Source organism: Rattus norvegicus, chromosome 19 (genome assembly GCF_021556685.1).
Source record: "Rattus norvegicus strain SHRSP/BbbUtx chromosome 19, alternate assembly SHRSP_T2T, whole genome shotgun sequence".
In the NCBI taxonomy this organism is placed as follows: domain Eukaryota; kingdom Metazoa; phylum Chordata; class Mammalia; order Rodentia; family Muridae; genus Rattus; species Rattus norvegicus.
Window position 1 is genome coordinate 24581608 of NC_141552.1, and position 72089 is coordinate 24653696.

At 44.6% G+C, this 72089-nt stretch overlaps 2 protein-coding genes across 2 annotated transcripts; one reads left to right on the forward strand and one right to left on the reverse strand.

Moving 5' to 3' along the window:
* Positions 1 to 10415: 10415 nt before the first annotated feature.
* LOC147999211 (disks large homolog 5-like) lies at positions 10416 to 30485 on the reverse strand. The gene is made up of 8 exons (XM_087596462.1): positions 30396 to 30485; positions 29824 to 29891; positions 29101 to 29167; positions 13746 to 13905; positions 12424 to 12567; positions 11629 to 11791; positions 10792 to 10914; positions 10416 to 10685 (listed from the first exon to the last, which is right to left on the reverse strand). The coding sequence occupies exons 3-7, from the start codon at positions 29165 to 29167 to the stop codon at positions 10885 to 10887; spliced, it is 564 nt and encodes a 187-aa protein (XP_087452588.1). The 5' UTR covers positions 29824 to 29891; positions 30396 to 30485; the 3' UTR covers positions 10416 to 10685; positions 10792 to 10884.
* Positions 30486 to 38176: 7691 nt separating this feature from the next.
* Positions 38177 to 42162, forward strand: LOC147999212 (disks large homolog 5-like). Its single transcript, XM_087596338.1, has 6 exons — positions 38177 to 38343; positions 39376 to 39535; positions 40004 to 40147; positions 40780 to 40946; positions 41668 to 41773; positions 41892 to 42162. Exons 1-5 carry the CDS (start codon positions 38217 to 38219, stop codon positions 41730 to 41732), a joined length of 663 nt encoding a protein of 220 aa, XP_087452464.1. The 5' UTR covers positions 38177 to 38216; the 3' UTR covers positions 41733 to 41773; positions 41892 to 42162.
* Positions 42163 to 72089: the final 29927 nt, after the last annotated feature.

Sequence of the window (72089 nt, forward strand, 5' to 3'; positions counted from 1 at the left end):
TGGGCTCTGACAACTCCCCCTTGGGCTGACTCATCTCTACAGGCACAGCCTGCTGCTCCCCTGCCCCTGCAACCCACTTCCTAGCTCTGCTTCACACAAACACTCTGAGATCTCTACACTGGCTTCCCATTCTATTTTGCTCCCTCTCTGTCCTCCAGAAGTTCTGCTGCTCTCTCTCACCACAGCAGGACCCACCAAGACACTGCTCCTGACCCCAGCAGCCACCAGCAGCCCAGGTCATGGGGCTACTAACAGCTTTGGCCCAGGACTCAGGGCTCTTTCCTTCTTCAGTATCCAGTCCAGGCTGAGACCATCTGGCCTGCTGCTGGGTCCTTGAAACCCTCAGTCTCACAGCCTCTGGGCACTCTGAGCCCTAGTCCTTATGGCTAACAAGTAGCTGCCCAGTCAAGCAACATGGGCCTCACTGGCTTCCTGGTGTGCCATGATGCTTTCCATGCATGGCTGGGGATGACTGCATGCTAGGATTATGTCTGGAACTAGACCTGCAGGTAACACCTGATGGGTTGGCCAGGCTGTCCTCCTACTCCTGTTCTCAGGAGATTCTCCTGACTAAGCCTCCCAAGTGCTGGGATGACAAGTATGTGCCACCATGCCAGCTAGGGGTCTTCAGGTGTGATGAAAGACTGGGATCTGTGGTCCTGGTTACTTCCAACAGTGGGGACGCCAGTGTTCTGAGCATTCTGTCATCTAGGACTTATATTCCATAACACTGTGAGACTTCTGCACTGGTTACCTGTTCTCTTTGAAACCTGTCTTCAGGTATCTGACAGTGGGAGTCTCCATGAAGTTTTTGTCACCCTGAGGATGTGGCTATATTAATAAGCTCAGGCAGCATGCAAACACAGCAGAGGTTACAAACAAGACTACCAGGCTGGGGTCACTAAGTGATAGAGTGCTCCTTTGGCATGGTGAGGGCCCAAGTTCTCTTGCAACCAACATCTGCTGGGGATGTAGCACAGTGATTAGGCACTTGCCTAGCGTATGTGATGTCCTGGGCTCCATCCCTAGGACTAAACCCTCATCCCCACCCTGAACTCACCAGGTCCAGGCATCACTGTCATTCCTGAGGGCTTGAGTTTGATCCTCAGGCCCTCTCTGATACAAAAAGAGAAAAAGCTCCCTTGATTTGTGTTTGACCCCCACATGTGTCATGCCCGCCCCACTTTGAGTGTACAATTAAGGAAAGCATGAGGAAGTGGTTGAGAGGCACTCACTGCCCTTGCAGGAGACCCCAGTTTGCTTCTCAGCACAAACTGCATGTGACTCAGCAGGTCTCAGGGTGGAACTGGATATGTGACCCTGTGCTATAGCACTGTCCAGAGTGGGGACTGCAGCTTCTGAAGAGGAATGCAGGCCTGGCCTCCAGACCTCCACCTTCAAGTCCTGTCTTGAGAGCCTGATGCCCTGGCCAAAGAAACTCCATCTCTCCAGAGGAGCACTGCACTCAAATGACACCTCAGTGATGAAAACTATCTGTCCCCAAAGGCATGCCACTGAGCAGAGATAGCCTCAGTCATGCACCTCTGCCCATCCCCAGTTCCTCATGTCAATAACTCAACCTTTCATGAAGTAGATGGCAATGCTTGAGGTAGGATGATCAGTAGTTTACTGGCCAGTCTGGGCTCTATGAGATGCTCTCCCTGAAATCAGAGCCAGCAAGAAATTCAGCATGAAAGCTCTTTGTAAAGAAGCTCAATGACCCAGTTCAGAGCCTGGGACCCCGCACGGTAGGATAAAGTGACTCCCATGGCTTTTCCTCCACCTTCAACACTCATGCTTTGGAATGCACACCCCTACAATGAGATCAATACACATGGAATAAAAAATTAAACAGAAAAATTAATGAAGACAATGCATACAATGTTTTAAAGGATCCCGGGAACCCTCACTTAGCACTTTCCTTTCCTTTGTCTTGGGAACAGCACCTGCATCAGAGACTGGAGACTTCCTGCAAGAGAGAGAGGAGAGATGCACTGTTCATTCAGCTGGAGAGCTGTGCAAAGACCAGAGCCACCTGCCTTTTTCTGACAGTGGGAGCTGGGCCCAAGTGTGGGCTGTTCCTACTAGAGGAACCACAGGAAGAGGACCACCTTCCTCAAACCTTCCTGGAAGTCAGAGAACTGGCTATGGACGTCCCTCAATCCTCAGAGGACTCTCTTTCAGCGATGGCTCAGAGCCTGTTAGGACAAAGAGGGACCAGAGCTTCCCCCCAAAGCAAGATCCCTGTCTTATCTGACAGGTATGAGGGCTTAGGGATGGGACAGAGGATGTGACAAGGTTACATGTAGCACAGGACTAGGTTAGTAAGGCAATCAAAGAGTAAAGAATCCTGGAACATTCCTCATCTGTTCTTTTTGCTCTGTTCGTAGGGATGAGGGGCAGTGTGGGGTAGAGGACTAGGACACAGCACAGCCTTCTCTGCACATGGTGAGCTTTCTAGGCTGCCTGGTCACTGTGACCAGCAACTTTTCAACTGTGCCATTCTACTACCATGGCTGACACAACTGGTGGACCATGTAGCAATAGGACTTTACTGACTTAGCGACATTTGGAATCACACAATGATCATGTGTCACAGAAGAGTTTTTTTTTTTAAGAAAAGGATTTTAAAAAACTATTTATTTTGTCCATCTGAGTACGGTGTCCCTGTTTTCAGACACAACAGTAGAGGGTAGTATATGAGAGTAGAAATGGTTAAGAGACACAATGCGTGGTTGCTGGGGATTGAACTCAGATCCTCTGGAAGAGCAGTCAGTGGTATTAACCACTGAGCCATCCCTCCAGCCCCAGTATATTGTATTTTCAATGTTGTTTGTTTTTATTTCCTTTTTCATGTATGTCTGTATGGCGTTTCTGTGAGTACAGGTGTGTGTGTGTGTGCCTGTGTAAAGGTCAGGGACAACCTGAGCAAAGGTCCTCACCTACCTCTCATCCATGGCTGTGATTGCTAGGCTAGCCCTTCCCCCTAATCCTAGAGACTGTCCACTTTAGGCTCCTATTTCCCAGTAGGAAGGGCGGGATGACAGACACTACTGCATCCAGGTTTATGTGTCTTCTAGGGACCTAAACTGTTGCTGGGCTTGTTCAGCATGAAAATAAATCCCATTTCACAGCCCTAGCTGGGCCAGGCAGCGCACAGGTCTTTGCTGCTCTTGCAGAAGACTTGGGTTCAGTCTCCAGCACCAGGGTCAGGTGGCTCACAACCACCTGAGACTCCAGGTCCAGGGACTTCCAACCTCTTTCTGGATAAAGCTACATGGCAAAAGCAGGGTTGGGAGCTGGAGGCTTCTGGTGTTGGCTTCTCCCTGCAGCAGGGGGCAAATCATGGGCATGTGAAACATTGAACCCTGTAATTCTACAAAATGCAGAAGCTCCTGATGTCCCTCATGGTGCCCTAGAGCCTGTCCACCACTCACGGAGGCTTCATGAACATGGCCTTTTCCTGACATGTGTGCACTGTGCATCCTCACTCTCTACCCCCTGCTTTATGGGGTTGGAAGTCTCAGGTGTAGGAGGCGCCTACCATAGGCCTCTTCTCAGCATTTCAGCATTTTACCCACTTGACTATCACCAAGCATCCTCTGCTCTACACAGTTACCTCAGCCTGTGACCCTCATCCTCCAGACTCTCGTGAAGCAAACACCCATGGGTGTGCAGCTCTCATAGTTAGCCAAGCTAAAGGGGAAGGCAGCAAATCCTTCATGAACTCTACAGCTCCTGAGGCCTAGGAAAGTGTCTATACCGGGGCTAAACTCATGCTGCCCTGTAAGACTACATTTTTCCTTTAAACAGAAGGATGTGTGGTGGTGGTGGCACAGGCCTTTGATCCTAACACTTGGGAGGCAGAGGCAGACAGATTTCTGAATTCTAGGCCAGCTTCCTCTACAGAACTAATTCCAGGTCAGCTACACAAAAAACAACACTGTCTCCAAGAGTAAAACAAAAAGAGAAAGAAAGAAAGAAAGAAAGAAAGAAAGAAAGAAAGAAAGAAAGAAAGGAGTGAAAGAAAGAAAGAAAGGAGTGAAAGAAAGAAAGGAGTGAAAGAAAGAAAGGAGTGAAAGAAAGAAAGGAAGGAAGGAAGAAAGAAAGAAAGAAAGAAAGAAAGAAAGAAAGGAAGGAAGAAAGAAGTGAAAGAAAGAAAGGAAGGAAGGAAGGATTCATATTTTGTATACAATGAGATGCCTGCCTGTCTATACCTGAACCACCATGTTAACTATAACTCTTGTCACATCTGTATTAATTCAAATACTGAAGGCCAAATGGTTAAATCTTTTTTTTTTTTTTTTTTGGTTCTTTTTTTCGGAGCTGGGGATCGAACCCAGGGCCTTGCGCCAAATGGTTAAATCTTAATGACTATACAATTGGGGGGTGGTGCTGAAGAGATGGTTGGTTTAGTGGCTAAGAGCAGAAGACCAAGGTTCAGTTCCCAGTGTCCACATGGTGGCTGCTATTAACCTGTAATTGCAATTCTAGGGAATCAGTCTGGACTTCACGGGCACCACACATACCACATGGTGCACAAGCATTTATTAGGTGAAACACTCGGGCCCATAAAAATAAGTAAATAAAATATATGGTTAACAGACACTGTGATTCAGGAAGTTCTTAGTGACTTTGGTTATCATTTCTCTCTCCCAGAGACCTGTCTTCCTCATGCTCAGCCTCCCTGGCTTCTAGGACATTTCCTAGCTCTGTGGAGCATGAAGTACTCAACACCATAAGCCAAGCATTGCAAAGCCATCTGCACCTTCACTGCTACACCTTCTCCATGGCTGTGTCTAAAGGGAGAGACTTGGAATCTCACAGATGCAAGGCCAAACCTGTTGGGCTATGTGAGCCCAGCCACCCAATAGTCAGATCTACTCCTGTCCTTGGCTATGGCATGAGGCTCTTAAGACAAATTAATCTGAAGGATCTCAACAGCTATGCTGTTAGACCTCTCATTGCTCTGCCCGACCTACAAGCTCCTTTACTGGCTCAAATTCACACCCGAACTCCTCTCCTGCCTCAGCCACCATCAGCTCTTCTACTCCTCTCCAGCTGTGCTCTGAATAATCCACACTAAGGTGGACGTTAACCTCTTGTGGACCTCCAGACATATGCTTGTGATTACTCTTCATTGGCTGTTTTGTATAGGTAGGCGGGTTCTTCTAGTCTCATGCAGAAAACTGCTCACACATTTTGGATCTTACAACACCCTCTTGATTGAGAATCCTGACTAATGACTGACTGAGCCTTCCATGCCTGAAGTCACCCTCTGTCTCCCAGTCCAAGATGAGAATCCCCACCCTAACCCCATGGTGTCCAGTTTCATCTCAGAAGCTAGACTCTGCACTGCCCATTACCTTTTGGTTCTCTGCCTCTAATTCTGTTAAATAGTTCCTCTCTTCTTTAAAACAAATTCATTTTGTTGTTTATTTTTTGAGACAGGGTTTCTCTGTTTGGCCCTGGCTATTCTGACATGCTCTCTGTAGATCAGACTTGTCAGGAAGCCAGATATCTGCCTGCCTCGGCCTCTTAAGCACTGGGATTACTGGATTGTGCCAGCATGTTTAATTAAAAATTAATTAGTGGCAGTGCATGTTGGCACATGCCTTTAATTCCGTCCGTTTGGAGGTAGAGGCATTGTGAGTTCCAGGACAGCCAGGGCTATAAATTAACACCTTGTCTCAAAGAAAACAAGCCAAAAGTGAAACAAAAATGTTGCAATATGGTCTTAGGTATGTAACTGAGTCTGTTCTTGAACTCTGAATCCTCCCACTTTCACTCAGGTGCTAATCAGCAGGCTTCTGTCTTGACTTTCACTGAGCACTCAGGGCTGCCAGGACAGTTACCTCTCCCAGTGTAACTCCTGACTCTCTCATCAGCATCATCACAAAACTCCTGCTAAGAATTAAGGAAACCTGAATTCTAAGGAACAGTCGGAGCTCCAGTATTTCCAAAGCTCACTCTAATACAGATGGATCCTATGCTGCAGTAAAATGGTCACAGCTGGAGGTCTTAATTCCAGGACTTGGGACAGAGGGGTTGGTGGATCTTGAACTCAAGGTTATTTTTATGTTACATTGTTGCTCAAAGCAAGTTGGGCTGCTACAAGATACCCTGTCTCAAAACTATACCAAACACACCTAAAATGAAACAGAGGAGTTTGAGTGGGCACAGATGGGAAAGCTCGGCACTTTATGGCTAAGCCACCTGCTGCCAGCACCAAAGTCCATGCACAGCCCCGATTCTGAGCTGTGTCTGGGACCCCACTTAGGAGCACGCACTAAAGTAGCTCAGATCCAGGGCTTTTGGTCTAAGAGGAATTCAGGCAGTCACTCTTTGGATGCCAGTTCTCCAGCTCAACTGCCTGTCAGCCCAGGATCTGGTCTTAGTCATGGCTTGGCATCCCTAAATTCCTCCCAGCTGTGCTCTGAACTCACCCTGTGCCCCGTTCTGATGAATCTGCCATTCTCAATGGGAGTAGCCTGAAGAAGTCCCTCACACCTGAAGCACCACTCTGAGTGCACTAAATACTGCAGGGGAGGGGTGTGGCCAGCAGAGCACCCACCCCTTTCAGCTGTAGAACATTTAGCTCTAGAGTGAGCACTGCTGTGCATTGTGGAACTTAAGCAGTATCCCAGGATTGGCCTGGGAAGAGCCGTTGACACTCACACTTTCTGGGGTGACATGGTCTCCTGAGGATAGAGTCAGGTCAGGAGCAGCAACTGATGCTCACGAGAGACAAACTTTCTTCACCACCTGCCCATGCTGCCATCTGGGCTTTTTGGGTGACATGAGTGCTGAGCCCCCCAGGTAGATGGGTTTTCAGGGGTCCGGTGGTTATTGTCACCAAAGGTATCCACAAGGATAAGTCATACTGTACTAATTCCCATATTAGATCCCTTCTCACGGGTCACAGAGGCCGTGCTGGGTCCTAAATGTGGACCCAGGTTCCTGCGCACTTTTGAGGAGACTGGTCAGGGCGCAGGTTTCAGGACATTTTGTTTGAATTATTTTGGGGGATTTCATTTTTACTGTTGGGGACAAACCTAGGGCTGCCATGTGCTGGGAAAAGGCTTTGCCACAGCTGTAGATCAACCCTAATTATAAACTCCTAAATTCTCCCAATCCTGGAACTTTCTAGGTCCCTCACATGATGCAACCTTTGGGGGTTTCCTCACATAGAATCATGGGGTGGATTGCATCCCAAAGAGAGACAGTGGGAAATGTTCCCCAGTGTCTGCCTGTGGCTGTGGTGATGAGAGTGCTGACCAGTGGATGGCAGGGCCCATGTGAAACCCTTTTGTTTTCTACTTGAGTGGAATCTTCACCATGCCTTTTTTTTTTTTTTGAAACACAGGTTGCCCTGGAACTTACAGTCTTCCATCACCCAGACTCAGTTTCCCATGACTGGGATCACTGTCTTAAATTACTATGCCCATCTTTCTTTTTTTGTATTTATAAATCTTCTAAAAGCCAGAAGGATATAGAATTTAAAATTTTGCGGTCCAAGGCATTTTCAACAGGGGATTCTTGACCTAGGACTATCCAGACCAGTTTTTATTGTGTGGGTACTTCATTCCCGTAACAGCTTATGCTTGACAAAGAGTTCAAAGGTGTGATGTCACTGGGCATCAGGCGGTGTTCCAAATAGCAGCACCGACTCAGGTTGTAATTTAGGCTGGAGAAACTTACTAGGACCCTGGTAATCCTAGCACCCTGGGGCCTCACATGTCCTTAGTCTGATCTAGTGATGAATCAACTGCTCTTGAGGGTGGATTGGAATTCTAGTCACTGTGAGGCAGGAGCATTAGTATCCTACAGCCACTCTGGGCTCCATAGGAAGACCCTGTTTCAATAGTAAAGGGGTCACCTGCGAGTTCTTACTGTCTTCCCTGAGGCCTTCCTGCTGGAGTTAGAATAGCTGTCTCACCAAGTTGATGTAGAGGGCAGAATGTTGGTGCCTTCTATAATGAGGACTAGTGACAGATAATCTATGGAAATTCTAGAAAGATCTACAGGTATTTATGTCCTGTGCATGGGAATTGCTGGCTTCCCTGTGTTCTTTGCCTTTAATTTGCAGTCCATGGGGCACCTGGGAATGTCCCAAAACCAGGCTGCACATAGGGCTTGTCCCATAATTTTCACTTGCACCCAGTGCCTGCCTGATGGTCATAAGTCTGACAGAGCCACTGTATGCTCTCCTGAAACCTGCAGAGAGCAGTATATGGGACCCTACCATCCCCACACTGCCCATCAGTGTCTACAATGTCCCTATATGGCACTGAGATGGTCTAAGCTCGTTCCCGCCTATATGCTGCATCAGAATCTGACCATTCCTAATTTCCTCCTCTCACACCCACACTAGAAGCCCTGTACCCACACTAGCCCCAGCTGGCCTGTTGCCTACTGACATCTCATGGACTCTGCCCCAATCCCCTGCCCTACCCTGCCCTGCCCCGCCCTGCCCCGCCCTGCCCCGCCCCAATGCCCTGCCCTGCTCCAATTCCCTGCCCCAATGCCCTGCTGTGCCCTGCCCCAAACTCCTGCCCTGCCCCAAACCACTGCCCTGCCCTCACTCAGCTGACAATGTGGACATCTGAAGACAGTCACTGGACAATGGCTGACACACTTGTCTGAAGACTGGAAATGTTTCTCGATCTTGGAGAGGAAAGAAGGACCCTCCAACTACACTGTCCTCTAAGGAAGTTTATTCAGGTGAGGGATGACAGGGACTGTTTTGTCTCATGTCACACATGTCAGTAGAAAATATCCTAGGTATTGGATGCCGCTGTTAGCATTAACAGAATAAAGCACATAGTGTTGGGAAGGATAATAAATTATGAGTAGGATTAGAAAACCCCAAGCCTCTTCCAGGTCCTAAGAGAGCAAAAAATACCACCAAACACAGCATTAATATGGCAGGTTGGTTAAATCTAGTTACTAGATTCTAGTGTGATAACTATGACCCTTTTTGTGTCATGCTCAGCTTATAATGACTAGAGGACCTAAGCTTGACGGTCACCAATGCCTCTCCCTTGCTTCTCTAGCTGCTGAGCATTGAAAAGCCCTAATGAGGCAGCATCTGTGTGCAGACATACTGGATTATTCTTCTTCACTTTATCTCTCTGAGTCACCTCCACTCACAGTAAGTCAGTTTAATTCCATAAATTGGAAATGAGTCACGTGGAACATATACTTTCTCAATACAATCACAGATTTCCATGTAAAAGGTGAAACATGAACTGTCCCACCTAAGCTCTGGGCTTGCACAGACCTGCTCTGCAAAAGAAACATGTGTTCACAGCTGCAGTCTGCATTCACTATGGATGCTCTTGAGGTCCTCCCTAAACTGCATGGATTAAGATAATTATCTTGCTTTCTATCAAAAGAATTCATTATGCCAAGTTGGCCTGTAGAAGGAGGCTAGTCTCTTCTGTATTTCATCAGATGTGCTTAATGTATATAATCATCGATAGTAAGTGAAAGATCTGTTTGGAATTGAAACTGAGTGATGCTGGAGGATGATTCTGAATGCACAATGAGCAGTGGAGGCACCAGAGCCCAGTACGGATGCCTAGCAGGCTACCACATTGAGCAGGCACCGCTCAACCACCTGTACATACACATCTCCCTCTGAGATCTCTCTCCTTAATTGAAGGTGATCGTGTCCACCTAGTACACCACATGCCCTGGAAGGACAAAAGCTACCTACAGGAGCTGAGGTGATGACTCAAGGTTAGAGCATCTGCTGCTCTCTCAGAAGAACCACATGGTCCCTAACAATCATCTACAATGGGAAATGCTATTCCCTCTTTTGGATCAGTAGGGAAATGCACTCAGGAGTGGCCCAGATACATTTGAAAAAAAGAGATCCATTGAGTTTAATGATAAAAATAAATATAATCAGCAACAATAAAAAACACAGCATATGAATGATCAAGTGAAACAGCACCTATAAAAACCTATTTCCCAAAATGACGTAGATGGTCATTATCTTTGTGGTTTAATACTAATGCTGTGTTGTAAGAAAAACTGAGGCACATGGTTCTCCATTAGGATTATTCTATATTCCTTTGTGAAAATTGTCATTTTTTTCTGCAGCTCTACAGGCATGAGTGTGTGTTACTCAATATCTGGTGCACACAGTCAATAAGGAATGTGTGTTGTAGACTGATATAGACTAGGATGAGCAGAAGACATGACAGCATGGATACAGTATGTCAGTGATTACATCATAAAGTGTGTGTCCTTAAAAAAAGTCACATTATCCACACAAAAGACACTATCACCCTGTGTACCCCTTGGTAGCTTTGAATTCACTGGACCATGCACAGATCCATATCTAGCTGTCAGTTCTAAGTCTACAGGAGGGGAAAGGACCCTTGAATAAGATGGTCTTAAGAGTCAAGAGTTACAAATCAATTTTTATTCATAAGGAATACAATTTACAAAAAACATAAAATGAACAAATAAAATGGTATAAAAAATGAAAAACAGTAACAAGAATATATAACTATGAAATAACAAAAAGAAAACTTCAATGAAAATCATAACCAAAAACATTTCTTAACAGCATTTTCTTAATGAACATTTAGAAACACAGTTGTAGTGCTGTTTCTCCTGTAGGACGTGAGATGTCAAGGTAGTCCCCTCAATTGTCTCTCAAATGGTGTTGTCTGTATGAGAAAGGAGAAAGACCTCAAGGAGATAGGCTGGCATACGGATACATAAATTTAGGGTCTCTAAACATTGAGGAAATTAACTGAGAAGAAGAATATTCACCCACAAAAAGTCTTTGACTGTGAGGATTGTCGTCACAGGGAACTCCTGAGAGAGAAACTCATTCCTCAGGGGGCTGTCTTCCTGGGACCCGTCCTATGCCATGTCTCCTGCAGTTCCTGAGACCTGGGAGGAGAAGGCAGCTATTAAGACACTGATTTGGTGGGGACATGCATACCAGCTGTCAAGTTGCTGCCTTCTGTCCCCTCAGCTGCATTGGACAGACAGCACTGATCTTTTCACTGAAATCATTGCTGATATCTCTGCAGGCTGGGGAACATCACCAGCAACCCTCAAAGTACTGTGGGAGAACAAGCTGCTCCTCAGACTCTACCAGTGCAAACCAAGAATGGGGAAATGGGGAGAGACCTAATTGGGGTGCAGGAAGAAAGGAGAAGGCCACATGATACCTAGATCAAAGCCAATGACCAGGACTCATTTGCCATTTGCACTTGGTTCTTATCCCTACAATGTGCTTCCAACCATCACATGACCCCTGTATGACCTTTGTCACACGACCAAGAACTCATTCAAAACTCTTCATAGCATCCAATCTGGGACAGGGAGATGCAGTCATGTGATATGTTATTCCTCTGTCACCATTTCTGGACTGCAGTTTCAAAAAGGACAGAGAAGTATAATTGCCCATAATTCAGTTTCTGAAGAGTGGTTAACATCCCAGAATACTTGTGCAAGACAGAGCAATGAATAACTCTGTCACATGAGGTGGGTGACTGACTGGGTGTGGGGAGATTAGAAAGGTGATAGGGGAAGCAAAGATGTATCCAATAGGCAAATGGTATCACACATTGTTAATCTGACTCAGCTGCTTGTTCCTACCACATTTTGCTGGGTCTGGAGTTTGCTGGTCTTCTCCTGTTCATCTTCATCATTCGGGTTCAACTCAAACAAATATCTCTGTAACTCCTTGCTCTCCTGCTTCAATGTGACCAACTTCTTCTTCATACATGCCTGGTCCATCAGGAGCCGGCTGTGCAGGTTGCTGGAAACACACTCTGCATAGTAAGATCCTGAAGCCTCTTCCTCCCATTCCAACTGCCAAATCCCACAAACTCCACCAGGACCCAGATACCCATAAAGACTTCATAGAATACATCTCCATACATGTAAGGCTGCTGCACAAACAGCAAACAGCCAATCCAGGGAAGAATAAATTGTTTCTGTGACCCAAGCACGAATAAGAGTCCATGTCTGTCCAAAAGAACAAGGGATCTACAACTACCCATGAGAGCCCTATGCATCGGGACAGCATCAATTCGTAGGCAGTAAACAACCACAAGAGGACAGTAGAACCAAGGGAGGTCATGCTAACCATGTGGTCCACACATTGAGCTTTGTTAAACCTGGTATGACCCCAGAGCCACAGGTTGGCCTAATAACACTCTGATGCCTGAATCAGTATAGTTCTATCCAGAGCATTCTAAAGATGCATAGACACTGTGGTGAGAAGTAACAGTCTCTTATGGAACTGAAACTGAGTCCAAAAGACCCACGGCACAGTGATATTTAAACAGCAGAAGAGATGGGCCCAGAGCTGCAGGCTCTCCAGTCCAGAACAAAGAGAGGCAGCAATGGATATTCCACAAGTGATGGGCCCTTCTGACCAGTACTTACCGATAGAAGTTAATCTCCTTCTTGAGCTCCTGAAATTTCTCACGATGTTCAATGTTCTTGGTGTCTAAGTTGTGCAGTAATGACATGACCTCTTTCTCCTTTATCTTCAAGTTTTCATAAAATGGATTTGGCCTGAAGTAGGGGCTGGCCCCAGAAAGATAGAACCCAATGAACATCGAGGTTTAGGATTATATGAACTCAGGCTGTGTCCTGTACTACCCCATGCCTGGAAGGACACTTTCTGAATTCTACATATTTGGATCTTCTTCAGCTTCAGAAACTTGGAATTGTGTGCCCAGGACAACAGAAGCTAAGCATCCAGATAAAGGGTTCCCTGGCTCACTTTTTTCAATCAGGAGGGGTGGATCTGCATTCAAACCTGTTATGCTGTCAAGAGCCTAGGCCACAGATCTTACCCAACCACACACACACACACACACACACACACACATCCAGAAACCTCTGATTTCATTTTTCCTGTTTTGACAAGTGGAATGCTACAAGCCGAATAACTAATATTCTAGAGGCAGACAGTACACATAATTCTGGAGATGAGACCAGATATTGCCACAAACTTATAATCTGCCCGAGGCATACAAATGTATAGACAAATGTGACTACACAGGCAAAGAACTGTGCTGTTGAAAGTGGGGCTTCCAAAATAAAGCACTTACACCTCCATGAAACTATTATACAGGTAAATCCTGAAGTCAAAAACAGACCCCTAAATTCCAAGGGTGGAGGGACACAGAAACATATAAAAGTTGTGCATATGCATGCAGACCTGTGCACACACAGACACACAAACTGGGACACACCCACAAGAAAAGAAAAGTAAACAGACTCAGAGAATGAGAAAGAGAGACAAATATGGAAAGAGCACAATGAGAATCAGTAGAAATGTAAGCACCATTACTGTCTCAGAGTTTAAGGCACACAGACAAGAAGGAACAGGCCTGACCCTCAGGCCTTCTGGTTAAGCATTGATATGAACAATGTGGGACCTGTCACCTAAGGGTGCTGCCAGGAGATGATAGCATTCAGTCACCTTCCTAGCAAGTACAAACACTCTCCACAAACTCACAGCACCTAGAACCTTGCAAAGCTACCACCTGTCAAGGGCTTTCCAATTGTACACTGGGAACTCATGCTCCAGTGACTTTATCCCTGAAATCTTCACTCAGATCACAAGTTCAGATTTTCAACAGGTGGAATCAGAGAGTCCATTTCCAAACTCACTCCTCAGTAAGGGTCAGGTTCTGAATCTCCTCTCTATGGAGATGAGGTTTAGAACAAGGTCATTTGTTTGGAGCAATGCATACCTCTTGTTCATGGATCCACCTGTCACATAAAGGAGGCGATCTGTCAGCTCATTTCTCTCCTTGGTAGTTAGCTCTAGTTCTCTATTCAGCCTCTCCTCTTCCTCCTTGGCCTGCACCTTGTTTAGGACATTTTCAGGAGATGACGTCTGTCTGCAGGCCTCTGTAGGTAGAAGAACACAAGTGAACCCGCATGGGGCTAATGCATAGAGCATACACAGACCACAGTGAGGTCCAAACAGGAGAACATGCTTGGAAGCCAGTGTCACTGCAAGGAGTTTGGTCTATGTGTAAGAGGCATCCTAAATGGATCACAGTTCCCCCACTACTATATAGAGACCAAGAGATGTAAGCAGCCAGGTGTTCCCTATGCCCGCCCACACAGGCTTACAAGTACCAGAGAGATGCCTTCTTCAGGATTATTATCCGGTACGCAGGCTACAACCTGGTTTCAGGACTCTCACCCCTCTGGTTTCAGAAGTCAGATCATCAATTCAGCATCCACAATGACTTGATTGATCAGGGTTACTCAGATATCCTACACTGTTACTCTAGTCCAATAACTTTGCATTAAAAATCATGTAGGGGGAGGAGGACATGGTCAACAGACTTATTAATTCCCCCTACTGAAATGACAAATGCCCCAGAAGTGCCAATAGGTTACAGGCTCTTTCTCTACCTGCTCCATATAGTTTGGCTACTGTAGAAAAATATCTGCCACACAGAACCTCTAATATATGAAGGTAAGATTGGCCCCGTCAGCCAGAGGTAGTCAGAGGAGTTCTAAGAATATAAGGTCATGGCCAGGAGCACAATTCTCTCCCTCTTACTACTGTCAGATAGTCACTGAATTTAAAGAAGCAATGAAAGTGAAGTACATTGATGCCCTGTTTAATTCAGAGAAGTTATCCCCTCCATGACTCCTGATGGTGTTATTATATCAATTTAACATACCGAATGCACTGTAAAAGTAAAGACTAGAAGTTCACCCAATAATAGCATAGGCATTGCCATATCCTCCATGTGGTTATGGAGAAACTAATGATGTGAAAACCTTGACTTTCAGGAATTGTGATAATCATGGAATTCAATATCTGTGGAGATGTTCCAGTGGTTGTGGCCCATTACTAAAAAGGCCAGCGGAAGACCCACACACACACCCCTGACAGGAAGCTCAACATACACTGCCCAGAACTTACTCCACATTCCCCATGTCCTGTGTCCATCATTACCTTTAGGTTTCGTTTGCTTCACTCTAGACTCTTCTCTATCAACATCAACTCTCCCAAAGCGCCTGAGAAGACGGGCAAACATGTCTGTGGATATATCCTTTGGACACTCAGAGAAAAAGTAGAGAATTGGTTGTCACAACGATACTGGTGACATCACAGGGATTCCAAGGTCTGTCTAGGAGACAATAGAATGTCCACGAAGGGACTGCTGATGTCACGGAGAACAGACTTTGCCTCCCTGCTAATGTTCTCCCTGTACTGAGGAAAAGCTGATGTGCCCTTTTCAGGAGACTTCCCTGTGGCATAGCCACTGAGCACCACATGCTTTCAAAGCGAAATTTGACTCTAGGCTTGATTGGAAAAACCTAAGTCACTGCTATGTACCTAAATGAGTGCTTCCTCCACAATCCCTGCACAGAAATGTTTCATCCTACCTCAAATTCTCCTCAGTCAGCAATATTACCCATTAAAGATTACTGAGAAATCACACCAGTTCCTATAAGTAGCCAAAGAGGTCTCATATCTCATCATGTGCAAGTGCATGAAATCACACCCAGAAATAGCCTGTCGGGTAGGTTGCGATGTGGGTGTGTGTTATAGGTACAACCTGAAGCTTTGTGCTTAACATTTGACAGTTGCCACCAGATTCCTTAGGAGAAAGAATTGCATTCATTATGGTCCTGGCAACAATGTGGTGATCTGTTAGCAGAGGAAACTGAAATATTGGATCCACCAGTGAATGCACCCTCAGGCTGAGTGTGGGGCTCTCCTCTCTGCACTTAAGTTACCAAAGTAGGATTGCTTACAGGCCTCTCTAAGCTATAACGTGTGATTTCATCTGAAAAATAAAATAGTCAGCAGATGTGTGTGTTTGCGGGGGTGCAGCCAAAGGAGTAGGACAAGCCTAGAGACATAACTCAGTGGACAGAGTAAGAAACAAGCATCTTCACTCCTGTTTCATGGATCACCCCACAAAACACAAAAGCATTTATCGTACTAAAAAAAAAAAAAAACCAAGTTATTTTATTGAAAGCATACACTAATACTGTTTACAGTATTAGTAGCAAAGCTCAGATTTTGGGGGCAGATCCATGACTTGAACTATCTTACAGACAACATATAAAACAATAAATAAATAAATAAATAAATAAATAAATAAATAAATAAATAAGGAAAAAAAACAGAAAAATAAAAAAACACAAAATGCACAAGCCTCTCATGTGAAGTTACAGAAGAGTGATCCAGTGGTCACTTCTGACCAGGCCATTTTAGCTATGACAGTGCATAGTGACCCTTAATCTGATGGGTCATATATAAAGCTTTGTGCAATTTTGTCATTTTAACAAACCTCATCCAGAACATACATAACGACACAGGATATGATTGCCATGTCCTTGCTGTGTATCAAGTTATTTTTCTGTATCCTTGATTGTCAGGCCTATTACAGCAACAATCTGAGATGGCTGGTAGACTTGGAAGAAAGTGGATATGAAAGATCCCCATTTATATATCAGTACAGCCATTTCTTAAGCATGAGAATCTTTTAAGCTGGCCCTCGCTTAGCCCCTAGACGTTAGACAATAGACCAGAAAGTACAGAAAGCACATTCCCACCCACTCTCTAGGAAGCTGCCCGACCATAAGAACAGAGGGTATAGAACATATTTACTGCAGGGCAATTACAAGACAGGAAACATCTCTGGGAAGCTGACTGACCACTATAGAAGTGAGATGTCCTTGGTACTGAATGCAGCTGTGCTATAGGCTGACATAGCTATAGCCTTGTCCTGGGAACTCCAGAAGAGAAACACCTGCCAATACAGATATCCTTGGTCCTTGTCCTGGAAACCCCAGGATAAGAAAAACATGTATCAAGTCAGACGGCCTTCATACTGAAATAGCTGCATCGATGTGGTTACGGCCTTATCCCAGGAATTCCAGGACGAGAAACATCTGCTTAGTTATCCTTGGCACGAAATAGCTGAGCTAAGGAAACTGTGTAATCTTAACTGACATTTTAAGCTGTATATTTCTGTTGTTTGAGGCTCCTCACATCCCTCCTGCGTGAGGACCGTGTCGAGCCCCAGTGCATTGGTATCCCAAAGTAAACATCTTGTTTTTACATCAAGACTGAGTCCTGTGTGTTCATGGGGTGGTGATTGTCCTCAGGACTGGAGCGAGAGTCTCCTCTGTCTGAGGGTCTTTCAGATAAAGCTATAGTTGTGGGTTACACACCTCAGCTCTCATTGGCTAATGCTGTCCTCACAGTCCTTGGAGGCCCCTTTGTAAGACGACCTGTTGGAAAGTGGAAGCAGCTTTATTTGAGCTCAAAGTGAACCTGACGAGCAACGTAGACAACAAGATGGGGTAATTGAGAACCTGTCTAAAACCAGCACAGAAACCCACCCTTCATTCAAAGCATCATCTACCAATTCTTGAATTTTTACCATTCTCTGCCAACCAGTCTTTCATTCAGGAAAGGTAGAAAAGAACTGGAAATGATCTTTGTATTCTAAGGACCTTGATCTGTCTTTCCTTAGGTCCACGTTAAGAACAAATGAAATGGGTATCACCATCTGAATAACTTAGTATCACCTACTCAGCATTTCTAGCCTAATACTGTGCCTATGGCAATCTCAAGCTTCCCTAATGTTGCTGTCCCAACAAGAAGAATGAAGAACTGAGGTCAAACCCCAGTGAACCTTTCAAGGGGTTAGAAGAAAGCCATCAGAGATACTGCACTTCTTTGTCCTTAGATTAAATCAAGATGATACAACGTGAATCGATTGTGCTATTCAACCATACATCTTCCTCACAACCCCACCTATCTGAGGTCATTGCTTGGCAGAATTCATGCCCCACCATCCTAGATATTTCTTGATTCATTGCTGCCAAGGGCCAGGTTTCCTAAGTTTTGTTTTTTATAGAATTGGGTGTAGTCAATCATAGTTGCCCTCTGTAAGAAATGACAAATATCTATAATAACTGACCACACTGTACTTGTGTATACAAGTACAGTAGTGGAAAATTCAGCATAACTGAGGAGTGGGAAATCACCACTGTGTCCTGGCCTTTCTCTGCCCATATCACAGCTCACAGGCGGCTGGGGCAAACCTTGAGTTCCTCTGTAGAAACAGAGTGATGTTGAATGGACACTGAGCAGGCAGAGCAACACAGCTGAGGCAACTCAATTCCAGCAACAAATGCATTATTTGTTTCCCATCTTAACAGCTCCTTTTGAGGACTTGTCCCCACACCTAGCTTAAACACAGCAATTTTCATACATGCCCGCCTGCTATTTCATATTGTTGCTGTAATACGCCTCCACATCATAGATTTCAAAAAAATATATACCTAATACTGAAAAGGGTGATGCTTGTCATCATCTAGTGCATTGGGGGCCCAGGTATGGCCACAAATAACCAGGACACAGGGGATGCAGAGCAAAGGCAGATGCAACTGCATGCAGCTGCAAGCTTATTAACCCTTATACAGGCATGAATATGGATTACCTCACATTACCTTTTGGCAAGATATAATAAGATCGTTATTCCCATGATACCAGGAACAACCGAGGCAAGACTAGGCAAAGAAGTAAGACTAAGCCAAGGTTCTTCTTAAAATATCTGTATAGCAAACCACCCCTCTTCCTAGTATCACAATATACTTGTCATAACCCAGAGAGCATGAGAGCCTCTTCCACAAACATAGGACGTAGTACAACATAGTGTGAGGTAAAGTGAGAAAAACATTCCTTCTCAAGGGCAGCATTGCAGCCCCTGCTTGCATCTCTCAGCCGTCTTTCCTTGATCCTGTCTGGGAAGTGTATCTCAGTGACTCCACAATTTCTTTCTTTGTTCTTTTGTTTTAAAAGTAACACTGTCTATAACACAGCTAAATGTCCTCAAAGGGGTTTTATCATGCAAAAAGAAAGCAATATAATATATAATATAGGCAACCTTTAATGAGTGTATCTATTTTCTTAGGGGTATTTTTCAGATATCTTCCCAGATTTGGATTTAACTTTGGTAGTTGTTATCTGTCTAGAAAATCAACAATATCAAATAAATATTTCAGTTTCCTGGCGTAAAGTCCTCGGGAGTAAGAACTAATGATTTTGGAATTTGCTCGGTGTCTGTTGTTATGTCCCTCATTTCATTTCTGATTTTTAATTCATGTATTGTCTCTCTTGTGCATTGTTAGTTTGAGGAAGGGGTTGTCTCTCTTGTGGATCTTCTCAAAAAAAAAAAAGAGGAAGAAAAGACAGCTCTTGCTTTCCTTGACTTTGTATTTTTCTCTTTGTTTCTAAAGGCTTGATTTCAACCCTGAGTTTATTGCCCTTCATCAGATCCTACCAGACTCTCTATGGGATGAGGCTTTGTCTCACTTAGTAACAGCAGCATGGAATAAATGAAGCTTCTGCTGATCTCTGTTGTGGTGTTGCACATCACAATCTCACCGAAAACCATGCATAGCCTGGTTATAGGCTCTATTAAAGCAGCCCAATATTTCAGTGTTCCCTGCAAGGTGCCATGGAACGGTAGTAACATAATTCTGCATGCACATCGACAGGTTTCTCCACGGTCTTCTGGGTCATTTGATAATAATTTATAGTGAGTTCATGGATGAACACACACACACACACACACACACACACACACTTTACTGACATGGTGCATATTCTTTGCACACCAAAAATAAAGTGAGAATTACTGAAAATGCACCAATAGTGCAATCGACGGAGGGAGCTGTGGGGAAGCTGGGGCTTAGAGTTACTTAAAAGACCGATGCAGATTCTCCTTCTATTGGAGGAGAAACTTGATAGACAATGTGGTTCTTTATTTTCTTTCTCTAGAGCACACAGGACTAGGGTGGCAGCTAGGGCTTTGAGTGTGTTTGGCAAGTACTGTAGCACTGAATTAAATCCTAGGGCTGGAACCCTATTAATCATCTACAACAATTACAGGGCAGGCTGGATGACGACACTCAGCTGACAATGTGGACATCTCAAGACAGTCACTGGACAATGGCTGACACACTTGTCTGAAGACTGGAAATGTTTCTCGATCTTGGAGAGGAAAGAAGGACCCTCCAACTACACTGTCCTCTAAGGAAGTTTATTCAGGTGAGGGATGACAGGGACTGTTTTGTCTCACGTCACACATGTCAGTAGAAAATATCCTAGGTATTGGATGCCGCTGTTAGCATTAACAGAACAAAGCACATAGTGTTGGGAAGGATAATAAATTATGAGTCGGACTAGAAAACCCCAAGCCTCTTCCAGGTTCTAGGAGAGCAAAAAAAAAAAATAATAATACCACGAAGTACAGTATTAATGGGATAGTTTGGTTAAATCTAGTTACTAGTTTCTATTGTGATACCTGTTGTCAGTGCCTGCGCGACCTTGTGTGAATATCGGGTGTAGGTTTGTGGGGTTGAAAGAAAACACGTACACGGGTCACCCCTTATTTAGCCAGTGCCACCAAGGCTTTACTGAGATCTCCTTATATACCAGAGGCAAAAGCTGTGGAAAAACAACAAGGCAGGTGAAAATCCCCAACCAGGAAAATAGGACAAGTCTGTGTGGTGAAAGTTCCAGCCCAATCAGGGGCATAAACAGCTTCTTAAAAACAAGAAGCAGGAAAGCTCAGTGGGGAGGAAGGGTGCCATGGAAAATCCCAGCCCCAAATCAGGGGCTAAGAGCAGCTGTCAAAGGTGTAAACAATTTCTTGCTATAGCAGGCTGAAAGGCTCAGCGAGGGGGGAGGGAAACACCAAGGTAGGGCCCAACAGGAGCCTTCAAGGGTGGCTCTAATGTTTCACTTTCCTCTGCCAACTGGCCTCCACACTGTTTCTAGCACCATAATGATTTCAGGTCTTCCTCCTAAGGAATTTTGTGGCAACCATTGAATGCTAAGCACAAGGCTTCATGAGTGTTCCCCTATCACACACCCATGTTGCAACCTTCCATGCAGGCTATTTCTTGATGTGATTTCAAGCACCTGTACATAATAAGACAGGAGAAAAATTTGACTGCATATTCAAACTGGTATTATTTCTCAGGAATTTTTAATGGCTAATATTGGTGAAGGAGGATAATTTGAGTTAGGATGAGACATTTTTGGGCAGGATTTGGAAGGAAACATTCATTTAGATGCATAGGAATTACTAAGGTTTTTATAATCAAGCCTTGAGGAAAAATTGGCTCTGGAAGCAGGAGGTGCTCAGTGGCTCTGCCCCGGGAAAGTCTCCTGGAAAGGACACCTCAGCTTATGCTCAGTACAGGGAGAACATTAGCAGGGAGGCAAAGTCTGTTCCCCATGACATCAGCTGTCCCTTCTTGGACATTCTATTGTCTCCTAGAGGGTTCTTGGCGTCCTCTGCTATGTCACCAGTGTTGTAGTGACAACCAGTGCCCTAGTTTCTCTCAGTGTGAGTCTGGCGGTTACAAGCTAAGACATGTTTTCCAGTCTTAGAAGTGTTTTGGGAGGGGGGATGTCGATTGTGGAGAGACTAGGGTGAAGGAGTCTGACCTTTCGTCTCACAGAAATGATGGACAAAGAAAGTGGTTCTGGGGAATGTGGAGTAAGTTCTGGGCAGTGTCTTTTGAGCTTTCTGTGGAGGCGGGGGGAGGGATGGTGGGGGTCCTGCAAGCTTAAGCTGACCTTTCTAGCAATTGGCCACAACAACTGGAGCATCTGCAAAGGAATTGAATTTCCATGAATATCACAATTCCTGAAAGTCATGGATTTTAGAACATTAATTTTCCCATCCCCAAAGAAAGGATATGGTAAGGCCAATGCTACTATTCTGTGAACTTCTGGCCTTTACTTTTAAAGTTGATTTGTGGCTTGTTTTTTGTTTGTTTATTTATTTATTTAGTGGGTAATATTATTTATTGCCAAAGTCAAACATCTGGGTTACATCCTGGGACCCACACGACAGAAGGAAAGAAATGGCTCCTGAAAGTTATTTGGTCATGTGCTGCACACAGACAGACACACACTCACACACACACACACACACACACACACACACACACATTCACACACACTCATACTCATACTCATACTCACACTCATACATACACACTCACACACACACACACACAAACTTTGAAGCAAAAGTAATTTTTCTTAGAGTCTGATATAATTGGGCCTAATAAAAACAGCCTTGGGTGTAGTTCCTCTATAATTAAATAGTACTCATGCTCTCAGGCAAAGAGTTTAAAGTTTATAGGTACCTAATAAACTAGCATTGGGACATATGAAGAACATTTAAATGTTCAGCTGAAATACAACGAATAGCTAATTTAATTTGTTAAAAGTGAAAGCATACATAATTCTGAAGGTTTTTATACTAGTTTTATTATACATATAACTATGAAAGAGAAAACATACATACTTGATCAATGAAATGAGGAAGAGTGATTTAATGAACAGAAAAATGGATGGTACTTCAAAATTTCCATGATTACATATTATCTATTTAATTCCCTCCACAATAGCAAGAAACGGACATTACTATTTATGCGACATTACAGATACATAAACCGAGAAAATATTGTTTGGCCTGATTATCTGAGCTTTTTAAAGGTTTAGTTAATTGACAGAGCTGTGGTTTAAAATTAGGGTCCATATTCTTCTGTTTTAAATGTGTGACACTTTTCTCTTTTTTTCTCCATCTTTATTAAATTGGGTATTTCTTATTTACATTTCAATTGTTATTACCTTTCTGGGTTTCCAGGCAAACATCCCCCTAACCCCCCCTCCCCTTCTCTATGGGTGTTCCCCTCCTCATCCTCCTCCCATTACCACCCTCCCCCCAACAAGCCCCTTCACTGGGGGTTCAGTCTTGGCAGGACCAAGGGCTTCCCTTTTATTTCTAGTGGGTGCTTCTCTCCCTGCTCCTTGGGAAGTGGATGGGGGGAGGCCCGGGCCTGAGGTGAGTTGGAACTGGGGTAGAAAGGCATAGGGTCTCCTAGGTGAGAATGCCAAACCACCACTGCTGCTGCAGCCACCATGGAGAAGCCCTTGTTCCTGCTGCAGGGAGGAGAGTCTGGTGCCCACAAGATGGCTGAAGGGGAGCTGAGAGTGGACAGCTTCATCACCCGCCTGCTGGAGGTATGAGGATATCGTCCGGGAAAAATTGTGCAGATGACTGAAGCAGAAGTCCGAGGGCTGTGTATCACGTCTCGTGAAATCTTTCTTAGCCAGCCAACAGCTGTGAACACAGGTTTCTTTTGGAGAGCAGGCCTGTGCAGGCCCAGAACCTAGGTGGGACAGTTCAAGCTACCCTTTTTCCATGGCCAATCTCAGATCATATTCAGAAAGTATTTCTTGGGCTAAAGAGATGGCTTCGTGGTTAAGAGCACTGACAGCTCTTCCAGAGGTCCTGAGTTCAAATCCCAGCAACCACATGGTGGCTCACAACCATCTGTAATGAGATCTGATGCCCTCTTCTGGTGTGTCTGAAGACAGTCATGGTGTACTTGTATATAATAAATAAATAAATAAATCTTTAAAAAAAAAAGAGTATTTCTTCCAGGTGATGGATTTCCAATTTATGGAATTGAACTAACTTACTGATGGTGGAAGTGACACAGAGAGTTAAAGTACAGAAGGAATAATCCAGAATGTCCACCAACAGTTGCTGTCACCCCAGGGCTTTTAAAAGCTCAGCTGCTAGAGAAGCAATGTAGTCTTTGGTTATTCTCAAGCTTAGGTCTTCTAGTCATTATAAGCTGACCATGACACAAAAAGAGTCATCTACATCAAAATAGAGAATAGTAACTAGATTCGCACCACACTATCACATTACTACTGTATTTGAGGTTCTCAGTTAATATCTAAGAACCTGGAAGAGGCCTGGGTCTTGCTACACATACTCATAATTTATGTCCCCATTGTCAGCTGAGATTCTTCACGCAGCCTGGGGTCAAGGAGGTCATCCCACAAAGCACAAAACACCCATCTCAGATAAACATGTATGGTTTATTGAATCCAAAACATCCATGAATTTCAGGACACAATTAAATGTTGAAACCTAAGGATAATAGATAGAGAAGAGAATTAAGATTTCTAGTTCATAGATCCAGTAAACACCTTCAACAAATCATAGCAGCAAACTTCCATAAGGTAAAGAAAGAAAAGGCCATAAAGGTACAACAAGCCTACAGAACATCAAACTAATTGTACCAGAAAAATTCCTCCATTCACATAATAATTAAAATGCTAAATGCACAGATCAAGAAAGAACATTAAAAGGGGTAAGGTATAAATATCTAGTAACAAATAAATTCAGACGTATCTGAATTACACCAGACTTCTCAACAGAGATTCTAAAAGTCAGAAAATCTTGGGCAGATGTAATGCAGACACAGGCTCCTATATCCAGCATAATCCTCAATCAACATAAAAGGAGGAACCAGGATATTTCATGACAAAACCAAATTTAAAGAATTCTTTTCTGTAAGAAAGCACAACAGAGGCTAATAGGAGGAAAACTCCAAGACAATGAACTAAACTATACCCAAGAAAAACCAAGAAATTAATCTTCTCTCAATAAGTTAAAAAAAGAGAAGCACACAAACGTAATTTCACCTATAACCAGAAAAAGAAGAGAATGCAGCAATCATTGGCTTTAATATCTGACCAGATCTTCTTTCCCTAATCCCCAAGCTCCCAGGGGCCAAACTGCCAGCCAAAGTGTATGCAAGGATGGCTCTATGGTTCAAGGTGAGGCCTGTTGCCCCACCAAATGCAGATCCTAGAGGTGTGAGGTGGGAATGGATATGTGTGGGTGGGGGAGCCCTGTCACATAGGCAAAGCTGTGCAGAAATGGGATGTAAATTTGATGAGGGGAGTCTGGAAAGCAGGACAACAGTTGAAATGTAAATAAATAAAATAACCATTTAATAAAAAATAGCCAAAAATAAAATAACAAGTAAAAAGGTAAATGAAAATTAAACCAAACCAACCAACCAAACAAACAAAAACCCCTGTAGTGTATTGGCCTAATGCTGCTTGTATTTTAATGCTAATTTGTAGAACTCAAGACTGGTTAACCCCAAATAACTGACCCTGCTCCCAGTTAACTGTGATTATAAAGAAGCCAACAGCCAACAGCTGCACAGCAGACAGATGGGGGAGGTGAGTTTCTGAGGGCTTTGCTAGAGAGGATCATGGGGAGGGAAGAAGGAAGAAGAAGCTGCCATAGAATAAAGGAAGAAAATGTGTGATGGAGAGGAGAGAGGAAGAGGACAGCAGCCATGGTTAAGGGAGAGGAGAGCCTGGTCCTGAGAGCTGTCTAAGGGGAACAAAGAGCAGCCAAGATGCTACACAGTCAGTGAGAGTTAAGCGTTATTGTTTGGAAAGTAGGTCTGATACCATGGAGGGCAGGCAGCTGCCCAGCTACTGTGCTGACTAATGTACACTAAAATAAATTTAACACAATATGAGTAACCAGTAAGACAGCTATGTAGAGGATCCTAAAAGGAATACTTTAGTTTGAAGGGAAGGACAAAATACCAGAGAACACAGGGGATAAATTAATAAAACTAGGAAAGTTAATCAAAGAAGACTGTGAAAACCACAAAAATTAACAAAATGACAAAATTTAATGCATAGGTTTAAATAATAATTACATATCACTAAACTCAATATCTAGGGTGGTGGGGCATGAATTCTGCCATGGTCTGAACTCAGAAAGGTGGGGTTGGGAGAAACATGTCTGGTTAAATAGTCCACCCACATTGTGTCAATGTGATTTAATCTAAGGACAAAGAAGTGGAGCATCTCTCACGGCTTTCTTCTAACCCCTTGAAAGGATCACTGGGGTGTGGCCTCAGTACTTCATACTTCTTGCTAGGTCAGCGAAACTCAGGGAAGCTTGAGATTGTCATAGCACAGTATTAGGCTAGATATACTGAGTAGATGATACTAAGTTGTTCAGATGGTGATACCCATTTGCATGTGTTCTTAATGTGGACCTAAGGAAAGAGAGATCAAGGTCCTTAGAATAGAAGGAACATTCCCAGTCCTTTTCTACCATTCCAGACTGAAAGGCTGGTAGGGAGAAAGTAGTAAATAATAAAGAATTAATAGATGATGCTTTGAATGAAGGGTTGGTTTTTGTGCTGGTTTTAGACAGGGTCTCAAGTGTCCCATGTTGCCCTCTCCCTGGCTGGCCCGGTTCACTTTGAACTCAGATAAACCTGCTTCCACTTTCCAATAGATAGTCTTACAAGATGGGCCTCCGAGGTCTCTGAGGACAGCATTAGCCTTTGACAGTTGAGGTGTGCAACCCACAACTATAGTTTTAGCCACTTTGTTCCATGTCTACCAGCTATTTCAGATTGTTGCTGTTCTATGCCTGACAATCAAGGACACATAAAAATAACCTGATAGACAGCAAGGACATGGTGATCACATCCTTGCCTCTGCTGTATGTTCTGGATGAGGTTTGTTAAAATTCCAATATTGCAAAAAGCTTTATATAGGGCCCATCACATTAAGGGTCACTGTTCACTGTTTCATCTAAAATGGCCTAATCAGAACTGACCGCCAGACAACACTTCCTGCGAAGTTCCTATGAGAAGCTTAAGTTTTTTGTGTTTTTTCTTCTTCCTTCCTTCCTTCCTTCCTTTCTTTCTTTCTTTCTTTCTTTCTTTCTTTCTTTCTTTCTTTCACTTTATAGGTTTAGAGGAATGTATTTTGGGCCACGGATCTGCCCCTAGTATCTTAGCTATGGATGTGATCAATCAGTGTTAGTGTATGCATTCAATAAAATGTCCATTTTTGACTAAGGTAGATGCTTCTGTGTTTTGTGGGGTGACCCATTGTCAATGTGTAGTGAGTTGGGGCCCTGGGTATGGTCGCATACCCCAGGACACAGGGGATGCAGAGCAAAGGCAGAAGAAACTGCACGCAGTTGCAAGCTTTATTAATCCTTATTAAGCTAAGAATATGCATTACTACAATATTCATTGTGTCAAGATACCATAAGATTATTATTCCCAGGATACCAGGAACAATGAGGGAAGATTAAACAAAGAAAGACGAATAAACGAAAGCTTCTTCTAAAAATATTCATATAACAAATCACCTCTCTTATTATAATCAAAATATACTCACCATTACCAAGAGAGCGTTAGAACCACTTCCACAGAAACGGGACACAGCAGAACATAATTTAAGGCCAAGTGAGAAAAACATTTTCTTCTCCAGGGCGGCATTCCAGCCCCTACTTGAATCTGTCACCAGGCCTTTCTTGACCCTGCCTGGGAGCTGCAATTCTATGTCTTAACAATTCCTTCTTTTTTCTTTTGTTTTAAAGTAACACTTTACATAACATAGCTAAAGGTCCTTGTAGGGGTTTAGTCATGTAAAAATAAAGCAACATAATACATAATGTACATAAGATTATGGCAAAACTAGCTCCTCCCATGCTATGGAAAATCCTTTGAAGCCAAGCCTTGGGATCTAATCCTGTCAATTGATCAGCCAATAATTTCGCTATTTCCATAGGGGTAGTATCTTCTAGCTGTTTACCAAAAGACATTCGAACATCATATTTCAAGGCATTAATTACTTTTGAAGCACTTTCATTACCCTCTAAATAGGCTTGAATTAACTTCCAATCATGTTCTGTGTCATTATCCATATATTTACTAACAGAAAAGGAGTAGGATTTCATCATGATAAGCAATATAGGCCCGATAACTGGCATTGGCCGCAGCAGAAGAAACCATGAGTAAAACACACATTGCTAAGAATAAGTGCTCAGCAGTAAAGGACTTTCCTGAAGGGGACAAAATTATTCCTTTCAGTGCTTAATCGCTTCACCTGACCCCACAGGTAATAGGGTTGTCACTGCACGGATCCTTATCCATTGTTGTTTGTGGACACTAAGAGAAGCCAGGGCCTCAGTAATGGAGGACACCTCCTCATCTCCTGAGAACATCCATCAGGAGAAAATGGAGCTGGTTTAACTGGATTCCTTTGAGGGTAGGGAGCAGTTCTTATTATTCTGTGCTTGGATCCATCTCCTGGGTAGCCAGAATAGTCTCCCATCCTGTAATGAGACAAAACCCTCTCCCCTATATACAATGATGTCCCTTCCTGCCATTCAGCTTCCCGGGCAATTTTTATCCATACTGTCTGTTCCATGCCTTCTGGGGGGAAGTTCAACAAAGTGTCTATCGGCTCTTGATATAACTTCACCTTGTGGTAAATTAAGAAAATTAATAACATATAATGCTTGTGCCAATATAGCTCTGGGACTGGTCTGCAAACTCCATTCAGGTTGCATAAGGCCATCTCTTTCCCCCCTTTTTAATTTTATAATTTGTCATTTCAGGGTATGGTGAATTCTTTCAACAAAAGCTTGTCCTTGTGTATTGTGTTCTGTACCAGTAATATGTACAATACAATATCGTTGACAAAATTGTTTATATTGATAAGAAATATATGTTGGTCCATTATCAGTTTTAATTTTAGAAGGCAGTCCCATAACAGCAAAAGTTTCCAATAGATGCTGTATAACATGAGCAGTGCGTACTCCTGGCAATGGTGTAGCCCACACAAATTTTGAAAAATTATCTATGCTTACATCTATATGTGAAAGGCGACCAAACTCAGAAATATGGGTTATATCGATCTGACACGATGTATTAAGTTGCATCCTTCTGGGATTAATTTTAGATGGAAAACATTTTATACGTGAAGACTGACACATAGGACAATTAGCAATAATTTGTTTGGCTTGAGAATAGGGAAGCTTATATTTAATATGTAAATATCCTGTATTGGCATGATTATGACTGTGTTCTTCTGGGGTAGCAAATGCCACTAATTGATCTACCATATGATTGCCAAGTGTTAAAGATTCTGGAAATTTTGAATGAGATCTAGTATGTGTAATAAATATTCTAGAGTTTCATAATAACAATAGTCCTTTAATATGTGAGAATAACATTTAATATAGGCTTAGATGTAGAAACAACAGCAGTCGCAATATTCTGTACTACTCCTACAACATAAGCAGACTCAGCTATAATATTTTTACATCATGAGTAAAATCCTGGAATACATTAATTACCGCTAATAATTCATTTTGTTGTACTGACCCAAAAGAAGATTCTTGTCCCCAAAATTTATCTTTGGTCCAATAAGCCATCTTGGTGTTAGAGCCATCTGTAAACACAGTAAAGGCTGATGGTAATGGATCAACAGAAATTAGTGTATTTATCAAATTTTTTTTTTCTTTTTTAAAGCAATCCCACAATTTACTATGGGGAGGATGAAATTCAATATTTCCAGTGTAAGAAATCATGGCTAATTGAAAAACCTCAGACATCTGCATTAAATATTCCCCTTTATCTTTGCTTAATGGGAAAACAATAGCAGCACAATCATATCCCCACAGAGTAACAGGTCTTTGTATGCCTTGCTGAATAATTAAAGAAATTTGTTCCTCATAATTTGTTAATGTTTGGTTAAAGTTTTATTTAATATAAACCCATTCTAAAGGCAACTCATCCTGAGCGAAAGTGCCTGTTGGATAATCAAGAGTATTTAAACATATAATTTAATAACTCTATCTGGATCAATACGTGCCAAATATGCATCTTTCCATTTTCAGAAAAGATACCCTTGCATGCCTTCATATAAGCATTAATATCCCCAGCCTCCTTTATAGGTAATAATGCTCTCCTGTACTCTTCATTAGCATTTTCAAAAGCAAGCATTTGCAGCAGTTGTCCTCCAGCTTCCTCTCCTACCATTGTTCTTTCCAATGTTAATTTTAATATACATAAAAACTTAATATATGGTTCATAGAAAGCTACTACCTTTTTCAACCAACCAGTATCATCCTTTATAATAAGTCGGTTGGGCCACACCTTGAATCGATGCTGGCCTAATTATAGGAAAAGAAAAAGCAGGTGAATTCGTCATCATCATCGTGTGAATCTAATGGTCAACATGCCATCCTCCGGAAACTACTTAGAAAAACCTGCTTCAGGCAGTGGTGCAGAGGGCAAAACTTTTACTTTCGTTTTGTCTTAATGAAGCTCTAGCTTCTTGTTCTGTATTCGTTATTACCCTGTCTGCATTCATGGCCTTGAACACAGTAAAAATTACAGCCCAAAGAGACCAGAAATTGGAATCTTTTTGCCCTGCCTGACAGCCTTTTTCACCTTAACTTTCACTTTGACCCAGATATCAGAATCCCTGGAACCCTCGTCAGGGAACCATGGAGTTTACTCTTGCTGTCTCTAAACACTTTTCTAAACCAGACTGAGAGACATGAATTCCCTGCACTCTTAAAGATGCTTAAGCATAGCGAGATGAAGAGAAGATTTATCTTGTCCCATTTCCTTGTAATAAAATGTACTTACCTTATCTGACTGTCCAGACTTACCTTCAGGGACCCTGTTCCAGTGCCATAGGTCGATGTCTAGGGTGTTGGGAGCCCTGCGTCCAGTCTCATTCCTTTCTGTGTTTCCCGATGCTCAGTGGCCATGCCACTCCAGCATGCTTTGAAATGAACCAGTCCGCCGACACCACCACCACCACCACCACCACCACCACCACCACCACCACCACCAGCACCACCACCAATTTGGTTTTGTAAATAAAGTTTTATTGACATCGCCATCCTCAGCATTTACATCCTGTTCAGTGCTGCTTCTGGCTGCAGCTGCAGGGCTTAGGAGCCACAGAGCCCTTTAGGATCCCAGAGCTGAGATCATTGACCATTTGCCTTGTTTGTGAAAGAGGTGACTGACCCCTGTGCTCGAGGTGGCCTTTCCGTGCCCCTTATCCCATAGCATAGGTCTCTGTGCCATCCTCTCCCTTTGCTGTGGTGTGCACTTCCTGGTACATTTCTGTTAGCTCTTGACATTTCCAGAGCATTGGGTCTTGCAAATTGAATTTGCATGGCACCAGGAATAGACCTGATAGCAGGGTGTGGGACACTCCCTATGGGGACCCTGCCCAGGGGCATAAGCTTACTTTTCCAGTCAACTCCCTGAACAGTGAGCCTTTGTGGGACAAGATACTTCACGACATGACTTGACCTCTCTGCAGTGCACCCAATCCCTGCTTGGCTCAGATGAGTTTGTGTGTGTGTCCCCAGTAGAGACAGCACTCTGTGTGGTGGCATTGACAGGGCATCCAGGAAAGTCAAAACCAGAGGGACATGTCGGGCAGTTGGAAGCAGATGTCTGCGTCCATGGAGAGAAGGATGGACTAGACACTCCTACAGGGGGTGAGCTGAGAAGCACTTCCTTGGCTTTTTCACAGCCGTGTAGGCTGCATGCCATGCTGTGTACCCATGCTGTGCTGAAGCCCCAGGCTTTGAGTCTCCCACAGCTGCTGTGTCCTGGGTCCAGGGTAGGATTAAGCAGACTTCAGCAGGAGAAAGGTGAAAACCCTGGTTGCAGGGTGGGGATGGCATAGTCATAACACTCCTGCACATGAGGCCCCTGACTTAGAGCCGTACAGCAACTGTGACAAGCCAGCTCTGGTGACACTCATCTGCAATGCCAGGCCATGGGGGGTAGAGGCAGTAGGATCAGTTGTTTAATTATCCTTGGCTACACGGCAAGTTCGAGGCCAGCCTGGGCAACTTTGTCTATGAAAATAAGACAAAATGAGGTCTTGACTCTGAGCATCACTGCCTGTACCTGGCATGGTTGCCCCACCCCAGGTAAGAAACCCCTCTGTCCAGAGGCCATAACTGCAGGAGACCCCTGGCCAAGTGTCTATACAGCGCCCTGTTTGACTGGTCTATGCTGAGGACCAACCACGTTCTCCTCAACAGGAAGGACATGGGAGAGGCTGTTTCTGTGAGGTCCCGGGCCCTGAGACGGCCAAGAATAAACCCTGTCCTTGGGAAAGCCATGGAGACTAGGAACCCAGGGGATCTCTGCAAACACCAGGGCTGGCAGGGGACTCTGATCCTCTACAGCAGCTGCTCTCAATCTGTGGGTTCTACATCAGAGCTCCTGCACACCAGACATTTACATTACAGTTCCTCACAGTAACAAAGTTACACTCATGAAGTAGCTCTCCAATAAGTTTATGTTGGGATGACAACGACATGAGGAACTGAAATAAAGAGTCACAGTGTTAGGAAGGGTAAGAACCGCCATTCTATAGGAACCCAGGCATCTGCACTCGGTGTCTGGAAGTGTGGTAGGCTAGGCTTCACCCTCAGCGATGCCAGCATGTGGGCACCAAGCCTAGGTTCCACCCCAATGCTTCCTGGATATGTGCAGGCCTGGTTCCATCAAGAAGTAACAAAGGAACCCTTGGCAAAAAACACTGGGTACCAAACAGGTCAGGAAAACACACCCCCTCTGCTGCAACTCCTCTCAGGAGGGCTAGTCTTTCCAGGAGGCCCCGGCTATAACCAAACCTTGTCTCCCAGTGCTTGCCCATTGGTGTCTTGGCCATATTCAGATTTGAGGACTTTGAACAGAATAGCTTCCAGCAGATTTGCATCAATGAATCCAACAAGTAGTTGCAGTCCTACTTCATCCAGCACACCTTCAAGCTGGAGCAGGAGAGAGTGGACACCTATTCCCCAGCCCAGCCCAGCCATCACCCTGAATGTGAGCTGTGTCCCTCAATATCAGCGGGATGGGGCCTGGGCACCATAGGTTCCCCAGGACCTAAAGCTATGTCCTTGAACTCAGTGCCATGCTCAGCCCTTCCAGCCTCTTTCAACCCTTCTGGAAGCTCTACTGCTCCTGCAGCAAGGCAGCAGTGTGCACATTCTGTCACGTCATTTGTGTGTGTCTACAGGAGGTCAGAGCCTGTCCCCTCTGTTCCTTTCTTTTGGTGTATTTGCCTTTCTGAGGAGGCAGCACCCACAGGTATGGGAGGCAGCCACATGCATATTCTGCAGCCATGTCTGACTCCTCTGAGGCTCAGTCCCACTTACACAACTACCCTTCAACCTCCCCACTCCATGTCACCCCTGGGGCTCTGTAAACCTTCCTGTTTTCTGTCTTTATATAATTGGTGACACTGCAGCCCTCAGTGGTGTCATACAGTGTTAGTTTGTCTTTGCACTGCCTGGAGGTCTGACTTAGGAGAATGGCTACCATTCTCATTCCTGTTCAAGAGTCAGAATCTGAATCCTATGTAAGGCTGAATAATATTCCAGCACATGGCTGTGCCATGTTGAATTTACACAGTCACCTATGGATCTTATATTTTGGCTTGTAAACACACACATATAAGACTCAAGTGACACCCAAGTGGAGAATTGCTGGAGTCCTCCATGGCTTTCTGAACCGTCTGAGAGACCATCCTGTCCACAGTGTATAGAGCACCATCTACTCATAGCTCACACAGCATGAGAAGATTAGTGAGGGTTAACCTGGCTTCTCTGTCTCCTACTTTCTGCCACACTAGCCCTAGCATCTTTCTGTATTGCAGTGAATGTTTAGAACCCAGGAGGATTCCAGCTTCCTTGCTCAAATATAGCAAGTTCCTCCTTGCCTGCTTTGAGACTGAGTCTCATGCAGCCCAGGCTGGCTTTGATCTCACCATTAGTTAAGATGGCCATGAACTCCTGGTTCTCATGCCTCAGACGTCTCTGAGTGCTGGGTGACAGGTATGCACCACTCTTAAGTCCTGCCACTGGGACAAGAGTGAGCAGAGCCAGCTCTGAAGCACACACTTTGCTGGTGTCAGTGATGACTGACTTATGATCCTGTCTTCCTTACCCATGGCCCTTCTCCTTGGTGCATGCCATCCTTCCTCCCTGTGACTCATGGGGACACCAAGCCTGAGGATGTCAGGAAGAAGTTTACTTACTTCACTGGGTTGGAGGCTGTTAGGTTCCTGCGTCAGTAGGTGAGATTCAAGCTAGAAGGTTTGTGGCATGAGAAACGGGAACAGAACTGGAATGGCAGGAACAATTGTCACCTGGCTCTGAGAAGACCAGGTGGGCAGAAACTCATCGTTGGGCAGGTAGTGAGCTCAAGTCCAGGCTGGGCATTGCTCAGCACATGTGAACAGGTGTGCTTACATGGACATGTGTTTCCCCCACATGGTCACCACTTATCCAGGCACGGTGAATACTCCAAGGAGCTTTTTATGTTTTATGTTTATGTTATGGTGTTTGTGTGTCCATACATACATATACACACATACATTCGTACATATACACGAATACATGTACATGAAAACACATGCATATACATGACTATACACATTCATGCTCACACACACATATATACACACCTACATGCATACACACATACACACACATACACACACATACACACATACACACATACATGCATACACACATACACATATACATACACACATACACACACATACAATACATATACACACATACAAATACACCTATACACACATATAGACAGACATATACACACATATACATATACACGTATACACATACATGCCTACACACATTCATATCCACACGTACATACAGACATATACATATATACTCACATACATGTAAGCACATGAGTGGAAGCCAGAGGACAGCTTGGCCCTTGTTTCTCTCCTTTTTACCACGTGGGTCCTGGGGATTGAGTCAAGCTCATCAGACTTGACAGCAAGCCCCTTTAACTGTAAAGCCCTCTCATTGGCTGCCAGTTGCCTCTTTCCACAAATTCTATCCATGGTGGGATGTTTAGAGATGTTATTCTCATGATTCCTTCAGCAATAGTGCAGACATCATTTACACTGCATTAGGAGTTATAATTCATGTAGATGTCAGGAGAGCTGGAGGCGTGGATCAAGAAGAGAGCCCACTTTCAATGTCATTATGTGGTATTGCCTTAGGCCCTTTTATACACTCCCCTGGCTTTGTCTGAGTATATGTTTGAGGTCTCTCTATGACTGTGCAAAGAAGTAAGAGATAGGGCTGGGCCACAAAATAGGAAAGTACTTGTTCATTCAAAAACAAAAACAAAAAACAAACAAACAAACAAACAAAAATAGCTCTAGGGTTAAATATTGGTGCTAGTGCTGAACTACACAGCCAGAAGGTATTTTTCTAAGTAAATAACACAATATCGGGGATGACAATATGATCAAATATCCTTCAACATAAGTTTGCAATGCTACCTACATTTTATAAATCAAATCTGACCACCGTTTTGGTTGTTTCCAATCATGTCTGAGTGCATCATCACGGGAATCCCAAGGAAAATCAGAAATGGGTTCTTGAAGCTGTTGCACAGGGCCAGTATAGACCTAAATACCACAGAGGAAACCTTGATTCTTATCTCAAGGGATCATTCACCATCCCTCTTGTCACATAACTTATGACAAGACATCACCTTTCCTAAACTTAGCCTTTTTCCCAAGTGCTGCAGAAGGGAAGATCTGGTGTCAAGGGGTCTGGATTCAAACCACAGGAACACTGAATTCATTTAAATAGGTGTAGTTTATTACTGCACACACCAATACAGTTCAACCAGAGCAACAGCTCACAACTGTGTACTGGACATTGCTAGGCCCTGCTCATTGCAAAATCCACATGGGCTCATGCACGAGTGTTGGAAATGCTTCGGTCTATGGGCCCTGACTCAGGCCATTTTACACATAATTGTTCCAATTTTCCTTGAATCTATTGGGTCCTATGTGAAGAATACACTTGGGGAACTTGTTAAGATTAACAAACCTCATAACATACAGAACATAACAGGGTATGTGACCAGCACCACACAGTTCAACGTCAGAGTTTTTTGTTCTTTGTTAGTGTTTTTCTTGGCATCCATGATGTGGACGCGTATTACAGAACAATAGGAAAGAGCTGGCTGCTGTGTAGCAAATTCACTGCTATTAAGGTAGGTATGGGGGCAAGACCTCAGCAGTAGCCCTTAAGATGGGAAGGAGATGATGTGTTTGATAACTGAAAGGAGCTGCCTCAGCTGTGTTTCTCTGCCTGCTCAGTGCCCATTCAACATCACTCTGTCCCTGAAGAGGAACTCAAGGTCTGCCCCCTGCTGCCTGTGAGCCAGGAAGAGGCACAGAAAGGCAAGGCCACAGCACTGGTTTCCAATCCCTCAGTAATGCTGGATTTCCAATAATGTACTTGTATACACAAATACACTGTGGTAAGTTGCAATAGATACTAATCATTTCTCACATAGGGCAGCAGTTGATTGACTACAACTAATTCTATTAAAAAAAAGAAACCTGGCTCTTGTAGAAATATACAAAGAAATATCTAGGATGGTGGGGGATGAATTCTGCCATGGACTGGACTCGTGGAAGTGGGGTTGGGAGAAAGATGCTGGTTAAATAGCCCACCAGGTTCACATTGTGTCAACTTGATTTAATCTAAGGACAAAGAAGTGGAGTATCTCTGATGGCTTTCTTCTAGTCCCTTTAAAGCATCACTGGGGTTTGAACTCAGAACTTCACACTTCTTGATGGGGCAACTACACTCAAGGAAGCTTAAGATTTTCATAGGCACAGTATTATGCTATATATACAGAGTAGATAATACTAAGATGTTCAGATGGTGATGTCCATTTGATGCACTCTTAATGTGCACCTAAAAAAAGTGAGATCAAGGTCCTTAAAATAGAAAGATTAGTTCCAGTTTTTTTCTACCATTCCAAACAGAACGACTGGTAGGGAGAGAATGGTAAATAATCGAGAATTTGTAGATAATGCTTTGAATGAAGTGTGGATTTCTGTGCTGGTTTAAAACAGGGTCTCAAGTATCACATGTTGCCCTCTACCTGGCTGGCCAGGATCACTTTGAGCTCAGATAAACCTCCTTTCACTTTGTAATAAATAGGCTTATAAGAGTGGCCTCGAAGGACTGTGCAGACAGTATTAGCCTTTGACAGTTGAGGTGTGTAACCCACAACTATAGTTTTAGCCATGTTTTTCCATGTCTACCAGCTATTTCAGATTGTTGCTGTTATATGCCTGACAATCAAGGATGCAGAAAAATAACCTGATACAGAGTAAGGACATAGTGATCACATCTTTGCCTCTTCCGTACGTTCTGGATGAGGTTTGTTAAAATTCCAATATTGCAAAAAGCTTTATATAGGGCCCATCACATTAAGGGTCACTATGCACTGTTCTATCTAAAATGGTCTAATCAGAACTGACTCCCATATAACACATCCTGCAATCCTCATATGAGAAGCTTGAGCTTTTAGTTTTGACTTTTTCTTTTCTCGTATTTTCTTATTTTTTGCTATATAAGTTGAGACAAAGATAGTTAAGGCCATGAATTTGCCCCCAAAATTTGAACTACGGATGTGATCAATCAGTGTTAGTGGGTGCATTCTTTAAAGTATTCATTTTTTTACTATGATAGATGCTTTTGTGTTTGGTGGGGTGGCCATTTCCCAGTGTACAGGTGCTGGGACCTTGCTCTATCCACTTAATGATGTTTATAGCCTCATTTTAGACGTTTCTGTGCCACCCTCTATATCTCTTGTGTATTTTATTTTTCTGATAAAAGCTCAAGGTATATCTTACTCAGGCCTGTGAGCAGTGCTCCTTTGGCGACATTGGTGCAAAGAGCAGAACCCCACAAGCAGCATGAGGTTCCCTTCACTGGTGTCTCCAATATTGCATTTTCCTCTGCCAACTGGTCTCCACACTTTTCCTAGCACCATAAAGACTTCAACTCCTTCTCCTAAGGAATTTTCTGGCAATTGTCGATTGCTAAGCACATGACTTCATGAGTGTTCCCCTAATACACACGCATGTTGTAACCTACCATGCAGACTATTTCTTGATGTGATATAAAGCACCTGTACATAATGAGACAGGAGAACTTTTGAGTGCATATTCAAACTGGTGTGAAATATCAGGAAGTTTTAATGGCTTACATTGGTGAATGTGGACAATTTGAGTTAGTGAGACATTTTTTGGGCAAGATTTGAAAGGAAACATTCATTTAGATGCATAGGAATTACTAAGGTTTTTTATAATCAAGCCTTGAGGAAAATTTGGCTTTGGAAGCAGGAGATGCTCAGTGGCTCTGCCCCAGGAAAGTCTCCTGGAAAGGGCACCTCTGCTTATGCTCAGTACAGGGAGAACATTAGCAGGGATGCAAAGTCTGCTCCCCATGATATCTGCTGTCCCTTCTTGGACATTCTATTGTCTCCTAGAGAGTTCTGGCATCCTCTGTGATGTCACCAGTGTTGTAGTGACAACCAGTGCCCTAGTTTCTCTCAGTCTGAGTCTGGCGGTTACAAGCTAAGACATGTTTTCCCGTCTTCGAAAGCGTTTTGGGAGGGGGAACGTCGATTCTGGAGAGACTAGAGTGAAGGAGTCTGGCCTTTCGTCTCAAAGTAATGATGGACAAAGACAGCACTTCTGGGGAATGTGGAGTAAGTTCTGGGCAGTGTATTTTGAGCTTCCTGCCAGGGTGGCTGCAGGCTTAAGCTGACCTTTCTAGCAATGGGCCACAACAACTGGAGCATCTGAACAGGAATTGAATTTCCATGAATATCACAATTCCTTAAAGTCAAGGATTTCAGAACTTTAGTTTCCCCATCCCCACAGGGAGAATATGGTAAGGCCAATGCTATTATACTGTGAACTTCTGGTCTTTACTTTTCAGATCATTTGTTCTGTTACATTGATATAATAACACCATCAGTAGTCATGGAGGGTCCACCTTTTCTGAGTTTAGACAGGGCAGCAATGTATTTCACTATCATTGCTTCTTTAAATACAGTGGGTATCTGACAGTAGTAACAGGGAGAGATTGTGCTCCAGGCAATAACCTTATGTTCTTAGACCTTCTCTGATTTCTTCTAACTGGAAGGGTCATCGTTAGCTTTATATATTAGAGATGTGTGTTACAAACTTGTTTCTAAAATACCAAAACTATTTGGAACGTGTAGACCAAGATTCAGCCTGTAAACTATTCGCACTTCTGGGGCATTTGGTATTTCACATAGGGACACTGATAAGTCTGTTGAACATATCCTCCCTGGAAATGCGTTTTAAATCCAAAGTTGTTGGCTTAGAGTATCAGGGTAGGACATCTGAGTGTCTCCAATCACTCAAGTTTTATGGATGGTGAATTTATCATCTGAGTTCTGAAGCCACAGGAGTGAGGGTCCTGAAACCAAGCTGTACCCTGTTCAGCTGATAATAATCCTGGAGAAGCCATCTCCGTGGTACATGTAAGCACCTGATGTCCGGCATAGGGAACACCTGGCTGCTTACATCTCTTGGTCTCGATAGAGTAGTGGGAGAACTGAGATCCACTGAGGAGGTCTCTTAAGCATAGACCAATCGCCTAGCAGTGACACTGGGTTCATGGCTTGTTCTCCTGTTTAGGCCTCACTGAGGTCTATGAACACTCTATGCATTGTCCCCATGCAGGTTCACTTGTGTTCTTCTACCTACAGACGCTGGGAGAGAAACATCATCCCAAGGAACTGACCTAAGCAAGAATCAGGCCATGAAGGAAAAGGAGAGGCTGATTAAAGAGCTGCAGCTCATTACCGAGGAGAGAAATGACCTGAGAGATCGCCTGAGGTTTCTGACAGAGAGATCCATGAAGAACAGGTATGAATCACTCCAAATGCTCTTGTTTCATTCCTGGGTCTGCAAGGTCACCTTTTTCTTATCCTATTAAGGTTTTGGGTTCTAGAAAGCTGTGCCTCCCTAACCACCCTGTGCTAAACCTCACCTCCCATATAGTGGAGATTCAGAACCTGACCCTTCCTGAGGAGTGAGATTGAAAATGGACTCATCTGCTTCCATTTATTTAAAAGCATAACTTGTGGTCTGAATGAAGAATTCAGGGATAAAGTCAGGGAGAGTGAGTTCCCAGTGTGCATTTGCAAAGCCCTTGACAGCTGGTGGCTTTGCAAGATTGTAATTGCAGTGAGTTTCTGGTGAGTCTCTGTACTTGCTAGGCAGGGGACTGAGTGCTGGAAGATCCAGGCAGCAGGCTGGGGTAATATAGGACACACCCTGAGTTCATATATTCCTAAATGCCGATGTTCATTGTATTCTATCATTTGGGGCCAGGCCACACTTCAGGCCAAATCCATATTATGAAGACCTGGAGAGAATGGAGGAGGCGGTCATGTCAATTCTGCACAACTTAGAGATGGAGAACACTGAGGTCCATGAGAACAACCATAAGCTGAAGAAGGAGATTACCTTCTCTAGGTAAGTCCTGGTCAGAAAGGCTATCACTTGTGGAATGGCCATTTCTGACTTTCTTTGTTCTGGATTGGACGGTCTTCAGCTCTGGTTCTATCTCTTGTGCTATTTACCCATCAGTGTTCCAGGGTCATTAGGACTCAGTTTTCAGTTCCACAAAAGAGTGTTCCTCATCCCAGGATTGTCTAGGCATCTTCAGAAGGCTCTAGATAGAACAGTACTGATTGAAGTCAGCAGAAGGTTATTAGGCTGACCTGGACCTATGGTGTCACACCAGGTTTTACAAAACTCAGTGCGTGGACCACATGGTTAGCATGACCTTCTCTTTGTTCTACTTACCTCCTTTGAGGGTGTTGGCCCACTACTAATTGATGTTGCCCCCATGCATTGTGCTTTCATGGATAGTTGTAGATCCATGTTCTTTCTCAGAGGTGTGGACACTAATTGGTGTCAGGCCAAGCAAGCAATTTATTCTTCCCTGAATTAACTCTTTATGTTTTGTGCAGCAGCCTTATATGTATCAAGATGCATTTTATTAAGTCTTCATGGGTATGTGGGACCTGGTAGAGTTTTGGGACTTGGGAGTAGGAATGGGAGAAAGGAGCAGCATGATCTTACTATGCAGACTGTATTTCCAGAAACCTGCTCAGCCAGCTCCTGATGGAAAACACATGTAGGAAGAAGTTGGTCCCACTGAAGCAGGAGAGCAAGGAGGTACATCTTGATTGTGCACTGAACCAGAAATATTTGGTTGACTTCAACAAGAAAGATAAAGACCATCAACGGCCAGAACCAGCATTATCAGGTAGGGACGAGCAGATGTGTTAGCTTAACAATATCTGATAAAATTTGCCAATTTGATACATCTTTGCTCTCTCCTACCACCTTTCTAATTTACACTCACAACCAGCCAACCACCTCATGTAATGGAATTGTTCATTGCTCTGCCTATGCACAAGTATTCTGGGAAGTTAACCACTTTTCAGAAACTGAATTATTGTGCAAGCATATTTTGCTGCTCTTTTTGAAGCTGCAGTCTAGAAATGGTGACAGATGAATAACATATCATATTATTGCATATCCATGTGATACATTGGATCCTATGTAGAGTTTTGAACAAGTTCTTGGTTCTTTGACAAATGACAATCTGTGGTCATGCGACTTCTTGTGTAGGAAGCACCTTTCCGGGATAAGAACCAAGTGCAAATGTCAAATTAGTACTTGTCATTGGCTTTAACCTTGGTGACATATGGACATCTCCTTTCTTCCTGCAACCCAATGAGGTTCCTTCCATTGCCCTGTTCTTGGTTTGCACTGGTATAAGTCTGGGTCCCATATTGTCAGCCCACATTACTGTGAGGCTCTCTGGAGATTTTGCCCTGCCCGCAGAGTTAGCAACAATGATATCACTTAAAATGTCCATGTTGACTATCCAATAGAACTGAGGTGGTAGAAGGCAGCATTCTGACAGCTGGCTTGCATTTCCCCACCAAATCAGTGTCTGAAAAACTGCCTTCCTTTCCCAGGTCTCAGAAAGTGCAAGAGAGCTGGAATTGGACACACCCCAGTAAGAGAGCTTCCTGAAGAATAAGTTGCTTTCTCAGGAGTCCCTGATGACCAACATCCTGAATGGTAACAACATTTTTTGGATGTGTATTCATCCTCTGAGTTAATTTGTCATTTCTTAGAGACCCTAAATTCATATACCACTAAGCCAGCCTGACTGATTGAGGTCTTACTTTCTTCTCAGAAAACAGCACTTGAGAGACAACTTGGGGGACCGCCTTTCATTATGTGTGCTAGAGGAGAAACAGCAATACATCTGTGCTTCTACATGTTCGTTAAGAATATGCTTTTAGAAATATTTTTGTTATGATTTTAATTGAAGTTTTCTTTTTGTTGTTTCATATTTATATCTTCTTGTTACTATTTTTACTTTCAAATATTTTTAAATATTTTTATTCATGTTAATCTTGTTTTGTTGTAAAAATGTATTTGTTATGAATAAAAATTGAATTCTATCTCTTGACTCTTAAGACCATCATTCTTACTCAATGGTTCTGTCCCCTCCTGTGGACCTAGAACTGACAGCTACAGATGGATCTCTGCATGTTCCATGGATCCTGGGCTAATAAGTGAATTCAAAGTCACCAAGGGGTACCCAGTGTGATAGTGTCTTTTGTGAGGATAATGTGGCTGTGTCTCAGACACACACTTTGTGATGTAATCACTGACACACTTTACTCAATTGTTAGGGTCCATGTGGTTCTTCTGAGAGAGCAGCAGATGCTCTACCCTGTGAGTCATCACCACAGCTCCTGCAGGTAGCTTTTGTTATTCCACATGAGGTGCTGTATTAGGTGGACAGGATCACCTCCAATTAAATAGAGAGATCTCAGGAGATGTGTGTTCACAGGGAACTTACTGAGCTGTTCGTGTTCAACGTGTTAGGTTGTCAGGCATCCCTACAGGGCTCTGGTGTTCCCACTGCTCATTGTGGGTCAGCATCATCCTCCAGCATCACTTAGTGTCCATATTAGAGCAGATCTTTCACCTAATATCAATGATGACCATATGTATTATGCAAATCTGATAAAATACAGAATAGAAACTAGCTTCTTGTAGGCCAGATTGGCTTTAGTAGTCACATGGATGTGATCAATCAGTGTTAGTCATGCCCTTCCAGCATGGTAGACTGCAGGTTGTCTGTCCCCATCACTTTGCTCTCTTGTGCCCAAACAATGCTAAGGTCAGGGCCGTTCAGCCGTGAGGCAGAGGCTCACCACCCTCAGTGCTGCCTAAGACCCCTAAGACTGTCTCTTTCGGGTGTGTGCGTGCTGGACACTCAAGGATCCTGAGATCTCAGCAGCTGAGGTTAAACAGTACCGGAGCCATTGCAATGTGGGCACACATTTGTTTGTGGAGCTGGGCCACTCTTTGACTTTTGGTGAGTGGAGAGACAACTGTTGGCTGAGCCTTTGGTGAACTGGATGGCCCCTGGCCACGTCAGCAGTCAGCAGTATCAAAGCTGAGCAACCAGTGTTTTATGTTCCATTTTGTCATCGCTGGTCAGTGTTCTGATGCCACAGCACATGGCTGATTTCAATCTCCCCATGTGGCCACAATCCCTAATTGATATTGCCTCCACTTCCCAAGTGCCACTGGAATTTCTGTAGAACCCCTAAGGCAGCAGCAAGCAGGAGCTCCTGGCTATTCCCTCCCTGCTCTCTGGATCTGCAAGTCGTTCTGTGTACATATGGCTAAGTCCTCATATACTCTTGATGCCATGATACCTTAATAAACACTTGAATCACGCCCTTTCTTACAGAGACCCCATAATGGCCAGTTTTCAACTGCTACCTGACACAATCTATAATCACCTGGGAAATGAGGGACAGTGTGGATCAGACTGGCCTTTGAGGATGACTATGCGTGACTATCTTCGTTGCTCTGGGAGATGCCAGACAGCCTCTTTTCTGATCCTAGAGTCCCTATACCCAGCCACTTGTCCCCTCTACAGCCAGACCCTACTTCTGCTCCTAGGCACTGTCTTGGACTTCCTTCCCTCAAGTGGCTTCTCTCCTTTGGTTGCTACAGAAACCTGTTATGAGGAAAGGAACAGGGAGTTAAGACTTCAAAGCCATCTTCCCATTGATGTTCTTTCTCAGAGGTCAGTGGGACACTTAAAGAGTTTTGTGTATACATTTTATTAAGCAAGGGACAATCATGCATCAGACACAGGAAACTAACAGCACATCTACCGGACCTCCTTCAACACCTGGGCATCTCTTCTGGCCTGTGCTTCTGTGTGCTGAAACCTGGGGACCAACTTCCTGTGGGGTTTCCCAGGATGACTGTGCACATTACTACACTGGCGTAAATCCTCAAAACTCACAAACAGCAACGGGACCGCCACAGGAACTGTTCTCCATCAACAGATACCACAGACCAGCAAGCAGAAGCATGGGCAGGTGGTGCTGTGGTTCACACACTTCTCTTTACTCACTAGGGCAGGTGACCCGCTGGAGAAAACAAGGAGGCAGCAGGATGGAAGAGGAAAACTACAACCCAGTCCTTGCATTAAACACCCAAGCACATTTAGACTAGAAGAGAGAAGTTTGCCAAGATTGAGGGCCACTTTGGGCATCCATCATCAATAGCCCTGGCTGTCTAGGCCAGCATCAGATCCAGCCGTCTCCAGGCAGGTGTCAGCCAGGCCCTCAAGGGCACTAAGAGCATTAACCATGAAAAATAGAACAAGATCTCTGCCTCTTGCCTGCCTGACAGCCAAGCATGTGTATGCCCTGGCTATGCTCATGCTGGGACCCCTGCTAGATATTAAGATATAGATACCTGATAGTTGATTAGGACCCTGTTCGAAAAGGAAGACACCGGATATTTCCCTCTGGCATCCATATGTGCATGCGTGGTTGTACATGCTGGTAGAATCTCTCTCTCTCTCTCTCTCTCTCTCTCTCTCTCTCTCTCTCTCTCTCTCTCACACACACACACACACACACACACACACACATTCAAAGTTTTGAAGCACAGCAGAAGAATCTCTGGGACTCTAAGCCTGACCAGCCTCATCTGTGAGCCACAGCTTCTGTGTGAGAGCTCCTTTGTGTGAGAGGCATAGGGTGACTGAGGAAGGTTGCTGGTGTCCATCCCTGGCCTGCAAGTGCATGCATACAGAGACATGGACACATGCACATGCTGAGTACCCCTCATCCAATCCTGAAATCTGAAAACACTGAATTTCAAATCCAGGCATTCTCCTAACCTACACCTTCCCTCAGGAATTGGAGATGAGGCCTTGCAAGAATCCTCAACCAGAGACTGGCCCAGACCTTCTGAGATCCATTCTGCCCCAGGAGAACACAGCAGGTGGTATCAGGACAACACAGACACTCAAGACTCCAGCCTGATGCAGGGACCGCCTGCTGGGTTAGGAGAAGACTCAGCATCAGGTTCCTGAACGAAAACATCACCTCTGAACACACAGGGTCGCTGTGGCTATGCCTTCAAGGCATCTTCAGCAGCAGCTTAAATGGACTAGGGATGACTATGGGAATCTGCCTGCAGGGTGATGTGGGAATCCTTTTGCTAAGGCTTGATCGCTAGATGTTGCCACAGAAACCCTTGAACTCTTCTTGGAGTACAGTCCAGGCAGAGGCTGAACACAAAACATTCTGATTATGAACTGAGTTTAACAGATAATCTGGAACCTGAAGGCCACAGGCCCAAAGGTCTGCACTGCAGGGGTGAGGCATCACTGCAGGGATGACCACACAGTGCAGGGTTGAGGTGTCACTTCAGGGATGACCACACATTGCAGGGGTGAGGCATCACTGCAGGGATGACCACACACTGCAGGGGTGAGGTGTCACTGCAGGGATGACCACACACTGCAGGGGTGAGGAGACACTGCAGGGATGACCACACACTGCAGGGGTGAGGTGTCACTTCAGGGATGACCACACACTGCAGGGGTGAGGTGTCACTGCAGGGATGACCACACACTGCAGGGGTGAGGCGTCACTGCAGGGATGACCACACACTGCAGGGGTGAGGTGTCACTGCAGGGATGACCACACACTGCAGGGGTGAGATGTCACTGCAGGGATGACCACACACTGCAGGGGTGAGGCGTCACTGCAGGGATGACCACACACTGCAGGGGTGAGGTGTCACTGCAGGGATGACCACACACTGCAGGGGTGAGCTATCACTGCGGGGATGACCGCACACTGCAGGGGTGAGGTGTCACTGCAGGGATGACCACACACTGCAGGGGTGAGGAGACACTGCAGGGATGACCACACACTGCAGGGGTGAGGTGTCACTTCAGGGATGACCACACACTGCAGGGGTGAGATGTCACTGCAGGGATGACCACACACTGCAGGGGTGAGGCGTCACTGCAGGGATGACCACACACTGCAGGGGTGAGGTGTCACTGCAGGGATGACCACACACTGCAGGGGTGAGATGTCACTGCAGGGATGACCACACACTGCAGGGGTGAGGCGTCACTGCAGGGATGACCACACACTGCAGGGGTGAGGTGTCACTGCAGGGATGACCACACACTGCAGGGGTGAGCTGTCACTGCAGGGATGACCGCACACTGCAGGGGTGAGGAGTCACTGCGGGGATGACCACACGCTTCAGGGGTGAGGTGTCACTGCAGGGATGACCACACACTGCAGGGGTGAGGTGTCACTGCGGGGATGACCACACACTGCAGGGGTAAGATGTCAATGCGGGGATGACCACACTGCAGGGGTGAGGTGTCCCTGCAGGGATGACCAGGAAGCTGACTGAGCTCCTCAGGGCTCTCCCTGTCCTGAATGTGCTTCCCTTCTAGGTGAGCACTGCAGCTTTCAGGGTGCTGAAGGCCTGTGTGGGCAGCAGTAGAAACTGCTAGCCTTGTTATTCACAGCTGAAACTATCACACAGGGCATTCCAGAAGTGAACACCACCAAAGTGGGGACTTTCACAGCATTCTGGGTAGGATGGCACAAAGCCCCATGACAATTTCACCTGCGATCCATACCAAACGTCTGCTGTCAGTGCCTGTCTCTTAGGAGCCACCTGGATGATCCAGGGGATGGTCCTAAAGAAAAGGCTTGGCAAAATTGAGGTCCCCAAAGCAAGAGGAGCAGTGAGGAGGTGCAGGGGCCGTAGACCATGGAGACTGATATATGCTGATGTTAGATACCCAGACTCATCCCTGTGTCCAAGTCTGGATGTCACAGAGGCACCTGGCAAAGGTCCCAACAGTGTCCTTCAAGATTCAGCTGTCTCCCTACTTGCCCTCCACCTAACCCACTTCCTGTGGTTCTGGGAGTCAAGGACTTCATCACCTTTTTCGTTTTCTTGTCATATTGCAGGTACTGTGACTCGACCACTCTTCCTCCTGCAGGAGACACATCGTTTGTCACAGAACAGGACTGCTGCACCAGGAAGACCCAGAGCATAACCAGGACGCTACAATGAAAGCAGGACTGACCCTTCATGCTGAATGACAGGAAAAGCACCCGGCCTTGTCTTTGTTGCAGACTGGATTCCTCAGCATTCCTGTTATGAACAGGGCACTAGTAACCTTCACAGGATACTTAGTGTTTATAAGACATTTATAGAATTCATCTTGTATATAGGCCATTGGGCTAGGAGCCAGCATCAAGGCATCAAGTAGGAGGAAATACAGAAACATTCTAGGAAGGGACAGCCAGGGGCCAGTGGGATGGCTCAGGGATTGAGGACCAGAGTTCAGATCCCAGCACATGGATGTTCACAGTCATCTGTAGAATCAGACCTAGGGGGTCCCATGACCTCCCCAGCTCCCAAGCAGCTACATGTGTGCGTCTTAGACACTTCTCACTCACTGTGAAACAACCTAAGCCACAAAACATCCCACACCTTCTTGGATGGGCCCATCCCTGGGGGAGTCTTGTGTGTTCTGGGCTTCAACTCTAGGAAGGCTTGGCCTTGTTTTATAGGATGTCTTATTACTTGTATCAGCAGAGAGAGAAAAAAAAGATCCAGTCCTGGAACCCTAGAGTACACTGCCATGATGTCACTGCTGTGCTGGCATAGGCTTAGAGATCTCTCCATGATCCATCCGAGTCACCTAGAGCTCAGGGAATGATGGAAAAGTCCATGTGAGATCGCCCAGCGCTTACAACCATGACAAAGCTTGGAAAACACAGGGCACATGTGGTGTTTGATCCTGGGTCAGTTCAAACCTCTTGAGCCTGCAGCTAAGACAAACAGATACACTGGCCTGAGTGCACAGGCCAGATCTCAGAACCTGTTTGCCAACCATGGAACACTCTGGATTCCTCCTCTCAGCTGGACCTTGATCTGCTACACCTCATCCACCCAAGCTTCTCAAGAAATGAAGCTACCAGGTTAATACAACCACAAACTGAAGGCAGCAAGAGCCTTCACCCGCCCAGTGGCAATGAGGTCAGTCCATAGGTCTCCTGTCCCTGCACCCTCAGTACCTGTGAGAGCCATGGCCACCTATTCCCTTCCGAGGTGAGGACAATTATACCCACAACCTTGCTTTCAACAAATCCTGCCTTGGCCACTGGTGGGACCCTCATGAGATGCAGCAATCTGATGCAGGCCTCCTCAGACACTTTGGCTTCCTTTCTGGCTGCTGGAGCTTGGGCCCTCTGGCCTGGCCTAATGTAGGATCAGCAACATCCAACTCTGTCGGGCCTCAGCCACCCCACATTGGGGGCCCTGCTTCACTCCTAGGTGCATTCTTTTCCCACATCTCTCCAGTCTCTCCCTCATCCCTAATTCCCCTCGCCTCTCAGGCCCAGCCCTTCAGTCTCTGATGGAGACTGTCCTGGAAGGACAGGAGCCCCTCCCCTGAGATACTCTCCCACCCCTTGCTGCTGGGCTCTGACAACTCTGCCCTTGGGCTGACTCATCTCTACAGGCACAGCCTGCTGCTCCCCTGCCCCTGCAACCCACTTCCTAGCTCTGCTTCACACAAACACTCTAAGATCTCTACACTGGATTCCTGTTCTATTTTGCTCCCTCTCTGTCCTCCAGAAGTTCTGCTGCTCTCTCTCACCACAGCAGGACCCACCAAGACACTGCTCCTGACCCCAGCAGCCACCAGCAGCCCAGGTCATGGGGCTACTAACAGCTTTGGCCCAGGACTCAGGGCTCCTTCCTTCTTCAGTATCGAGTCCAGGCTGAGACCATCTGGCCTGCTGCTGGGTCCTTGAAACCCTCAGTCTCACAGCCTCTGGGCACTCTGAGCCCTAGTCCTTATGGCTAACAAGTAGCTGCCGAGTCAAGCAACATGGGCCTCACTGGCTTCCTGGTGTGCCATGATGCTTTCCCTGCATGGCCGGCGATGACTGCATGCTAGGATTCTGTCTGCAACTAGACCTGCAGGTAACACCTGATGGGTTGACCAGGCTGTCCTCCTACTCCTGTTCTCAGGAGATTCTCCTGACTAAGCCTCCCAAGTGCTGGGATGAGAAGTATGTGCCACCATGCCAGCTAGGGGTCTTCAGGTGTGATGAAAGACTGGGATCTGTGGTCCTGGTTATTTCCAACAGTGGGGACACCAGTGTTCTGAGCATTCTGTCATCTAGGACTTATATTCCATGTACTTCACAATAACACTGTGAGACTTCTGCACTGGTTACCTGTTCTCTTTGAAACCTGTCTTCAGGTATCTGACAGTGGGAGTCTCCATGAAGTTTTTGTCACCCTGAGGATGTGGCTATATTAATAAGCTCAGGCAGCATGCAAACACAGCAGAGGTTACAAACAAGACTACCAGGCTGGGGCCACTAAGTGATAGAGTGCTCCTTTGGCATGGTGAGGGCCCAAGTTCTCTTGCAACCAACATCTGCTGGGGATGTAGCTCAGTGATTAGGCACTTGCCTAGCGTATGTGAGGTCCTGGGCTCCATCCCTAGGACTAAACCCTCATCACCTACCCTGAACTCACCAGGTCCAGGCATCACTGTCAATCCTGAGGGCTTGAGTTTGATCCTTAGGCCCTCTCTGATACAAAAAGAGAAAAAACTCCCCTGATTTGTGTTTGACCCCTACATATGTCATGCCCACCCCACTTCGAGTGTACAATTAAGGAAAGCATGAGTAAGTGGTTGAGAGGCACTCACTGCCCTTGCAGGACACCCAGTTTGCTTCTCCGCACAAACTGCATGTGACTCAGCAGGTCTCAGGGTAGAACTGGATATGTGACCCTGTGCTAAAGCACTGTCCTGAGTGGGGACTGCAGCTTCTGAAGAGGAATGCAGGCCTGGCCTCCAGACCTCCACCTTCCAGGCCTGTCTTGAGAGCCTGATGCCCTGTCAAAAGAGACTCCATCTCTCCAGAGGAGCACTGCACTCAAATGACACCTCAGTGATGAAAACTATCAGTCCCCAAAGGCATGCCACTGAGCAGAGATAGCCTCAGTCATACACCTCTGCCCATCCCCAGTACCTCGTGTCAATAACTCAACCTTTCATGAAGTAGATGGCAATGCTTGAGGTAGGATGATCAGTAGTTTACTGGCCAGTCTGGGCTCTATGAGTTACTCTCCCTGAAATCAGAGCCAGCAGGAAATTCAGCTTGAAAGCTCTTTGTAGCCGAGCTCAAGGACCTGGTTCATAGCCTGGGACCCCACACAGTAGGATAAAGTGACTCCCATGGCTTTTCCTCCACCTTCAACACTCATGCTTTGGCATGCACCCCCCTACAAGGAGATCAATATACATGGGATAAAAAATTAAACAGAAACATTAATGAAGACAATGCAGACACTTTTTAAAGGATCCCGGGAGCCCTCACTTTGTACTGTCCTTTCCTTTGCCTTGGGAACAGCACCTGCACCAGAGACTGGAGACTTCCTGCAAAAGAGAGAGGAGAGATGCACTGTTCATTCAGCCGGGGAGCTGTGCAAAGACAAAAGCCACCCGCCTTTTCCTGACAGTGGGAGCTAGGCCCAAGTGTGGGCTGCTCCTACTAGAGGCACCAAAAGAAGAGGACCACCTTCCTCAAACCTTCCTGGAAGTCAGAGCACAGGCTATGGACGTCCCTCAATCCTCAGATGACACAATTTCAGCGATGGCTCAGAGCCTCTTAGAACAGAGAGGGACCAGAGCTTCCTCCCAAAGCAAGATCCCTGTCTTATCTGACAGGTATGAGGGCTTAGGGATGGGACAGAGGATGTGACAAGGTTACATGTACCACAGGGGCTAGGTTAATAAAGAAATCAAAGAGGAAAGAAACCTGGACGATTCCTCATCTGTTCTTTTTGCTCTATTCGTAGGGATGAGGTGGCAGTGTGGGATAGAGGACTAGGACACAGCACAGCCTTCTCTGCTCAGGGTGAGCTTTCTAGGCTGCCTGGTCACTCTGACCAGCAAATTTTCAACTGTGCGACTCTACTACCAAGGCTGACACAACTGGTGCACCATGTAGTAATAGGACTGTACTGACTTAGCGACATTTGGAATCTCACAATGATCATGTGTCACAGAAGAGTTTTTTTTTTTTTTAAGAAAAGGATTTTAAAAAACTATTTATTTTGTCCATCTGAGTATGCTGTCCCTGTTTTCAGACACAACAGTAAAGGGTAGTATATGAGAGTAGAAATGGTTATGAGACACAATGTGTGGTTGCTGGGGATTGAACTCAGATCCTCTGGAAGAGCAGTCAGTGGTCTTAACCACTGAGCCATCCCTCCAGCCCCAGTATATTGTATTTTCAATATTGTTTGTTTTTATTTCTTTTCTCACCTATGTCTGTATGGCGTTTCTGTGAGTACAGGTACTCATGTGCTTGTGTAAAGGTCAGGGACAACCTGAGCACAGGTCCTCACCTTCTACCTCTCCTCCATGGCTGTGTATGCTAGGCTAGCCCTTCCCCCTAATCCTAGAGACTGTCTGTCTACTTTAGGCTCCTATCTCCCTGTGGGAAGGGCTGGATGACAGACACTACTGCATCCAGGTTCATGTGGCTTCTAGGGACCTAAACTGTTGTTGGGCTTGTTCAGATGAAAATAAACACCATTTCACAGCCCTGGCTGGGCCAGGCAGCGCACGGGTCTTTGCTGCTCTTGCAGAAGACTTGAGTTCAGTCTCCAGCACCAGGGTCAGGTGGCTCACAACCACCTGAGACTCCAGGTCCAGGGACTTCCAAGCTCTTCTGGATAAACCTACATGGCAAAAGCAGGGCTGGGAGCTGGAGGCTTCTGGTGTTGGCTTCTCCCTGCAGTAGGGGGCAAATCATGGGCATGTGAGGTAACATGGAACCCTGTAATTCTACAAAGTGCAGAAGCTCCTGATTTCCCTCATGGTGCCCCAGAGCCTGCTCACCACACATGGAGGCTTCAGTAACATGGCCTTGTCCTGACCTGTGTGCACTCTGCATCCTCACTCTCTACCCCCTGCTTTTCGGGGTGGAAGTCTCAGGTGTAGGAGGCGCCTACCATAGGCCTCTTCTCTCAGCATTTCAGCATTTTACATTTTATGTAGTTTGTGGTCTTCCTGTGCCATGATATGCACATGGAGAGCAGAGGACACAATGTGGACTCAGTTCTCTGCTTTCATCCATGATCAAACTGAGGCCATGAGGCTGGGTGGCAGAGCCTTTACCTGCTGATCTGTACCCACTTGACCTTCACCAAGCATCCTTTGCTGTACACAGATATATCAGCCTGTGACCCTCATCCTCCAGACTCTTATGAAGCAAACCCCATAGTGTGGAGCTCTCATGTTAGCCAGGCCTAAAGGGGAAGGCAGCAAGCCCTTCAGGAACTCTAGAAAAATGTCTATACTGGGACTAAACTCGTGCTGCCATGTAGGGCTACATTTTTCCTTTAAAACAGAAGGATGTGTGGTGGTGGTGGCACAGGCCTTTGATCCTAACACTTGGGAGGCAGAGGCAGACAGATCTCTGTGAATTCTAGGCCAGCTCCCTCTACAGAGCTAGTTCCAGGTTAGCTACACAAAAGAAACCCTGTTTCCAAGAGTAAAACAAAGAAAGATAAAGAAAGAAAGAAGGAAAGAAAGAAAGAAAGAAAGAAAGAAAGGAGAGAAAGAAAGAAAGAATTTATATTTTGTATACAATGAGATGCCTGCCTGTCTATGCCTGAAACATCATGTTAACTATAACTCTTGTCACATCTGCATTAATTCAAATACTGAAGGCCAAATGGTTAAATCTTAATGACAATACAATGGGGGGGGGTGCTGAAGAGATGGGTGGTTTAGTGGCTAAGAGCAGAAGACCAGGGTTCAGTTCCCAGTGCCCACATGGTGGCTCCTATTAGCCTGTAATTGCAGTTCAATGGAATCGTTCTGGACTTCATGGGCACCAGACATACCACATGGTGCACAAGCATGTATTAGGTGAAACACTCAGGCCCATAAAAATAAGTAAATAAAATATATGGTTAACAGACACTGTGATTCGGGAAGTTCTTAGTGACTTTGGTTATCATTTCTCTCTCCTGGAGACCTGTCTTCCTCATGCTCAGCCTCCCTGGCTTCTAGGACATTTCCTAGCTCTGTGGAGCATGAAGTACTCAACACCATAAGCCAAGCATTGCAATGCCATCTGCACCTTCACTGCTACACCTTCTCCATGGCTGTGTCTAAAGGGAGACACTTGGAATCTCACAGATGCAAGGCCAAACCTGTTGGGCTATGTGAGCCCAGCCACCCAATAGTCAGATCTACTCCTGTCCTTGGCTATGGCATGAGGCTCTTAAGAAAAATTAATCTGAAGGATCTCAATTAGTGGCAGTGCATGTTGGCACATGCCTTTAATTCCATCCATTGGGAGGTAGAGGCATTGTGAGTTCCAGGACAGCCAGGGCTATAAATTAACACCTTGTCTCAAAGAAAACAAGCCAAAAATGAAACAAAAATGTTGCAATATGGTCTTCAGTATGTAACTGAGTCTGTTCTTGAACTCTGAATCCTCCCACTTTCACTCAGGTGCTAATCAGCAGGCTTCTGTCTTGACTTTCACTGAGCACTCAGGGCTGCCAGGACTGTTACCTCTCCCAGTGTAACTCCTGACTCTCTCATCAGCATCATCACAAAACTCCTGCTAAGAATTAAGGAAACCTGAATTCTAAGGAACAGTCGGAGCTCCAGTATTTCCAAAGCTCACTCTAATACAGATGGATCCTATGCTGCAGTAAAATGGTCACAGCTGGAGGTCTTAATTCCAGGACTTGGGACAGAGGGGTTGGAGGATCTTGAATTCAAGGTTATTTTTATGTTACAGTGTTGCTCAAAGCGAGTTGGGCTGCTACAAGATACCCTGTCTCAAAACTATACCAAACACACGTAAAATGAGACAGAGGAGTTTGAGTGGGCACAGATGGGAAAGCTCGGCACTTTATGGCCAAGCAACCTGCTGCCAGCACCAAAGTCCATGCACAGCCCCGATTCTGAGCTGCGTCTGGGATCCTGCTCAGGAGAATGCACCAAAGTAGCTCAGATCCAGGGCTTTTGGTCTAAGAGGAATTCAGGCAGTCACTCTTTGGATGCCATTTCTCCAGCTCAACTGCCTGTCAGCCCAGGATCTGGTCTTAGTCACGGCTTGGCACCCCTAAATTCCTCCCAGCTGTGCTCTGAACTCACCCTGTGCCCCGTTCTGATGAATCTGCCATTCTCCATGGGAGTAGCCTCAAGAAGTCCCTCACATCTGAAGAACCACTCTGAGTGCAGTAAATACTGCAGGGGAGGGGCGTGGCCAGCAGAGCACCCACCCCTTTCAGCTGTAGAACATTTAGAGTTCTAGAGTGAGCACTGCTGTGCATTGTGGAACTTAAGCAGTATCCCATCCTTGGCCTGGGAAGAGCCATTGACATCCACACTTTCTGGAGTGACATTGTCTCCTGAGGATAGAGTCAGGTCAGGAGCAGCAACTGATGTTCACGAGAGACAAACTTTCTTCACCACCTGCCCATGCTGGCCCTAGGATCTGGGCTTTTTGGGTGACATGAGTGCTGAGCCCCCCAGGTAGATGGGTTTTCAGGGGTCAGGTGGTTATTGTCACCAAAGGTATCCACAAGGATAAGTCATAATATACTAATTCCCATATTAGATCCCTTCTCACGGGTCACAGAGGCCGTTCTGGGGCCTAAATGTGGACCCAGGTTCCTGCACACTTTTGAGGAGACTGGTCAGGGAGCAGGCTTCATGACATTTTTTTAAATTATTTTGGGGGATTTTATTTTTACTGTTGGGGACAAACCTAGGGCTGCCATGTGCTGGGAAAAGGCTTTGCCACAGCTGTAGATCATCCCTAATTATAAACTCCTAAATTCTCCCAATCCTGGAACTTTCTAGGTCCCTCACATGATGCAACCTTTGTGGGATTCCTCACATAGAATCATGGGGTGGATTGCATCCCAAAGAGAGAAATGTTCCCCAGTGTCTGCCTGTGGCTGTGGTGATGAGAGTGCTGACCAGTGGATGGCAGGGCCCATGTGAAACCCTTTTGGTTTCCACTTGAGTGGAATCTTCACCATGCTTTTTTTTTTTCTTGAAACACAGGTGGCCCTGGAACTTCCAGTCTTCCATCACTCTGACTCAGTTTCCCATGACTGAGCTCACAGGCTTAAATTACTATGCCCATCTTTGTTTTTTTTTTTTGTATTTATAAATCTTCTAAAAGCCAGAAGGATCTAGAATTTAAAATTTTGCAGTCCAAGGCATTTCCAACAGGGGATTCTTGACCTAGGAGTATCCAGACCAGTTTTTATTGTGTGGGTACTTCATTCCCAGAACAGCTTATGTTTGACAAAGAGTTCCAAGGTGTGATGTCACTGGGCAACAGGCAGTGTCCCAAATAGCAGCACCGACTCAGGTTGTAATTTAGGCTGGAGAAAATTACTAGGACCCTGGTAATCCTAGCACCCTGGGGCCTTAGCTGTCCTTAATCAGATCTGGCTATGAAACAACTGCTCTTGAGGGTGGATTGGAATTCTAGTCACTGTGAGGCAAGAGCATTAGGATCCTACAGTCACTCTGGGCTCCATAGGAAGACCCTGTTTCAATAGTAAAAGGGGTCACCTGGGAGTTCTTACTGTCTTCCCTGAGGCCTTCCTGCTGGAGTTAGAATAGCTGTCTCACCAAGTTGAAGTAGAGGGCAGAATGTTGGTGCCTTCTATAATGAGGACTAGTGACAGATAGTCTATGGAAATTCTAGAAAGTTCTACAGGTATTTATGTCCTGTGCATGGGAATTGCTGGCTTCCCTGTGTCCTTTGCCTTTAATTTGCAGTCCATGGGGCACCTGGGAATGTCCCCAAACCAGGCTGCACACAGGGCTTGTCCCGTGATTCTCACTTGCACCCAGTGCCTGCCTGATTGTCATAAGTCTGACAGAGCCACTGTATGCTCACCTGACACCTGCAGAGAGCAGTATATGGGACCCTACCATCCCCACACTGCCCATCAGTGTCTACAATGTCCCTATATGGCACTGAGATGGTCTAAGCTCCTTCCCGCCTATATGCTGCATCAGAATCTGACCATTCCTAATTTCCTCCTCTCACACCCACACTAGAAGCCCTGTACCCACACTAGCCCCAGCTGGCCTGTTGCCTACTGACATCTCATGGACTCTGCCCCAATCCCCTGCCCTGCCCTGCCCTGCCCTGCCACAATCCGCTGCCCTACCCTGCCCTGCCCCAATCCCCTGCCCAGCCCTGCCCTGCCCTGCCCCAATGCCCTGCCCTGCCCAGCCCTGCCCTGCCCTCACTCAGCTGACATTGTGGATATCTCCAGACAGTCACTGGACAATGGCTGACACACTTGTCTGAAGACTGGAAATGTTTCTCGATCTTGGAGAGGAAAGAAGGACCCTCCAACTACACTGAATTCTAAGGAAGTTTATTCAGGTGAGGGATGACAGGGACTGTTTTGTCTCATGTCACACATGACAGTAGAAAATATCCTAGGTATTGGATGACACTGTTAGCATTAACAGAACAAAGCCCATAGTTTTAGGAAGGATAATAAATTATGAGTCGGATTAGAAAACCCCAAGCCTCTTCCAGGTCCTAAGAGGGCAAAAACTACCACCAAACATAGCATTAATGTGATAGGTTAGTTAAATCTAGTTACTAGATTCTAGTGTGATACCTATGACCCTTTTTGTGTCATGCTCAGCTTATAATGACTAGAGGACCTCAGCTTGAGAGTCACCAATGCCTCTCCCTTACTTCTCCAGCTGCTGAGCATTGAAAAGCCCTAATGGGACAGCATCTGTTTGCAGACATACTGGATTATTCTTCTTCACTTTATCTCTCTGAGTCACCTCCACTCACAGTAAGTCAGTTTAATTCCATAAATTGGAAATGAGTCACGTGGAACATATACTTTCTCAAAACAATCACAGATTTCCATGTAAAAGGTGAAACATGAACTGTCCCACCTAAGCTCTGGGCTTGCACAGACGTGCTCTGCAAAAGAAACATGTGGTAACAGCTGCAGTCTGCATTCACTATGGATGGTCTTGAGGTCCTCCCTAAGCTGCATAGATTGAGATAATTATCTTGCTTTCTATCAAAAGAATTCATTATGCCAAGTTGGCCTGTAGAAGGAGGCTAGTCTCTTCTGTATTTCATCAGATGTGCTTAATGTATATAATCATCGGTAGTAAGTGAAAGATCTGTTTGGAATTGAAACTGAGTGATGCTGGAGGGTGATCCTGAATGCACAATGAGCAGTGGAGGCACCAGAGCCCAGTATGGATGCCTAGCAGGCTGCCACATTGAGCAGGCACTGCTCAACCACCTGTACATACACATCTCCTGAGATCTCTCTCCTTAATTGAAGGTGATCGTGTCCACCTAGTACAGTACATGCCGTGGAAGGACAAAAGCTACCTAGAGGAGCTGTGGTGATGACTCCCAGGTCAGAGCATCTGCTGCTCTCTCAGAAGAACCACATGGTCCCTAACAATCATCTACAATGGGGAATGCTATTCCCTCTTTTGGATCATGAGGAAATGCAGTCAGGAGTGGCCCAGATACATTTGAAAAAAAAAAGGTCCATTGAGTTAAATGATAAAAATAAATATAATCAGCAACAATAAAAAACACAGCATATGAATGATCAAGTGAAACAGCACCTATAAAAACCTATTTCCCAAAATGACGTTGATGGTCATTATCTTTGTGGTTTAATACTAATGCTGTATTGTAAGAAAAACTGAGGCACATGGTTCTCCATTAGGATTATTCTATATTCCTTTGTGAAAGTTGTCATTATTTCTGCAGCTCTACAGGCATGAGTGTGTGTTACTCAATATCTGGTGCACACAGTCAATAAGGAATGTGTGTTGTAGACTGATATAGACTAGGATGAGCAGAACACATGACAGCATGGATACAGTATGGCAGTGATTACATCATAAAGTGTGTATCCATAAAAAAAGTCACATTATCCACACAAAAGACACTATCACCCTGTGTACCCCTTGGTGGCTTTGAATTCCCTATTTACCCATGCTGCCTGGACCATGCAAAGATCCATATCCAGCTGTCAGTTCTAAGTCTACAGGAGGGGAAAGGACCCTTGAATAAGATGGTCTTAAGATTCAAGACTTACAAATCAATTTTTATTCATAAGGAATACAATTTACAAAAAACAGGCATAAAATGAACAACTAAAATGGTATAAAAAATGAAAAACAGTAACAAGAATATATTAACTATGATATAACAAAAAGAAAACTTCAATGAAAATCGTAACCAAAAATATTTCTTAACAGCATTTTCTTAATGAACATTTAGAAACACAGTTGTAGTGCTGTTTCTACTCTAGGACACGAGACGTCAAGGCAGTCCCCTCAGATGTCTCTCAAATGGTGTTGTCCGTATGAGAGAGGAGAAAGACCTCAAGGAGACAGGCTGGCATATGGATACATAAATTTAGGGTCTCTAAACATTGAGGAAATTATCTGAGAAGAAGAATATTCCCCCCAAAAAAGACTTTGTTGAGGATTGTCATCAGCAGGGAACTCCTGGGAAGGAAACTCACTCTTCAGGGGGCTGTCTTCCTGGGATCCGTCCTATTCCATGTCTCCTGCAGTTTCTGAGACCTGGGAGGAGAAGGCAGCTATTAAGACACTGATTTGGTGGGGACATGCATACCAGCTGTCAAGTTGCTGCCTTCTGTCCCTTCAGCTGCATTGGACAGACAACACTGATCTTTCACTGAAATCATTGCTGATATCTCTGCAGGCTGGGGAACATCACCAGCAACCCTCACAGTACTGTGGGAGAACAAGGTGCTCCTCAGACTTCTACCAGTGCAAACCAAGAATGGGGAAATGGGGAGAGACCTAATTGGGGTGCAGGAAGAAAGGAGAAGGCCACATGATACCCAGATCAAAGCCAATGACCAGGACTCATTTGCCATTTGCACTTGGTTCTTATCCCTACAAGGTGCTTCCAACCATCACATGACCCCTGTATGACCTTTGTCACACGACCAAAAACTCATTCAAAACTCTTCATAGCATCCAATCTGTGATAGGGAGATGCAGTCATGTGATATGTTATTCCTCTGTCACCATTTCTGGACTGCAGTTTCAAAAAGGGCAGAGAAGTATAATTGCCAATAATTCGGTTTCTGAAAAGTGGTTAACATCCCAGAATACTTGTGCATAGACAGAGCAATGAATAACTCTATCACATGAGGTGGGTGACTGACTGGGTGTGGGGAGATTAGAAAGATGATAGGGGAAGCAAAGATGTATCCAATAGGCAAATGGTATCAGACATTGTTAATCTGACTCAGCTGCTTGTTCCTACCAAGTTTTCCTGGGTCTGGAGGTTGCTGGTCTTCTCCTGTTCATCTTCATCATTCGGGTTCAACTCAAACAAATATCGCTGTACCTCCTTGCTCTCCTGCTTCAATGTGACCAACTTCTTCTTCATACATGCCTGGTCCATCAGGAGCCGGCTGTGCAGGTTGCTGGAAACACACTCTGCATAGTAAGATCCTGAAGCCTCTTCCTCCCATTCCAACTGCCAAATCCCACAAAGTCCACCAGGACCCAGATACCCATAATCATACAATACATCTCCATACATGTAAGGCTGCTGCACAAACAGCAAATGGCCAATCCAGGGAAGAATAAATTGTTTCTGTGACCCAAGCACCAATAAGAGTCCATGTCTCTCCAAAAGAACAAGGGATCTACAACTATCCATGAAAGCCCAATGCATCGGGCATCATCAATTAGAAGGCAGTAAACAACCACAAGAGGACAGTAGAATCAAGGGAGGTCATGGTAACCATGTGGTCCACACATTGAGCTTTGTTAAACCTGGTATGACCCCAGAGGCCCAGGTCGGCCTAATAACACTCTGATGCCTGAATCAGTATAGTTCTATCCAGAGACTTCTAAAGATGCATAGACACTGTGGTGATAAGTAACAGTCCTTTATGGAACTGAAACTGAGTCCAAAAGACCCACGGCACAGTGATATTTAAACAGCAGAAGACATGGACCCAGAGCTGCAGGCTCTCCAGTCCAGAACAAAGAGAGGCGGACATGGCCATTCCACAATGATGGGCCCTTCTGACCAGTACTTACCAATAGAAGTTAATCTCCTTCTTGAGCTCCTGAAATTTCTCACGATGTTCGATGTTCTTTGTGTCTAAGTTGTGCAGTAATGACATGACCTCTTTCTCCTTTATCTTCAAGTTTTCATAAAATGGATTTGGCCTGAAGTAGGGGCTGGCCCCAGAAAGATAGAACCCAATGAACATCGAGGTTTAGGATTATATGAACTCAGGCTGTGTCCTGTACTACACCATGCCTGGAAGGACACTTTCTGAATTCTACATATTTGGATCTTCTTCAGCTTCAGAAACTTGGAATTGTGTGCCCAGGACAACAGAGGCTAAGCACCCAGATAAAGGGTTCCCTGGCTCACTTTTTTCAATCAGGAGTTCTGGATCTGCATTCATACCTGTTATGCTGTCAAGAGCCTAGACCACAGAGCTTACCCAACCACACACACACACACACACACACACACATACACAAACACACACACACACACACACACACACACACACACACACACACATCCAGAAACCTCTGATTTCATTTTTCCTGTTTTGACAAGTGGAATGCTACAAGCCGAATAACTAATATTCTAGAGGCAGACAGTACACATAATTCTGGAGATGAGACCACATATTGCCACAGACTTATAATCTACCCAAGGCATACAAATGTATAGACAAATGTGACCACACAGGCAAAGAACTGTGCTGTTGAAAGTGGGGCTTCTAAAATAAAGCACTTACACCTCCATGAAACTATTATACAGGTAAATCCTGAGGTCAAAAAACAGACCCCTAAATTCCAAGGGGGGAGGGATAGAGAAACATATAAAAGTTTTGCATATGCATGCAGACCTGTGCACACACAGACACACAAACTGAGGCACACCCACAAGAAAAGAAAACAGACTCAGAGAATGAGAAAGAGAGGCAAATATGGAAAGAGCACAATGAGAATCAGTAGAAATGCATGCACCATTACTGTCTCAGAGTGTAAGGCACACAGACAAGAAGGAATAGGCCACAGTCTCAGGACTACTAGTTAAGCATTGATATGAACAATGTGGGACCTGTCACCTAAGGGTGCTGCCAGGAGATGATAGCATTCAGTCACCTTCCTAGCAAGTACAAACACTCTCCACAAACTCACAGCACCTAGTACCTTGCAAAGCTACCACCTGTCAAGGGCTTTCCAATTGTACACTGGGAACTCATGCTCCAGTGACTTTATCCCTGAACTCTACACTCAGGTCACAAGTTCAGATTTTCAACAGGCGGAATCAGAGAGTCCATTTCCAAACTCACTCCTCAGTAAGGGTCAGGTTCTGAATCTCCTCTCTATGGGAGATGAGGTTTAGAACAAGGTCGTTTGTTTGGAGCAATGCATACCTCTTGTTCATTGATCCACCTGTCACATAAAGGAGGCGATCTGTCAGGTCATTTCTCTCCTTGGTAGTTAGCTCCAGTTCTCTATTCAGCCTCTCCTCTTCCTCGTTGGCCTGCACCTTGTTTAGGATATTTTCAGTGGATGACGTCTGTCTGCAGGCCGCTGTAGGTAGACAAACACAAGTGAACCCGCATGGGGTGAATGCATAGAGCATACACAGACCACAGTGAGGTCCAAACAGGAGAACATGCTTGGAAGCCAGTGTCACTGCAAGGAGTTTGGTCTGTGTAAGAGGCATCCTAAGTGGATCACAGTTCCCCCACTACTATATAGAGACCAAGAGATGTAAGCAGCCAGGTGTTCCCTATGCCCGCCCACACAGGCTTACAAGTACCAGAGAGATGCCTTCTCCAGGATTATTATCAGGTACGCAGGCTACAACCTGGTTTCAGGACCCTCAGCCCTCTGGTTTCAGAAGTCAGATCATCAATTCAGCATCCACAATGACTTGATTGATCAGGGAAACTCAGATATCCTACACTGTTACTCTAGTCCAATAACTTTGCATTAAAAAGTCATGTAGGGGGAGGACATGGTCAACAGACTTATTAATTCCCCCTACTGAAATGACAAATGCCCCAGAAGTGCCAATAGGTTACAGGCTCTTTCTCTACCTGCTCCATATAGTTTGGCTACTGTAGAAAAATATCTGCCACACAGAACCTCTAATATATGAAGGTAAGATTGGCCCCGTCAGCCAGAGGTAGTCAGAGGAGTTCTAAGAATATAAGGTCATGGCCAGGAGCACAATTCTCTCCTTCTTACTACTGTCAGATAGTCACTGAATTTAAAGAAGCAATGAAAGTGAAGTATATTGATGCCCTGTTTAATTCAGAAAAGTTATACCCTCCATGACTCCTGATGGTGTTATTATATCAATTTAACCCACCGAATGCACTGTAAAAGTAAAGACTAGAAGTTCACCCAATAATAGCATAGGCATTGCCATATCCTCCATGTGGTTATGGAGAAACTAATGATGTGAAAACCTTGACTTTCAGGAATTGTGATAATCATGGAATTCAATATCTGTGGAGATGTTCCAGTGGTTGTGGCCCATTACTAAAAAGGCCAGCGGAAGACCCCCACACACACCCCTGACAGGAAGCTCAACATACACTGCCCAGAACTTACTCCACATTCCCCATGTCCTGTGTCCATCATTACCTTTAGGTTTCGTTTGCTTCACTCTAGACTCTTCTCTATCAACATCAACTCTCCCAAAGCGCCTACAAAGACGGGCAAACATGTCTGTGGATATATCCTTTGGACACTAAGAGAAAAAGTAGGGAATTGGTTGTCACAACGATACTGGTGACATCACAGGGATTCCAAGGTCTCTCTAGGAGACAATAGAATGTCCACGAAGGGACGGCTGATGTCACGGAGAACAGACTTTGCCTCCCTGATAATGTTCTCCCTGTACTGAGCAAAAGCTGATGTCCCCTTTTCAGGAGACTTCCCTGTGGCATAGCCACTGAGCACCACATGCTTCCAAAGCCAAATTTGGCTCTAGGCTTGATTGGAAAAACCTAAGTCATTGCTATGTATCTAAATGAGTGCTTCCTCCCCAATCCCTGCACAGAAATGTTTCATCCTACCTCAAATTCTCCTCAGTCAGCAATATTACCCATTAAAGATTACTGAGAAATCACACCAGTTCCTATAAGTAGCCAAAGACGTCTCCTGTCTCATCATGTGCAGGTGCATGAAATCACACCCAGAAATAGCCTGTAGGGTAGGTTGCGATGTGGGTGTGTGTTATAGGTACAACCTGAAGCTTTGTGCTTAACATTTGACAGTTGCCACCAGATTCCTTAGGAGAAAGAATTGCATTCATTATGGTCCTGGCAACAATGTGGTGATCTGTTAGCAGAGGAAACTGAAATATTGGATCCACCAGTGAATGCACCCTCAGGCTGAGTGTGGGGCTCTCCTCTTTGCACTTAAGTTACCAAAGCAGGATTGCTTACAGGCCTCTCTAAGCTATAACGCGTGATTTCATCTGAAAAATAAAATAGTCAGCAGATGTGGGGGGGATGCAGCCAAATGAGTAGGACAAGCCTAGAGACATAACTCAGTGGACAGAGTAAGAAACAAGCATCTTCACTCCTGTTTCATGGATCACCCCACAAAACACAAAAGCATCTATCCTAAAAAAAAAACCAAAAAAACAAAAAAAACAATTTATTTTAGTGAATGTTTACAGTATTAGTAGCAAAGCTCATATTTTGGGGGCAGATCCATGACTTGAACTCATTGGCTAATGCTGTCCTCACAGTCCTTGGAGGCCCCTTTGTAAGACTACCTGTTGGAAAGTGGAAGCAGCTTTATTTGAGCTCAAAGTGAACCTGACGAGCAACGTAGAGAACAAGATGGGGTAATTGAGACCCTGTCTAAAACCAGCACAGAAACCCACCCTTCATTCAAAGCATCATCTACCAATTCTTGAATTTTTACCATTCTCTGCCAACCAGTCTTTCATTCAGGAAAGGTAGAAAAGAACTGGAAATGATCTTTGTATTCTAAGGACCTCGATCTGTCTTTCCTTAGGTCCACGTTAAGAACAAATGAAATGGGTATCACCATCTGAACAACTTAGTATCACCTACTCAGCATTTCTAGCCTAATACTGTGCCTATGGCAATCTCAAGCTTCCCTGAGTGTTGCTGCCCCAGCAAGAAGAATGAAGTTCTATGGTCAATCCCCAGTGAACCTTTCAAGGGGTTAGAAGAAAGCCATCAGAGATACTGCACTTCTTTTCCTTCGATTAAATCAAGATGATACAAGGTGAATCTATTGGGCTATTCAACCATACATCTTCCTCACAACCCCACCTATCTGAGTTCATTGCTTGGCAGAATTCATGCCCCACCATCCTAGATATTTCTCAATTCATTGCTGCCAAGGGCCAGGTTTCCTGAGTTTTGTTTTTCATAGAATTGGGTGTAGTCAATCATAGTTGCCCTCTGTAAGAAATGACAAATATCTATAATAACTGACCACACTGTACTTGTGTATACAAGTACAGTAGTAGTGGAAAATTCAGCGTAACTGAGGAGTGGGAAATCACCACGGTGTCCTGGCCTTTCTCTGCCCATATCACAGCTCACAGGCGGCTGGGGCAAACCTTGATTTCCTCTGTAGAAACAGAGTGAGGTTGAATGGACACTGAGCAGGCAGAGCAACACAGCTGAGGCAACTGAATTCCAGCAACAAACGCATTATTTGTTTCCCATCTTAACAGCTCCTTTTGAGGACTTGTCCCCACACCTAGCTTAAACACAGCAATTTTCATACATGCCATCCTGCTATTTCATATTGTTGCTGTAATACGCCTCCACATCATAGATTTCAAAAAATATATACCTAACACTGAAAAGGGTGATGCTTGACAACATCTAGTGCATTGGGGCCACAGGTACGGTCACAAATAACCAGGACACAGGGGATGCAGAGAAAAGGCAGATGCAACTGCATGCAGCTGCAAGCTTATTAACCCTTATATAGGCATGAATATGCATTACCTCACATTCCCTTTTGGCAAGATATAATAAGATCGTTATTCCCATGATACCAGGAACAACCGAGGCAAGACTAGGCAAAGAAGTAAGACTAAGCCAAGGCTTCTCCTTAAAATATCTGTATAGCAAATCACCCCTCTTCCTAGTATCACAATATACTTGTCATAACCCAGAGAGCATGAGAGCCTCTTCCACAAACATAGGACATAGTACAATAGAGTGTGAGGTAAAGTGAGAAAAACATTTCCTTCTCAAGGGCAGCATTGCAGCCCCTGCTTGCATCTCTCAGCCGTCTTTCCTTGATCCTGTCTGGGAAGTGTATCTCAGTGACTCCACAATTTCTTTCTTTGTTCTTTTGTTTTAAAAGTAACACTGTCTATAACACAGCTAAATGTCCTCGAAGGGGTTTAATCATGCAAAAAGAAAGCAATATAATATATAATATAGGCAACCTTTAATGAGTGTATCTATTTTCTTAGGGGTATTTTTCAGATATCTTCCCAGATCTGGATTTAACTTTGGTAATTGTTATCTGTCTAGAATATCAACAATATCAAATAAATATTTCAGTTTTCTGGCGTAAAGTCCTCGGGAGTAAGAACTAATGATTTTGGAATTTGCTTGGTGTGTACTGTTATGTCCCTCATTTCATTTCTGATTTTTAATTCATGTATTGTCTCTCTTGTGCATTGTTAGTTTGAGGAAGGGGTTGTCTCTCTTGTGGATCTTCTCAAAAAAAAAAAAAGAGGAAGAAAAGACAGCTCTTGCTATCCTTGACTTTGTATTTTTCTCTTTGTTTCTAAAGGCTTGATTTCAAACCTGAGTTTATTGCCCTTCATCAGATCCTACCAGACTCTCTATGGGATGAGGCTTTGCCTCACCTTGGTAACAGCAGCATGGAATAAATGAAGCTTCTGCTGATCTCTGTTGTGGTGTTGCACATCACAATCTCACCGAAAACCATGCATAGACTGGTTTAGGCTCTATTAAAGCAGCCCACTAATTCAGTGTTCCCTGCAAGGTGCCATGGAACGGTAGTAACATAATTCTGCATGCACATCGACAGGTTTCTCCACGGTCTTCTGGGTCATTTGATAATAATTTATAGTGATTCATGGATGAACACACACACACACACACACACACACACACACACTTTACTGACATGGTGCATATTCTTTGCACACCAAAAATAAAGTGAGCGTTACTGAAAATGCACCAATAATGGAATCGAAGGAGGGAGCTGTGGGGAAGCTGGGGCTTAGAGTTACTTAAAAGACCGGATGCAGATTCTCCTTCTATTGGAGGAGAAACTTGATAGACAATGTGGTTCTTTATTTTCTTTCTCTAGAGCACACAGGACTAGGGTGGCAGCTAGGGCTTTGAGTGTGTTTGGCAAGTACTGTGGCACTGAATTAAATCCTAGGGCTGGAACCCTATTAATCATCTACAACAATTACAGGGCAGGCTGGATGACGACACTCAGCTGACAATGTGGACATCTCAAGACAGTCACTGGACAATGGCTGACACACTTGTCTGAAGACTGGAAATGTTTCTCGATCTTGGAGAGGAAAGAAGGACCCTCCAACTACACTGTCCTCTAAGGAAGTTTATTCAGGTGAGGGATGACAGGGACTGTTTTGTCTCACGTCACACATGTCAGTAGAAAATATCCTAGGTATTGGATGCCGCTGTTAGCATTAACAGAACAAAGCACATAGTGTTGGGAAGATTAATAAATTATGAGTAGGATTAGAAAACCCCAAGCCTCTTCCAGGTTCTAGGAGAGCAAAAAAAAAAAAAATACCACGAAATACAGCATTAATGTGATAGTTTGGTTAAATCTAGTTACTAGTTTCTATTGTGATACCTATTGTCAGTGCCTGCGCCGACAGTGTGTGAATATCGGGTGTAGGTTTGTGGGGTTGAAAGAAAACACGTACACGGGTCACCCCTTTTTAGCGAGTGCCACCAAGGCTTTACTGAGATCTCCTTATATACCAGAGGCAAAAGCTGTGGAAAAACAACAAGGCAGGTGAAAATCCCCAACCAGGAAAATAGGACAAGTCTGTGTGGTGAAAGTTCCAGCCCAATCAGGGGCATAAACAGCTTCTTAAAAACAAGAAGCAGGAAAGCTCAGTGGGGAGGAAGGGTGCCATGGAAAATCCCAGCCCCAAATCAGGGGCTAAGAGCAGCTGTCAAAGGTGTAAACAATTTCTTGCTATAGCAGGCTGAAAGGCTCAGCGAGGGGGGAGGGAAACACCAAGGTAGGGCCCAACAGGAGCCTTCACTGGTGGCTCTAATGTTTCACTTTCCTCTGCCAACTGGCCTCCACACTGTTTCTAGCACCATAATGATTTCAAGTCTTCCTCATAAGGAATTTTGTGGCAACCGTTGAATGCTAAGCACAAGGCTTCATGTGTGTTCCCCTAACACACACCCATGTTGCAACCTTCCATGCAGGCTATTTCTTGATGTGATTTCAAGCACCTGTACATAATAAGACAGGAGAATATTTTGACTGCATATTCAAACTGGTATTATTTCTCAGGAATTTTTAATGGCTAATATTGGTGAAGGAGGATAATTTGAGTTAGGATGAGACATTTTTGGGCAGGATTTGGAAGGAAACATTCATTTAGATGCATAGGAATTACTAAGGTTTTTGTAATCAAGCCTTGAGGAAAATTTGGCTTTGGAAGCAGGAGATGCTCAGTGGCTCTGCCCCGGGAAAGTCTCCTGGAAAGGGCACCTCTGCTTATGCTCAGTACAGGGAGAACATTAGCAGGAAGGCAAAGTCTGTTCCCCATGACATCAGCTGTCCCTTCTTGGACATTCTATTGTCTCCTAGAGAGTTCTTGGCGTCCTCTGCTATGTCACCAATGTTGTAGTGACAACCAGTGCCCTAGTTTCTCTCACTACAAGTCTGGCAGATACATCCTAAGACATTTTTTCCAGTCTTAGAAGTGTTTTAGGAGGGGGATGTCGATTGTGGAGAGACTAGGGTGAAGGAGTCTGACCTTTCGTCTCACAGAAATGATGGACAAAGGAAGTGGTTCTGGGGAATGTGGAGTAAGTTCTGGGCAGTGTCTTTTGAGCTTTCTGTGGAGGCGGGGGGAGGGATGGTGGGGGTCCTGCAAGCTTAAGCTGACCTTTCTAGCAATTAGCCACAACAACTGGAGCATCTGCAAAGGAATTGAATTTCCATGAATATCACAATTCCTGAACGTCATGGATTTCAGAACATTAACTTTCCCATCCCCAAAGAAAGGATATGGTAAGGCCAATGGTACTATTCTGTGAACTTCTGGCCTTTACTTTATTTTTTTATTTTTTTTTTTATTAACTTGAGTATTTCTTATATACATTTCTAGTGTTATTCCCTTTCCCGGTTTCCGGGCAAACATCCCCCTCCCCCCTCCCCTTCCTTGTGGGTGTTCCCCTCCCAACCTCCCCCCATTGCCACCCTCCCCGCATAGTCTAGTTCACTGGGGGTTCAGTCTTAGCAGGACCCAGGGCTTCCCCTTCCACTGGTGCTCTTACTAGGATATTCATTGCTACCTATGGGGACAGAGTCCAGGGTCAGTCCATGTATAGTCTTTAGGTAGTGGCTTAGTCCCTGGAAGCTCTGGTTGCTTGACATTGTTGTACTTTTGGGGTCTCGAGCACCTTCAAGCTCTTCCAGTTCTTTCTCTGATTCCTTCAACGGGGGACCTATTCTCAGTTCAGTGGTTTGCTGCTGGCATTCGCCTCTGTATTTGCTGTATTCTGGCTGTGTCTCTCAGGAGCGATCTACATCCGGCTCCTGTCGGTCTGCACTTCTTTGCTTCATCCATCTTGTCTAATTGGGTGGCTATATATGTATGGGCCACATGTGGGGCAGGTTCTGAATGGGTGTTCCTTCAGTCTCTGTTTTAATCTTTGCCTCTCCGTTCCCTGCCAAGGGTATTCTTTTTCCTCATTTAAAGAAGGAGTGAAGCATTCACATTTTGATCATCTGTCTTGAGTTTCGTTTGTTCTAGGGATCTAGGGTAATTCAAGCATTTGGGCTAATAGCCACTTATCAATGAGTGCATACCATGTATGTCTTTCTGTGATTGGGTTAGCTCACTCAGGATGATATTTTCCAATTCCAACCATTTGCCTACGAATTTCATAAACTCGTTGTTTTTGATAGCTGAGTAATATTCCATTGTGTAGATGTACCACATTTTCTGTATCCATTCCTCTGTTGAAGGGCTTCTGGGTTCTTTCCAGCTTCTGGCTATTATAAATAAGGCTGCAATGAACATAGTGGAGCACGTGTCTTTTTTATATGTTGGGGCATCTTTTGGGTATATGCCCAAGAGAGGTATAGCTGGATCCTCAGGCAGTTCAATGTCCAATTTTCTGAGGAACCTCCAGACTGATTTCCAGAATGGTTTTACCAGTCTGCAATCCCACCAACAATGGAGGAGTGTTCCTCTTTCTCCACATCCTCGCCAGCATCTGCTGTCACCTGAGTTTTTGATCTTAGCCATTCTCACTGGTGTGAGGTGAAATCTCAGGGTTGTTTTGATTTGCATTTCCCTTATGACTAAAGATGTTGAACAATTCTTTAGGTGTTTCTCAGCCATTCGGCATTCCTCAGCTGTGAATTCTTTGTTTAGATCTGAACCCCATTTTTTAATAGGGTTATTTGTTTCCCTGCGGTCTAACTTCTTGAGTTCTTTGTATATTTTGGATATAAGGCCTCTATCTGTTGTAGGATTGGTAAAGATCTTTTCCCAATCTGTTGGTTGCCGTTTTGTCCTAACCACAGTGTCCTTTGCCTTACAGAAGCTTTGCAGTTTTATGAGATCCCATTTGTCGATTCTTGATCTTAGAGCATAAGCCATTGGTGTTTTGTTCAGGAAATTTTTTCCAGTGCCCATGTGTTCCAGGTGCTTCCCTAGTTTTTCTTCTATTAGTTTGAGTGTGTCTGGTTTGATGTGGAGGTCCTTGATCCACTTGGACTTAAGCTTTGTACAGGGTGATAAGCATGGATCGATCTGCATTCTTCTACATGTTGCCCTCCAGTTGAACCAGCACCATTTGCTGAAAATGCTATCTTTTTTCCATTGGATGGTTTTGGCTCCTTTGTCAAAAATCAAGTGACCATAGGTGTGTGGGTTCATTTCTGGGTCTTCAATTCTATTCCATTGGTCTATCTGTCTGTCTCTGTAGCAATACCATGCAGTTTTTATCACTATTGCTCTGTAATACTGCTTGAGTTCAGGGATAGTGATTCCCCCTGAAGTCCTTTTATTGTTGAGGATAGCTTTAACTATCCTGGGTTTTTTGTTATTCCAGATGAATTTGCAAATTGTTCTGTCTAACTCTTTGAAGAATTGGATTGGTATTTTGATGGGGATTGCATTGAATCTGTAGATTGCTTTTGGTAAAATGGCCATTTTTACTATATTAATCCTGCCAATCCATGAGCATGGGAGATCTTTCCATCTTCTGAGGTCTTTTTCAATTTCTTTCCTCAGTGTCTTGAAGTTCTTATTGTACAGATCTTTTACTTGCTTGGTTAAAGTCACACCGAGGTACTTTATATTATTTGGGTCGATTATGAAGGGTGTCGTTTCCCTAATTTCTTTCTCGGCTTGTTTCTCTTTTGTATAGAGGAAGGCAACTGATTTATTTGAGTTAATTTTATACCCAGCCACTTTGCTGAAGTTGTTTATCAGCTTTAGTAGTTCTCTGGTGGAACTTTTGGGATCACTTAAATATACTATCATGTCATCTGCAAATAGTGATATTTTGACCCCTTCTTTTCCGATCTGTATCCCTTTGATCTCCTTTTGTTGTCTGATTGCTCTGGCTAGAACTTCGAGAACTATATTGTATAAGTAGGGAGAGAGTGGGCAGCCTTGTCTAGTCCCTGATTTTAGTGGGATTGCTTCAAGTTTCTCTCCATTTAGTTTAATGTTAGCAACTGGTTTGCTGTATATGGCTTTTACTATGTTTAGGTATGGGCCTTGAATTCCTATTCTTTCCAGGACTTTTATCATGAAGGGGTGTTGAATTTTGTCAAATGCTTTCTCAGCATCTAATGAAATGATCATGTAGTTCTGTTCTTTCAGTTTGTTTATATAATGGATCACGTTGATGGTTTTCCGTATATTAAACCATCCCTGCATGCCTGGGATGAAGCCTACTTGATCATGGTGGATGATTGTTTTGATGTGCTCTTGAATTCGGTTTGCCAGAATTTTATTGAGTATTTTTGCGTCGATATTCATAAGGGAAATTGGTCTGAAGTTCTCTTCCTTTGTTGTGTCTTTGTGTGGTTTAGGTATAAGAGTAATTGTGGCTTCGTAGAAGGAATTCGGTAGGGCTCCATCTGTTTCAATTTTGTGGAATAGTTTGGATAATATTGGTATGAGGTCTTCTATGAAGGTTTGATAGAATTCTGCACTAAACCCGTCTGGACCTGGACTCTTTTTGGTTGGGAGACCTTTAATGACTGCTTCTATTTCCTTAGGAGTTATGGGGTTGTTTAACTGGTTTATCTGTTCCTGATTTAACTTCGATACCTGGTATCTGTCTAGGAAATTGTCCATTTACTGAAGATTTTCAAATTTTGTTGAATATAGGTTTTTATAGTAAGATCTGATGATTTTTTGAATTTCCTCTGAATCTGTAGTTATGTCTCCCTTTTCATTTCTGATTTTGTTAATTTGGACGCACTCTCTGTGTCCTCTCGTTAGTCTGGCTAAGGGTTTATCTATCTTGTTGATTTTCTCAAAGAACCAACTTTTGGTTCTGTTGATTCTTTCTATGGTCCTTTTTGTTTCTACTTGGTTGATTTCAGCTCTGAGTTTGATTATTTCCTGCCTTCTACTCC

Coding starts and splice junctions, on each gene's coding strand:
- LOC147999211 (XM_087596462.1), bottom strand. CDS start 29,167: ATGGCTCTAACACCAAGATGGCTTATTGGACCAAAGATAAATTTTGGG. Junction 13,906..29,100: donor GGACAAGAATCTTCTTTTGG/GTCAGTACAACA, acceptor TTCTACCTACAG/AGGCCTGCAGACAGACGTCA. Junction 11,792..12,423: donor AAGGAGATTAACTTCTATCG/GTAAGTACTGGT, acceptor GTGTGTTTCCAG/CAACCTGCACAGCCGGCTCC.
- LOC147999212 (XM_087596338.1), top strand. CDS start 38,217: ATGTTTTCCCGTCTTCGAAAGCGTTTTGGGAGGGGGAACGTCGATTCT. Junction 39,536..40,003: donor GAGAGATCCATGAAGAACAG/GTATGAATCACT, acceptor ATTTGGGGCCAG/GCCACACTTCAGGCCAAATC. Junction 40,947..41,667: donor GCCAGAACCAGCATTATCAG/GTAGGGACGAGC, acceptor TTCCTTTCCCAG/GTCTCAGAAAGTGCAAGAGA.